The 72,089-nt window shown below is 39.9% G+C and overlaps 3 protein-coding genes across 3 annotated transcripts; all 3 read right to left on the bottom strand.

Moving 5' to 3' along the window:
- Nucleotides 1-20,498: 20,498 nt before the first annotated feature.
- On the bottom strand, nt 20,499-24,841 carry LOC148818098 (osteoclast stimulatory transmembrane protein-like). Its single transcript, XM_088937096.1, has 3 exons — nt 24,765-24,841; nt 21,701-22,709; nt 20,499-20,840 (listed from the first exon to the last, which is right to left on the bottom strand). The coding sequence occupies exons 1-3, from the start codon at nt 24,785-24,787 to the stop codon at nt 20,499-20,501; spliced, it is 1,374 nt and encodes a 457-aa protein (XP_088793222.1). The 5' UTR covers nt 24,788-24,841.
- Nucleotides 24,842-30,334: 5,493 nt separating this feature from the next.
- LOC148818097 (osteoclast stimulatory transmembrane protein-like) lies at nt 30,335-33,283 on the bottom strand. Its single transcript, XM_088937771.1, has 3 exons — nt 33,240-33,283; nt 31,428-32,451; nt 30,335-30,688 (listed from the first exon to the last, which is right to left on the bottom strand). The coding sequence occupies exons 1-3, from the start codon at nt 33,281-33,283 to the stop codon at nt 30,335-30,337; spliced, it is 1,422 nt and encodes a 473-aa protein (XP_088793897.1).
- Nucleotides 33,284-38,703: 5,420 nt separating this feature from the next.
- slc13a3 (solute carrier family 13 member 3) lies at nt 38,704-66,263 on the bottom strand. The gene is made up of 13 exons (XM_088937087.1): nt 66,008-66,263; nt 57,930-58,195; nt 55,485-55,648; nt 54,005-54,068; nt 53,130-53,309; nt 51,308-51,433; nt 49,034-49,126; nt 47,840-47,944; nt 47,484-47,581; nt 45,437-45,549; nt 44,110-44,271; nt 42,722-42,859; nt 38,704-41,839 (listed from the first exon to the last, which is right to left on the bottom strand). The coding sequence occupies exons 1-13, from the start codon at nt 66,116-66,118 to the stop codon at nt 41,657-41,659; spliced, it is 1,803 nt and encodes a 600-aa protein (XP_088793213.1). The 5' UTR covers nt 66,119-66,263; the 3' UTR covers nt 38,704-41,656.
- Nucleotides 66,264-72,089: the final 5,826 nt, after the last annotated feature.

Genomic DNA, 72,089 nt, shown 5'->3' with positions numbered 1-72,089 from the left:
AGGTTTTCACTTCTACAGTTATCAGTTCCTTAATACATTCATCTTCTTACCACTTTACCCAGTACAGGGTCGCAGAGGAGCCAGAACCGATCCTGGCAAATATCATGCTCAACAAGCCCAGGTCGTGATTCACCCTGGACAGGACATTGCAGAGAACACACAGACATAAAACTCACACAGAGCCCATTGTTCCCAGAAGCCAATTAACCTACCAGTGTGTCTTTGAACTGTCGGGAGAAACCGGATCTCACTGAGGAAACCCACACAAGCACGGGGAGAACATTCAAACTCCACACATATAGCGCCTGAAGTTTAGTATTGAAACTAGGGCCCCGGCACAGTAAGACAGCAATGCTAACCACCGCCCCACTGTGCCACCCAAGATCTGCAATTTGATTAATATTCTTAATTCACATAAACAGAATAAAATCTGTTTTAGAAAAATTAAATGCGCTGTTAATAATGAACATTTTCAGAAATACAACGGTGGGGCCGGCGTCCCAATCAGGGTGTGTCCCGCCCTGTGCCCATTATAGACCGTCTCTCCTGCCACCCTGAATTGGGTGAAATGATTAGAAAATGGATGGAGGGAAGGGAACATATGTTTTTGAAAAATGAAAGGAAGTGGAATTAACTGTAATTCAAGCAGAGCTCCACAGGCCCTCTATGATTGGGAATTTGACTACACAGTCACAATCATGAGTGAAATGAATTGCCTAATACAGTAGGTATCATTTCTCCCTCAAATGGAGTAATTCATTAGGATCCAACTGTTGCCAGCTCTGTTGAAACAGAAACACATACCATAAAAGACAACCTGTTTACCTAATTAGATCGCATAAGAAATATTCATATACTGAGAGGCATTACAATTGTAACAAGTGCTATTGTCCCTAATATGCATTTGTTGCTTTTTCAACATCTCTCATTACGTTCTCAAAAAATAAGGAAAAGTGGCAGTAAACTGGTTAACTTTGCCCAATCGTTGAGGCAAGTAAAAGAGGCATTTGTAGGAAGCACATGGGGGGGGAGGGGGGTGCTGAGCTGTACAGTGTACTGTAATTAATCAAATTGAGAAAATACAGTTTCAGACATTCTGGGGGAGATAATGTCTAAAAGGCTGCCTTCTGAATCATATCTGAGTGGAACAGACTTTAAGCTCACGTTGAACTGCACCTCACTTGAAAACAACTAAGAGCTTTCAAATGTCTCATTGTAATAGCAATCAGAGCACCTCATAACTAGCTATTCACCCATGGAAATATTTATAGAATACGTTTCTACCTAAACTGACCAATGGTTTGCATGCTTGACAATACTGAAGGAGCTTCCTCTGAGCACAGAAAGAGATCAAAGGCTGCAAGCATCCATGCGATGCATGTACCCACGACCTAAAAATGTGGATTTGATTTCGGATTGTAAAAGCAACCTGCAAAGTGGACTCAAATGCAAGTCACAGGTGTTGAGACTCTGCCCCAGGTGGCACTATGGTACTGAAAAAAACTGATACGCAGTTAATGCTGAAGGGATCTAAAACAATACTGCATTTAGTGTGTGGTGCCTCTTAAAAGAAGCCACACAGGAGCTTACAACACTGGCTTTTAAGAAGCCTCAGAAAGCATCTCAAATCAGTTATAAGTTCATTCATTTTTCTAAAAATAATTCATGATAGGAAATGGAAATGTGTAAGGGAAAAGGTTTTATTTAGCCAGTTCTAGTACTACTAAATACGTAGTATTGTTTTCTTGTCGAGGAATGGTTCTATAAATGTAGGGACCAAAAGACTGAAACACTATGTTTACAGGAAAAAAAAAGTTAATGAAAACAGGACTCCGTGATGCATCACCCAGAGGGTGGGGGTTCAGAGCTGTTCCCGAGAAACACACTGAAGTCTTCATGACGTACCAGGTTAATTCTTGTCTCTGCAAAGGTAGATAATGGGCTCAGCTCTGCCAGTGTTAATCAGAATAGGTAGAGAGGATCTCATTAACATCAGGCTTCTAATTATAGAAGAGATGTATTCCTTCCCTTTCTATTTTGCTGTGCTGAATTCAGAATTAAATCATTCAACACTATGGCTGCAGCTCATTTTCATTTTTAACAACTTCATTGAAGAGGCAGATATGTAAATCTGTGCTCCCAAATTTTTTTTTTTGAGGTTCCCAACAATAAAACCCCTCCAGTGCATATTAATTCACTAGAATATACTGTACATTTTTTTCCTCAAATAACAGGATTCCTCCTTTCTATGTTAAGGCAATTCAGGAGATCCATGAAATTCACTGCACACATGCTGTAACTCACTAACACGGTGCACAGCTCCTAGACAAACAGATGCTTAAGTATATTTCTCCCTGTATGTACAGTACCAGTAATTCCCTGACAAGCACTGAAACTGCTGACAGTAGAGTAGTGTTTGTCAGCAGTGCCAATTGTGCAGAAGCTTTGCACAGAAAAACAGATACAATAAAATCACTCGTAAACATTTTTGACTTTGACCATTTTGATTCTTGGAAGATCTTGATTTCTCTGTAAAATCGGTTTTACTTTGTTACGGGATCATTAAATTGCCATGCAGTTGTGTTGGCAAGCTCTTATTTTCACACTTCCGCTTCTATAACACCCCAAACATTTCATCACCAAGCAAACTGGAAAAGGTTATTTTTAATTATGTGTGGAAGAAAATGAGTCACAAAGCATAGTTGTGGTAAATATCATGGCTGTCACTTTTGATTGACAATACTGAGTCAGCCAATCACTGGCTACAAGCTGCTGACAAGAGTCCAAAAGTATGGACCAGAGATCTTTCTTGGCATTCCTACTGGCATTGGGTGAATGGCTTTAGAGTAACCTTTTTCCTTGCTTTTTCCTTGAAAATCACCATTGCCTCATTTATAATTCATGACATTGTCATCAGGTAAAAAATAAAATGCTGGACTGTGACTACCTCTCTATACACAGCTTGTGCCTGGAGGGAGTCAAACTACAGGGACCTGGACCCCCAGAAAGGTATCTTTCTCCTTACTGAGCGCCTTGTTTCTCGCTTTTACATGACTGATGGTTACTCTGTTACTTATGATATAGCACATTAATCTACATTCATTAACAATAATCTTATTTTGATTTATTGTGTTGCACAACCTTGCCTGTCTAGTGCATGCAAGTAAAATAAATGTGAAAGCATTCAGTGACAACTTGTTGTAAAGGGCTCTATGCAAAAAAAAAGAATATCAATTGTACCAATAGTGCTACTACTGATAATAACAATAACAACATCAGTTATTTGATTGCGCTTGTGCTTGCCTTGAGCATAGTGCTGACACCTGAAGAAGGCTCCACGGCCGAAATGTTGTGTTCTCTTTCTTCTTTTTTTCAGCATGGAATAAACCTATTACTTGTTCCTTTGCAGCCTACGCATGCTGACGCAGCTACCCACCTGAACTACATAGTGCTGAAAATACTTATAATCATTCTATGTCCACAAGAAACAAAAATGTCAGTATTACAAATAATATTGTAACTTAACAGTTAAGGAGAAGTCCAAATTATAAGGTCACACTACTGCTCTCCTCTGTATAAAAACACCCTGGCTCCCCACAAGTCTGCACACATCTTTTCTGGCTCCTCTCCCTGCACCCCAACTTCGCCCTTGCAACTGTCTCCCTGGTTCATTCTTCTTAAGTGAAGGAGGTTATCATAGCTCTGATCTTTGTCCCGTATCATCATTTTCTCAGCCAGTTGAGTTTTAAGTACACTTTTTCTTTATATTTGACAAATCCTTTCATTGACTATAAATATCACTTGTTTCTTATGCAAACTCCAAAAAGTAAAGATCTCAATGTATATCAGTGTTCAATGACAAGAGAATCGCACTATGGAAAAGGATTATGTGGGTGAAGTCTCCTTTCCTTCTACAGTTTCAGTTTCTTCTCTCTTCTGACCTTTTTAACATACAGATTACACAGCTTTGTTGGTATTTCACAGTAATGTCCATCTTCCTAAATCCCATGTTAGGCAACACCTTGTTTTTTCTTCATACTGGTGCACCTCATGGGTTTAGCCTGCTGAAGCTCAAAACACATTTTGTTTCTTTTTTACTGAGCTCAGTAATCCCTGTTTCTATTTTCTAACTCTGAGAAAAAGATTAACAGGTTGACATTCGAAGAGCTGAAAGTGCATGTTACACTATTTCCAAAGCTACTGTCTATGGAAGGAGGATATATATATATATTTATATTTCTACCTTTGTTTAGCTAGATAAAAGGTTATAAATAAGAAATAAGAGGTTAGTGGTAGTTTTTAACATGAACTCTAATCCCATGTAACATGATACCTAGACTCTTTGACAAACTGAAACAAGACCACAGACCTCAGGTGACACAGTATGTTCACTTGCTATCAAGCCCATTCCTTCACATCGGGGGTCTTCAGCTGTGATGGGGCTTTGGGAGCAAGTGAAATGTGTTCGCCAGCCCCCATTGGGAACTACCTGACATGGCATCTGTCTAAAGCATTCTGATACTTCCTCAAGAGTCAATCCCAGGAAATAGTGGCGAAGACTGTGCGGATTCCAGGTTAACCACTCTAGCAGACATCTGGGTGATCCCTAATCTTATCCCTCTTTTCTTGCGAATGCTACAGCTAATAGGAGCACTGTATAAAACAATGTGCAGAATGTAGATATTTACAGTTGAAAAGCATGTGTGTCCATTCAAAGAAACAAACTTTAAGACAGAATATTCATCCAAGTACTGGAAAAAGGTGACTCATTAACCATGAAACATTTCTTAAATTGGTATTAACCCTTATTCAGCATTACAGTACATTTACAATACAATGGATAACAGCACTCCAAAAATGAAAGCTACTATGAATCAGTTATATGTTTTAATTTATTTTCTTTGGTCTGCAAACCCAAAACCTAAAGTGGGGCTGTCCAGTCCTGACTCAGTGGGTTTTACAGCTCATCTTAAATGATTTTGTTCTGAATAAATTGGAACAGCCTTCCTCCTGAGTAACCTATATGTTAAATTAAATACCTACAACTGAATTGGGAACACCACACAACCCTCCTTACTTCACATTCTTGTGGGTCTGTATGGTCTGTTTATCTGCTTAGACCTACAAACCCTGCAGGTCTGTGCTTCTTCAGTACCCAGACTAGGAAGCCCATGGTTACAGTACTCTAATACTGACTAATTTTCATTAAAGTCAGTAGCAGTTTAGGAAAGGCTTAATGTTTAATTTACTCTTCTGCAGTTTGGGCCAATTTGAAAACCCCATTACAAGTTGTCAGTGTTTCCTCGGGAGTTTGAGACCATCTGGTCGCCCAACTATTTGGCAGCTTCTGCAAAACAGTTTTGCTGCGAGGTTTAATCTTGCATCACTTCCTCTTCTTCCAAAGCAGGCTGTAGCATGGATGGCACAGCTATTGTTAAACACATAAAGCTAAGGAGTATCTGGGATAGTTTTGCTCTTTCATATTATTGATTTAACTCCCTTTTTCGGTCATTCCTATACTGCTTTAGGTTCAACAGTCACAGGCAGACGTTACTGGTACACGGGCTCCTCCTTCGTATTAAAGAATGGGATCTTAAAAATGCCCAAACTCAGCTTCAGCGCTCATTATGAAGTAAAAAAAACCCAACAGGGATCACACATGAGCAGACAGCCATCATTACTGGTCCCGTATGTTTCCGTTCCTTTATATGTGCTGCCTCTTCTGTGCAAGCGATTCTTTAAGTGCTGCCTCAGGAACGGCTTTTGTTCTCTGCTGTGTAATTTGATGTTCTTCTGAGGGATTTGTTCTCCTCTGAGTGCTGTCATTATGATGAACAAATAACCACTTTTCAAAGCAAACATTGTTGACACGGGAGCTCTCGACAATACTTACTCAGCTCATATCCTAAAGCCAACTGCAGCCACACTCCGTCTTCACATCTCCGACTTCGTTCTGTGCTTTTCCAGGCAATTCTCACAGCAGGGGAACTGGTATTTGCTGTGCCAGTGGATTTGTTTCAAAGCACACATGCAGGTTTCCAGTAGAAAATAAAAACAGCAACTTTTGCAACACTTTACTGCCTCAGTTCCAGGGAATGCTTTTCGTTTTCACTTAATGCTCACTTAACCAGATGAGCCTGTTCATGAAATAAAAAAGACGGCTGATTCTGTAAGATAAGCAAACATTAAAGCAAATGGTACAAATGAAAAATTACTGCATTGAGACTAATGGCTGTTTAATTATTCATCCCCAAAATACTGTCAGTACTGACTCTGCTGGAAGTTTCAATGTGGTAACAATGCATGAGAAACAAGACCTGCGGCTTTGTAGGAGCTGAAGACAATCTCCAAAACGTTTTATCATTTGTCCAGTTAAAAGGTCAATTAAGCGATGGAGAGCTCACTTGAAAAGAAAACCAAAAGTCCGTGGAACCGTAAAAATCAGAACTGAGCTGTGGCGAACTAGTGACACAGAAAAGGACATGCTGAACTTTCAGTCAGAAAATCCATTTTGCAGACTATATGAATACCTGCGCCAGTTTGTGTTGATTAAAATTATTTATTTGATGCTGCATATGCAGTAAAATACATGAGTAATTTTAAAGATAAAAAGGTTAAACCAAAATATGTGCAGCAGCTCCGCTCCTCCTATGTTGAGCCTCCCCCTAATAATTATTTCTGGAGCTGCCCCTGACTGATGTACCCTTGAGAAAGGTACTTCATTCAGATTGCTGCAGTAAATGTCCTGCTGTATAAATAGGTCTCCAGGTTCTCATTCTGAGTGAGAATTTGTTCTCAGCTGACTCATCTAGGCAAAAAAGGGTTAGGTTTTTAGAAGAACATTGTAATAAAGTAATGCTTTAATTTCACAATAACAACAATAGCCCTTGACATATTAATATTAATTACAGTTGTATACTCCTAAGAGTTTGTTACTTGTTTCTTCTCTCAGTATTGCTCTCTCCTTTCAACAACCTCCAGGAACTATATTTCTGTATACTGTATGGTATTTGTTATAATGATATATAAGATACGGATATTTTAATTCTGCACCAAATATAAGGGTTAGGATAAAATTTTGACCCGCCTGCCATTCAGACTTTGAAAGGTGCAACTTTGTTGTGCAGACTGTTGCGCAGACTGAGATTTGCGCTGCAGGTGGAAGTTTTCCAGGGGGGCTTCAGTGTGACATCATGCAGCTCCAGGTGCGTCTGTGCAGATCTGCACAGTTCAGTGCTTTAAAATGTCGCTGTGTTGGGTCCCACAACAGCTGTGAACAAGCAGGGTGATAATGCTAAGCTGGCCTGCGGATTTATAGACTCTGTTATGCATTATTGCTTTTGCCTGGAAATAAAAGTATTCTCTAGCAGCTCTGTGTCACTTTAGTAGGAAATGCATGAATTCGATCAGCAAATGCAATACATTATGGCAGTTTTGAGTTTACGAATAGGAGGAGGGGATCGCACATTTGAATTGATATTGACCAAATTCAATTCTGTATTTCTCTGTCATCCTGAATGAAATAAAACTTTACTCAGTCACATGTGCTGCAGTCTCATAATGTAAAACAAAGTGTCTGACTACACATTTCAGAGGTTCTTAAGTACAGTAGGTACATTTAAATAATAATCACCAGTTAGTAACTCCCTTCCCTGTCAACTGCATACCTGTTTTGTGAAATCCAGCATCTGAACTTTATTATCTGCATTACCAGTGGATACTCAGAAACAACTACACTGTTGCGTTCAATTAACAGCGCTGCAAGAGCCTAAACGTCTCTTTCCAAAAGATGAAAACAGAAATAAAAATATTGTCAGCATATTCCAGGAGCTTGGTTTTTTTAGGCTTACTGACTGAACAATGTGTTCCAGAAAAAAAACAATGACTTTGCTGTCGTGCAGAGACGGTGATACTAACTATCTCAGTTCACACACCTAGACCTTAACACAAAAGGTTCAAATCATTTGATCGCATTATTGTCTTATGGAATGTATGACAGATACAAAGAAAATCAGATTGAACTTGGATGTAATAAAATAACCTTCGCCCATTTTTTACTCTCACATTTTGTTCACTCCTTACCAAAAAGGTAAATTAAGACCTGGCCTGAACTGATTAAACCCATTCTAATTTGAAGAATAATGAAGGAACCCAGAATAATTGTCTTTTATTGAGAAATCAATTGAATTTGATGAAAGAACTAACTGACTCTATGTCAGATATAGAGATGTGATATGCTTTGTGCATACTTTGTTCTCAAAAATTAATTCAACAGAACAACGTCTTATTCCACCTACTTGGACAAAGAAATTGAAAAAAGCACAAGTGGATTTCAGTTCCTGTTAATTGTAGTTTCTCCATACAAAGAAAGCAGATCATGCAGATTACCTGTTAGACTGCCAGCATAGCTGATGGGCTCTCAGTACAGCTTCACACTTGACACAGCTAGAGACTTAGCATTTAATTCCCTTTAGCCTATTTAACTTTTTGGTTATGGTCTTAAGAGTCATATTTCAAAAGGCATTAATTTTGGTAGTTTAAGAACTACAGTAATATTAGATTGTAATCAGACCAAATTATTAAATATACTGTATATTTCCAAGAAAAAAACAAACATCCATTATATTTTAAAGAAAAAAAACATCCATTTTCTCACTACTTTATCGAATACAGGGTCACAGAGGAGCCAGAGCCTATCCCGGTAATCTACGGGTGAAAAGTAGGATACACCCTGGATAGGACGTCACTCCATCGCAGGACAGACACAAATACACACATATTCACACCAGAGACAGTCTTCTCAAAAGCCAATTAAACTATCAGTACGTGCTTGGACTGTGGGAGGAAAAAGGAACACCTAGAACAAACCCACACAAACGTAAGGAGAACATTCAAACTCCACACAGACAGCAACCCAGGGCTGGAATTGAACCCAGGCCCCCACTGCTGTAAGGCAGCAAAGCCGACCACTGTGCCACTGGTGAAACCAATCGAATAAAACTAGCAAATACAGTTAAAATAAATAAAAATAGTAATATTTGACCTTGGTCATTTATAATCTGTGATTAATGTTCCTGCCAAACCGACTGAACGCTAACAGCTCTTGTTTTTTTAGGGGGGGGGGGGGTTGTTAGAAATAGTAGCTTCAAACACTGAGGCAAATGAAGTGCCTGTCATTCTGTGGGAAGCAGAGGTTAGCTTTGCACACTAGATTCAAATTCATCACTGCTTTCCAGCTTCTTCATAATGGACAGTTTCCTGTGTACTGTACATCCTTGACAATGTTACTGGAACCATTTCTGCCGCTGAGCCACAGTAGAAGAAACTGAAGTCTTAATGAGACAGGGAAGCCTGTCTCCTTGTGTATAGAAAACATTATACAGTACAGTATGTTGTGTTTGTTAAGTTTGTGTAGATGTATGTGATACATATGAAATGTGAATGAAACTTACCTCCCCTCCCCCCCCCCCAATTCACTGCAGTATTACCTCATTTTTGGAGTATTGTATGGTTCTGCTGACTGAGAGAAGGTAAGATGGCTACCAGTAACTTTTCTCTTTGAGGATACTTATGCTCTCACACCCCCAGTGATAAAATGGCTGCTGACCTTAAAGGGAAAGGTTACTGGTCAGTCATCCAAAATTAGCCAATGTATGACTTTTTTGCTTAACTATATTAAAAAACTTCACATGCATTTTTTTTTAAAGTGAAGTTTAGAAATTAAGACATATTTGTTCGGTATTAATATATTTTGGTTTAATCAATATTATATAAATGAGTGGTTCCTTTAAGGATGAAAGGCCTTCTGGGAGAGGATTTTAAAAAAAGAGGATATAAACGGACCTGGGAAAGGCTGATTTCTTGAAGTAGGAGCTCTCGTGAGTTTTGTTTAAAAAAAGAAAACTTTGTCATATTCTTTGGAGGAAAATAAATTCCTGTTTTGTTGCCAATTGAAGGCTAGAATTCAAAATTTATTTTGATGAAGCCAAAGAGTGTTGAATTTTGGTGAAACCAAGATCACTTTGCCGGTGACACTTGAAAAGATGCCACATCTAAAGGTCCCACATTTTGTGGAAAGTGAGTGTCTAGAACAGACCATAACAACCTAAGATGGGTTACAAAGGACAGGGGCCTGTTCAGACCATCCTTCCCTTTCAATAGTCAGACGTTCACCCTGGATAGGACGTCACTCCATCATAGATCTCATCTATGTGTTTCTTGAAAACAGTTATTGAATTTATCGACATCAACAACATGGCTGCATAGCTTGTTCCACATTCTCACAGCTCTTGACACAAAAGTGCCTCCTTGCCTGGTTTTAAATTTGCTTCTGCATAATTTCCACGTGTCCCCTCCGGTTCATGTTTCACTGTTTATTCTGAAGACTAAGCCTCTTTCTGGGCCACTTTGATGAGAAGTTTTTTTGTGATTAGTGAAGTGTCCTTTATGGTTGTGTTATGAGACAAAAGGTCCTTCTAGATTTTGTACTGAAAGTTGATATAGAAAGATATAGATATTAATTAATTTGATGCTGTTGAATACCCACCCTCATAACCACCAAAGAGCCTTACTTTTTGAAGGACCCTTACCTCAAAGACTAATGCTGGGCATCTATATTTATAAGCCATTGAAATTCCTCTTACTCAGCCGTTCGTGTGTGTTGTCTATAACATTTCCGCCCCAGAGCTCTATTGTGATGCAAATAAAATAACCACACTCAACACAAAGCAACTTTGCATTGTCCACTATTGTTTAATATGTTGCTTTATCTAATTTGCATTAAAATGTAGTAGTAGGTACATAAATAATATAATTCAAACACTAAGAATAACATTTTCCTTTCTTCTTGAACAGGCCCATTTTAATGGGCACACAACATGGAAAAACCTACGATCACTTTTATCAAATCAAGGACGTGCACTCTGCAATACCAGCGATATAACATCATTCCCCCTTTTTTCCCCTCGTGGATCTGGAATTGGTGGTTGGCTGAGAGTATTTGAATTCCAGCCCTATAAAACTCTCCTCCCTTTCAAAGGAATACTTGACTCAAATGCAATTCCACGAACCTGAGCAGACAAATCGTCTTTGAAAACTATACAGGGAGCTGAAGAGCTGTTTCGGGATTCCCAGGCCTGTTGCAAAACACGGACTGGAGTCTGCAAAGCATGGGCCTCCAAACAGGATCACTCATCCAGTTCAACCCAGAGCACCCCATCCTGCTCCACAAGCCAGCAATCCAGTGGGTATTCTATGCCTCTTTAGTCATCCACAGTTAGACCTAAGGAAAAAGGTTAAATCGGCCTTCGTTGCACCAGTATAACCCTTCTGCACGTCTTAAACACAGATGATGTCTTAATGAGACTTTGCAAACCAGCTGGATTGCAGCCATTGAGGAGAACTCCTGGAATGATGCATTCATGCATAGAGGAGACCGACCATCAGCCCCAGAGTGACTTGTTGTAGTGCGTGTGTTCATATTTCCCTAGCTTGCTAGTTCGCCCATGGGAGCAAAGATGTAATGTCAAGGTGTCTTTTAACTTTACGCCTTGCCTTTTGACTTTTTCATTTCACTCAGTTCTGGAGTGCAGCGCCCACCTGGGTGACACTTGGTGGCCATTTTATATACTGTATACAGAGCTGGTCTTCCCAGTCCTGAGTGTCTGCTGGTCTTTGTTCCATCCAAGCTCTCCGTTAGACCTTCAACCACATTGATATTTGACTGAATCGATGTTTGTCGTTTTAAGCTGCTAAAAATGTAAGCTTAATTTGAATTCTATTTAAGAATGGAAGACAATGTAATTGCTGTAGATGATCAAATTCTTCAAAAAAGGGCTCAAGGATGTAACGAAGAGCTGAGTCAGAAATCAGAGAACTTCAGGGTCATCATAACCAGGTCAGAAAAGCCTTTTTGGAGAAGTAAGACAGTATTTGCACCAGTTAAATAGTTGTGCATATGGAGAAGTCTGAAGTTTGGTCATCTGAGCTTAAGGTTGTAAATAACTGATTATGATTGAGGTGGTGAGCAATCTCTCACTCAGCAGGCTCTTTACCAGAAAATTATTTCCAGCATGTTTTAAAAGCACACACATTGTTTCAACTCTAGAATTTAGAGAAATAGCAGATTTCAAAAGTTCAATAAGGAGATGATTTCACAAGTTTTCAGATACTAATGCATCCTGGACCCTAACACGTAATGAGTAAAGCTCAGCGATAAGTAAAAGGACAAATGGGTCTTTTTTTTTAAATACATACAACATAATATTTCCATTTGTTTACTGAGGTACAAGTCACATACCTAGTACTGCTTGGTTACTGGTTTTAACTGGCTCAGAAGTGACTGGGATAGGAAGGAAAACACATATGTCTGAAGAAAATAAAGAAAACTGAACGAACGGAAGCCTCTGTCTTTATAATATTGATGAGTAAAAAATGTTGAAAAGTGCACATTATATTTTATGTGCATTTTAACATCAAACCTTCAAAGGAAATAAAGCTCTATCTGAATAAGAGTCCATCCATTCGTCCTTTTTCTTTCCCCTTCTTCCAGTTCAGGGCTGTGAGGTTGTCAGAGCTTATTCCAGCAAGTAACGGGTGCAACACAGGTCACACTCTGAACAGGACACCCCTCCGGCACAGGGCACACATAGACACACTCACACCTCGCTCCTTGCTCCAATTTTCCCAGAAGCCACGTAACCTACCAGTATGGTTTTGGACTGGTCGAATAAACCAGAGCACGTTGAGGAAAACCACACAAACACGGGCAGAACATACAAACTCCATGCAGACCCCAGGTTCATTATTGTGCTGTGAGCTAGCAACGCTACTAGCTACTGCACCATCCTGAAATTAATATCCCTGCAGTGCCTATTTTGATTTCTGCAATGTCTGTATTTCAGGCAAACTGGAATGCCTTCACAGACGCCCGCTGTGCCCTTAACTAACATCTGCCTTTCCGTGTGATGCTTGTGTCTCCCTGTCAGCACCCACGGCAAGGCCAACACTGATGGTACACTGCTCTGCCCTGAGCCAAACACCCTGACACAGTTTTTCATTCTTTTGGAATGGCAATGCGGCCTAGGAGCTGCACAAAACACTCACGGCACGCTTGAGTGTGCCAAGGATTTAAGAGCATTTGGCATTCGAAATGCAGAAGATGAACCGCTCGGCGCTCCATAATGAGGTTAATTCTCCAGCTGCAGCACACAAAAGCAGTTCTGAACCATTAAACTGAGATGACTTTCACAGCCTTGTGTGGAGGCCAGACCTCTGATCTTCACCTTCACCCCTCTAGATAAGTTCCTCTGTAACACAATGATATAAAACAAGGAACTGCAGTTTCAGACCCTGCAGTGCTTAAGTAAGCAAAGCGAAACAGACGCCTTGGATTGAACTGTTCAATGTAGCAGCTGTCACAGTAAATAATGAGACTGCTATAATGACGTCACTCTCTAAAGGCTGTTAAGAGCCCCCTCTCAGAAGGATCAGCTTTTTGAAATGATGGATCTGATATTTGCTTATGCTGTAGAGACTGGATGCTCAATCTGGACCTGACCACAGCCAAATTTCTAACCATTTCATCCAATACAGGGTTCCAGGGGAGCCAGAGTCTATCCCAGCAAGCAACAGGTGCAAGGCAGGATACGCCTTGGATGGGATGTCAGTCCGTCAAAGGGCAGACACTCACAGACTGCTACATATAAGTTCTTTGCACTGTGAATATTTGAAAAGATCCCCTACAGGTGATTTTCAAATCTTAACTTTTAAACCTGACTGCCAGCTTCTAGAAGATAAGGAAATATCGGTGTTGACATGCAGACACAACTACTTATTTCAAGATATGTTTATCATTTCCTCAGGGTGTAGTTCTAGTATATGCAAATGAACTGGTATCTTTTTCCTTTTTTTAGAAAAAAAAAGAACATAAAGAGGCACCCACAACAAGATGGAGCAAATAGCATGTTTTGGGAACAAGAAATTAAAAATATTTATTATTTGAGAGGATCGAGCCCAGTGATACTGGAGAGGCATTGACTCACTTTAGGAGAGCCGCCCTCGACCTTAGCACCAGTGTTTAATATAGTCTCTTGTCGCCTAGCAGGGAAGGGGGAAGCTCTCTCAGCCGGAACCTCTTCTTGTCACTACCCATGACAAGAGCAGGCAAGCCTGTGTGAAAGTAGAGGGAGGAGGGAGGCTGGTGGCAGGGTGCCCTTCTCTGGGGAAGGCTCTGTTCAGTCTGAGGTCAGTGCTATAGGCCCGAAGGACTCCATTTGCATTGTGTAATTCACCAGGCTGCCTTTAGGAATAGGCTGATGTGAACGGGAAGACAACTCATCAAACTAATTTGTCTCAGCCGAACAATCTGCCTTCTTTAATCTTAAGAAATAAAGGATTGTGAACATGGGTTTCAAGAAGGGAATGATATTTTTTTGTTTAGGAGGAACAGAGGATTTTCTGGGTCTTAGTGACATAGTCTTAGAGGTAAAAGTGATTTTGGAACATGGCTTGTGTTGTCTTGGGTGACACCGATACACTTGGAGATGGCAAATGCATCATACTGTTAACAAGCTTCAGATAAGGGGGTGGATTCATCAACCAAAAGTTATTGTCTGGGAATAATGACACTTCCTTACAAATGAGAGGAGGCTCTTAGCCCATGTACAGTAGCTTGTTTGGTTGCTAGTGTTTGAGTGATCTCAAACTCTGGTCCAGCCATGTCTTTAAAGAAGCCAGGGTATCGGCTTTGACAGCGTAGTTTTAAAGCTTGTTCCATTCTCCCACAATACTTTGTGTAAAGAAGATGAATGACATTAATACAATGTCTGTGTTTCAGTGCATGTACGTTTCTAAAATGCACGTTTAAGCTTGCTGCATGTGACCTACATTCCCAGAGGTGTTATGAGGGAAGAGCAGGGGGTAACATTGCACTAATCAATGGAGAAGGGAGCCCAAGGACATTTGCAAGAAGCAGACATCTGAACACCACTTTAATTTTAAAAAAGTTCCCCGTGCCCTGGGTTCCTGTTTCACTTTTTTGTCAGTCGGGTTTGCCACATTAGCTAATTGCATCTTTTTGTGTAGGCGTCTTCTGTTTTTATGAAATCAGCTTTTCCAAAAACTACAAATAACCACCCTAAGACCTCCAACCAATCGTGCCACTTGTAGTCCACCTCTGTTTGTCAGAACATGCAGAAATGGAAAAATGCATCATAATGTGCATTTCCAGATTAGTGCTTGTATTGGACTGTAAGACAGTTGATAAAGTTCCAGGTTTTGCTTTATTTTACCTTGACTTCTGTCGTTTATCTCCCAATGGCAGATAGAAGGGTTAAATGCTTGACTGCAACTCCTTGCATCTCAAGGGAAGCCTCACTACTGGTTTAGCTTGTCCGGTTGAGGTTATTACTCGATGGTACAGAAGGAAGGATTGTCTTCAGACTATCTTTCAATACAAAGGCTCAGGGCAAATTGCAGCTAGCAGCATACTGTAGCTTTATATTTTTCAGTATCTCCTCTAGGCAGAATTGAAATACAACACAAAACAATAGACAGAGCATCTGAAGATTACAGTGAATGTGGGAGCAAATTAAGTATTTTTGTTCAGTTGTGCTCAAGGGCTGCATGCTCTGCAAACTAAAAGCTCATTGTCTTCCTATTCCACCTTTTCTCTGACTGAAGAGCCCAAGTTACAGGGTCCAATTCAATTAAATTGTGTGGAATAACTGATGTTCCAAGGATCAGCTATCATTCAATTCAGGCAAAGGAATGAACAGTGCTTCCCAACACACATGATATTTCATGGGTTGTATGAATCAATATGTACACTGTCTAGAGAACTGACCCTTCCCCTACTCCCTGGAGGAAACATGTCATCATTGATTGACAATACCTTATCAGGGCACCAGTAAAATTATTTGGCTCAGTGTGATGTTGATGGAGCACTGTAAATCGAACCTCAATAGCAGGGATTGGAGTAACAGCTCTGAAGACTTTTTGTGTTTTTAATCCCCACATTCAGCAGCCCAAAATTTGTTGACAGGAGCATTTCAGAAGGCTTGAACCTCAAACAGTTTGCAAATACAGTCTAGTGTCACGCATGTGGCACTTTGGTGTTGTCACTAACTTACATTTCCATTCGGCTGCAAATGTTGTTTCTTTCTGTGGTCTACACATTGGCACCCAGAGCTGCAGCACCATCAGCGTATCGGGATAAACAGGAAGTGGGAGTTTCTGAAGAGGAAACACAGTGGCGTAAATAAAAAAGAACTACTTTGAGAGAAAAATAATATATATTACCATCTTCAGACCATTCTAAAAGCAATTTTCTTTTATTTTTGATAACAAAGAAGTCTGATATTTACAACATTGTCTATGTCAGATTGGTAGCCAAGGAAACCCAGCCATTTTTGACATCAGAACTGGTTGGCATTGGAAACTGGAGCTGTTATACAACCGCAAGTATCAACTCTAAACACCTGCGTAGTCAGAAACCACCTTTGGTTAAAGGGCAACGCTGGGAAACGTCACGCTTCACTTAACTGTTAGACAAAAAAATCAGTATGTCTTAAAGGTTCATTGGACATTTTATTCATCTCATGACTGAACTTTCCATCTACTGTAACATTTTTTCCTTCAAAAGCTGCCTATTATTTAGTCTGTTTTCTTTAATTAGGGTATGTGCCAGGCCAGTCTTTAAAAAGACTGTAATAACCTCCAACCTGCCACTACAGATCTACGAAGGCATCTCCTACTTTTACATAGTTTCACTGGATGTGAATGAGTTGATAATATTATTGGCAAGGCATTAGGATTCATATTCTCGCATGGGGCTATTTGACCAAAGACACCTCTCTATAACAAACACGCTCGCCGCTGCCACAGCAACAGGCAATTCCCCAGTTCCCCAGTTTCCCGTTCTTTCTGAGCCTGCCAGTGTTTGCTGATGGCAAAGGCAGGGAGTGCTTGGACTCATATCTAGACTCCTCTCTCAACTGTGAGGAAGAAGACACTTCAGCCTTGCTAGTCAATATCCCCCGACTCCAGATTCTCACACCTGCAGTCCGCCCTGGTTACAATGGCCCACCTCACTGAGCCTGACAAATTACCGCACAGCCCACCTGTCCAGCACCTTGATACCCTTCAGTACAGCCTAAGCTATATTTTCACAAGCAGGCCTTCTGCACAGGCCAGAAAGCCAACTCAGTCTGTTACTCATTAGACATTGTTTTTCTTCCTCAACTCCCTTCTGTTTATATTGAAGACTAAACACAGCATTAAACCTGTTAATTAACCCAGAGCCTAGCCTATCAGCACCTTTCCCTCATGTTGAAGCATAGTTCAGGACCCTATGCAGATGGTATAATCCAGAAGTAAGTGGAGGAGAAGGACAACAGGGAAAAGACGTAGAGGAACAGGACAGGTTGACAGACAGGGGAGCGTGACGACGGTGATCCAGTGCTCAGGGGGGCATGGCGCAGGCAAACAAGTCCAAACAGTCCAGGGGTGAAATCCGCGGCGCAGTCCAGGGTCCAGGAACCGGGGGATCCATCCAAGACAATACAAACCAGGTTAAAAACCAGAACGGGATCCGGAACAGGAACAGAGAATAAAAACCAGGGTGACGAGGCCAGGCGCTCTGAGCCCCGAACTCAGATGGTCAGGATGCCGTGATGAAGCCTATGCCGTCGGGTCTCTCCTGGAACCGCTGTTAGGCGGGTTTCCGGACGTGAGCCAGGAATAGCGGGAGCGCCAGGCTTGAATAATGACAGAAAGAATAGGTGGCAGGTGCACGTAATCAACTAAAATATGAAAGGGTCGGAGTGCCCTTAAGAAGAGGGATGACGATCGTGACGCATGTGGTACAGTATTTCACTCCGAGTGCTGATTATTCAATCAGAACAATCGTGCCTCATTTGTACAGGTGTTCTTCATCAAGAGGAGCCTTTCTCTCACAGCCCCCTCTCACTACCTCACCCAGTGCCCATGGGTTTATGTGCTCAGGTCCCTGGAGCTCCCTTGTCTAAGGGTGGGGTCTGACACATGGCCCTGTTAATAAGAATTTTATCTTCAAGTTTGTAAAAATGCATGTTTACCATCTCCTAGCATTGATCTCAGTGGCTGCTCACAAAGAGCTCATCTCACTTCTGCTCTTAATAATGCCAGGAAAGTGTCATACTGGGAAAACACCAAACTTGAGGTTGAACCAAGGATCAGCCAGTACATACTGTACATGAGGAAAGTACGGGAAACAAAAGTGAAGTGAATGCTTCATTTTGTGATACTGTAGGGCAGGGGTTCCCATCCTTTTTTGTCAGCTGAACCCCTTCAACCAAAGTTATTTGCCTGAGGTACCCCCTTAAGATTGTAACTAAACTTAACCTTTCAATAAATGTAGATAAATACTACCGCAACTCTCTTAACATGCTTCTTTTCACTTCGTAAAATATTAATATCACAACTGTTGTTTTTTTTCTTATTCTTATTATTACACTGTTATTTATTAATTGGACTATTTAATTTGACATTGACGTTTCCATCACCATCCCACGAACTCCCTGCAGTACCGTCACGAACCCCTGCTGAAGGGGATGTATTTCAAGTTAAAATATTGCATTCTGCTTGATTTTAATCCGAATATAAGAAATGAAAGGTTAGAAACAAGAGGAGCCCATTCGGCCCAGCTAGCCGACAGTGGTTCTCAGCTTATTGAACCAAAGAATTTCATCCACGTGGTTCATGGGAGAAGCCAGAGTGTTGTCTCACACACACTGCAACCATGTGTAACGAAGCATTCTTTCGGAACCCTATGCAGACGACACAATCCTGGGATGAGTGAGGAAAACGGCATGACACGTGACACACCTGAAGAAGGCTCCACGGCCGAAACGTTGTGTTTTCTTTCTTCTTTTTTTTCAGCATGGAATAAACCTATTACTTGTTCCTTTGCAGCCTACGCATGCTGACGCAGCTACCCACCTGAACTATTATCATATGATATTAATTAGGAAGATTGTAGTACAAATCTATATGAAAGTGTTAGTCACTTTCAGAACTATATCTCACATTCCACTCTGATATTGCTCTGTCTTGCACAACTCAAAGCCAGACCCCAAAGTGATCCCAAAATAGCAGAGACGTTGCAGGTTTCCTGTGAATTCAAACAATCTTTAGCTTAGCAACATGCCTCTCTTTCTAATGCGTCTTTGACCATGAGAATCCTAAAGATGGATGACTTTGACATGCCAGTTTAATTAGCAGCACACTTTACAGGCAGGGCTGCTTTTATTTTACGCAAAGGCATTCCTTATCTAGGCAGTACAGTATTTTTTTCACTTCCTCACAGTACATTGGGAAACCACAAGACTTGATTTGTCAGCCAAGCAAAAGGCCTCCTGCCTCTTTTATCTTGTGTATTGCACACACAAAGAAATGGCTGAGTTATGATTATGAGTACATTCATACAGTAACTAAAACCATCCTACACTGCATTTCAGTCTTTTGTCTATCGCACAAGTAGTTCTCTCACCTACTGAAATCTTATTTTGTGAAAAGCTGTGGCATGTGCAAGCTTGGTTTGTATTGGGTTTTTTTCTTAAAAATTCCACAAATTGTTTAAGTCTCTATCTTTCATTATGTCCTAGATGTTCACATAAAGCAAAATTCCTTCACATCTAAGTGTTATATTCTTCCACCTTACTAAGTGCTGATCTATCTTACACAAACCTTTAAACATTGTGGTACAAACTGTTTGAATGATGGTGTCTGAAATGCAGCAATGGAATTAAAAGTACCTTGTCAATCAAAGCTGCTTTCTTTAAAATATTGTACTTTCCTGCTTGCAGAAAGAGTTTGGAAAAATATTTTACATGGGAAAAAAGTATTCCCATGTAGACAAACCAGATTGATGTTCTCAATTGCAGGAATGAATTAGTTCCCTTAAGTTCGGTTTCAGAAATGCATTGTCAAGATCTACTGTCAAATGAACTGGAAAAGAAAAATCCATTAATTCTTCTCTGGCTTTAGACACAACATCAAGATTGTGTTGATTTTCTCATTTGATAATAAAAATCTTACAATAATCATCTATCAATGTAAAGCATGTGAAACACATTTAAACATTTAAAATAAAGGACAAAATGCTGAGTTAGGGGAAAAAAACGCCTTAGAGATATTTGAAAAAATATATCTATTTCACAGCACGTATTAACTGATTCGGCAAGGAAACTAGCGATGTAAAGCACTATATACAGTAAAAGCAAATAATATGTAAAGCACTATATACAGTAAAAGCAAATAATAAAGGCCATTGCCACTTATGCACTGTATATAACTTCATGGGTTTGGATTTATCTCCTGAAAGATGCTTTTCATCGAGACATTAAATGGAGTGCCGTACTGCAATGCGGTACTTTGACAAATCTTTTACTTTTTAGCAAATTAAAATCAAGATACACATTAGAAACAGAAGTTACACGGGCAGGAAGACAGAGCTGTAACTATGTTTTCTTCATAATCTTCTCTAAGAGGTAGCTGATACGCTCTTCTTCACGTTTCTTGTAAAAGGAAGCGGAAATCTTTCTTCTAACCCGTCTGGCGTACACGTCCACCAGCAGCATGATAAAGGCAGTGAGATAGAGAGAGCCCACGGTGGTCGCTGCGGAGAAGTTGGGGCGAGAGAATGTCTTCACGCAGTCAGGAGCCAGGAGCGGTATTGAATAGGAGTAGCTTTTTTTTCTCTCATAAAACACGTCATCGCTAATCTTAATATTTTGATTCACAATGCTGCCGGAGTCTAGTACTTCATTTGGTTCGGTCACAATGTCACTTTTGAATTTCACCTGGAAAATAAATAATAAAACGGTAACGCAATTAGTCGCAAAACAACTTTGTGTCATCAAAGTTTCAACTGCTCTTTTTCTTGACTAATGCTGGGCATTTTCATACGTTTGAAAAGCAATAGCGTAAACGTCAGTCCAAGGGGTTTCGTTGAGAGCCCAGAAAAACTTAAGGAAGAAAGGAAAGCAGAAAGCGACAAGGTTGCAATGAGCATAACAAAATATTTTTATTTTCACATATTACTGCACTCAGACTTGCCAGTTCAATATGTACTTCTGTTCCCATCATTCGCAATGATGCCTTCTACTATACGTGTTGCGTTTATGTATTATTTTAGTTTGTTGTCTTAGTTGTGTTTAGATTCCAGTCTTGGTCAAAAACAGGGGTTTTCTTTTGTCGTGGATTACTTTCTTCAATTCTTCCACAATGTTGTGGCCCTGTTATAAGATTCTTTCTGAATAAAATTTTTTTTTTCACACTTTGAGCAATAACGAAGTTATGTGTCCAGTGTCTTCATCTAATATTAGTAATAGACTTCTTCCTATTACAAGGCCCTTGGAAAAATTAAAGAGCTGACATTTTCACTTATACAAACACATAATTACATTAATATCAAATCTCACACTTTTATCCAGGAATGACATTAAACTTGTGTTTTCAGTCCTCCAGTGCTGCTATAAGTGGTGAATTCAGAAATAACAAATGAGAAAATAGACATTTACGGTTATTTGCTCTTACATCCTGTTGTTTTTGACCTAGGAAATCAAAAGTTGCATAACATTATGGGAAGTAAACAATGCCTACACATTATTATACAACATTTCTGCAATGGTGAGAGAAACAGAGAGCAGAGAATACTCACATTCAGGCTGACATCTATAGTAAATGTGGTGTCGGGAATGTCTGATGCCCACGTTAGAAGTTCTTGCAGCAGGAAATAGATGAAGTAGTCGAGCCCAATTATCACTGCCGATATTAACCCATAGGACGAGAGGACCATGATGCCCCACAGACCTCTCCTCATCTCCTGTCCTGTCATTTTCCAGCCAGTAGTTCTGACAAGCTTCTTCATGTAATGTGAGGGAATATCAGACAGGCCTTGCTTCTCGGCTAGCTCCAGCAGCTTGTGTGTCACATAAACATTGTCGTGTTTCAGGTCTGTGAGGTACCTTACTAAATATCCTACTGACGCTCCAAACAAGTACAGCAGGAAGAGAGCAGCCACAATCTTGTTGGTCACGTTCGAGGTTTCCCACAAAATGCTTTGGATTGCAGAGAATTCTTTTTTTACTTGGGTCGCGAGCTCTTTCAGATTGTTTTCCACCTCCGAAATGTCAAAGTCCTGCATGAGGTGCAGGTTTGTTTTGCTCTTTTGAAGAAAAGGCACAGCACTAAACAAATTCTCAATATCGGACAGTACGCATCTCAGCTCATTTGTGGAATTCAGGGTTGTTTCAGTGGTTTCCTCAGAAGCACATTTGATCATCTCTACTACTGCATTAATATTGGAGGCCATGTTTGGGATGCAGTTGGCAGCTACGGTCATTAGAGCGGTTGAAATGAGAGTTTTACGGCCTTGCTTGGTGCCCAGAGAAGGCACGATGATGGTGAACACACATCGAGCTGGGTGGACAAGGAAGAGAAGCAGGACTGAACACAAAGCCCAAGTCCCAGCCATAATACTGGAAAGAAGCCATCCGTATTGCAAACTATAGACCAGCCATGTGTGAAACAGGCCCCCCATTGAGAGTGCAATGCTTAGGCAGAGCAGAAAAAGGAAGACACCTTCTCTCCAGTTCGAAGGAGTGGGTTTTGAATACACATCCCAAGCCATGACTGCAGTTCTCTTCAGCTTTCTGAGCAATAATGACCTGCAGGAGAGAAAAAATGAAACCTTTTATAATATAACAAAAAAAGTATTACAGTATTTCCATAATACACTATATCGTTATATACAGTACATCGTGTATATACAGTAGCATTAAAGATTAATAAGTCATGTGTTCCAATAAGCAATAATGTATGCAGAAAAAAAGTATTTTTACTGATATTTGCAGGAGGATGAGTGATTCAAAACAAAGGGACATTGAAATTACAGCATTACATAAAACAACAACAAGTTGCATGGAATGAGGGAATCTGCAACAGTCAAACATTGCCATATTGCTGTCTTCTTGTCTTCTTTATCTGCATCATTGAAAAATTATTGCCTTGTCTAGCTATTATTTTCTTTATCCTTGTCAAAAATAAATATTTTCATTTAGCATTGAAAGAAAATTCACAAATAATGTTAGAAATATATTTTTCTAAGTTTGGTTTTTTAACTACAGAAATAAAATTTGCTAAAAAAAATATTTTTTGTGCAACATATGCATTTTTACTTCAAAAGTAAGCTGTGGATGACAGCCATATAACGCTCTAAGTATTATATATATTTTGTTACAGCTTTAGGTGTCTAGGAAATGTCTTTAAGACACTTCCAGCTTCAAAGTAGAAGGGATGTTTGCTGATCAGAAACAATTGTAAAGTTTAGGTTGGTATACCTAGTTAATTAAGTTGTGGGTTAAGGATTGTCCATAAGCAGCCCAGAAACACACAATATAAGATCGCATTAAGATCACAAAGAGGAAAAGTGAAGAAGAAAGACAAGTACAGGTAGAAGAAGAGAGAAAAGAGGGGAGAGAGAAGGTGAGATCATCCAAACCAAACCTGACTGGAGCTAAGTATCTGACCCTTGCTAGCTTGCTATTCTGTAGGTTTAGAGAACTTGGGTTTCCTGGGTAAAAAATCTCTAACTTCAGTTGGAGACATCTTTCCTGGTTAGGGCTGCATTTCTGGAATAGGGAGATAGGCTCCCATTTATTTTGTGGCACCCGGGTTTGAGATTTAACTGCAGGTTGTATTTGATTTATTATAATGGCAGCTTATCTCTTATTTGGCCTCTAAATGTATTATTTCAGAGTTTAATACTTACTGTAGTAGAAGTCTGGGTTTTTTTTTTGTCTGGGTGATTAGAACGTTAAGCCTCTGGAACGCCTTGTTTGTACATACTGCAAAAGCTAAACATAGTAACTTGTGTGTTGTATGTTTTGTTGCGTGTAGTGTACTGTACAGTATGTCTTGTCATCGTTAATAAACATTTGTTTAGCCAAGTGTGCCTGGGATATTACACTTTTCACCAAAGCTGTGTCAGAGAATATAGAATTCAGGTGCCTGTATATACCAACCGCTCGGGTATATTCTGGTAAAAACAAGCTGGGGTTTAGGAATATTTATTTTACTTATTGACTAAACCGCTGGGTCAGTTCCTGATTTGCACTGTTTTCATAACCTCTCATTTGTGACAATATAACTTATATTATAATCTATATATATGAAATTTATTTTTACTAGTTAACAGAATAAATCATTGAGTAAAATAAATGTTATCAATGCATAAACTTCACAAGAGAAACACATTGTTCTTTCATGCAGCTGAAACAGGTTTGGAGAGTTTATCTTTCAGAGCCTTACAAACTGTGGCGTGCCAAACAAGAACCTTTTTGTTGGCTAAAACGAAACAACATAGAAGTCCACAAGTAATATCTATTTGTGTTATATTTGTGTTATATTTACAACCCTTTAAATCCAAACCCTACATCAGTTGAGTTACTTAGCATGTAGAGGAAGACTGAATAATCTCAGTGATAAATGAGAAAGGTTGATGAGTTAAAGACTTTAACCGAATAGAGCATTAATTTGCTTTGATTTGTACCATACCATGAACGATTCTATAGAAAGCAGCAGCTTATTAGTAGTGGTGTCACAAATTTGAAAATAAACATTAAAACAATAAAACCTGGATTTCTGATTTATGTGTTTGATTTTTAGTGTGAAAAAGTATCTGATTTTTAAGGATCAAACCTGACTCTCAAAAAGATACATACCAGAATGTGTGGAGTCTCTCCATTTCTTCTGTGGTAAAGAGTTAATTAGCAATAACTTTTCTGGAGCTCTGAGAAATATTACTTCTGTTTGACACAGAAGTCTTCTTTGCCCCCTGGCATCTTTTAAATATGCAAAATTCTGTACTAGTTCCCTGATTGGTAAAACAGTGTTCTCTAAAAGGACAAGCCACATGTACAGTAGCATACAGAATGTAGACTGAAGCTTAAGACTTAATTTCTCTGTGGGATTTTTCAGAACGGGGGGCCTCTGCTGTTGATCTGTGTTCCTGTTTTAATGGGATTTTCCCAGCTAAATGCTACATCGCTGGTTTAAGACCTCATCTGTAGTCATGCGTCCAGGATATCTGCTTCCAAAAGGTTTAGGTGACACTTAAAAATAAGAAATGATTTATCTGGAATGATCCAAAATGACTTTATCGATTTCTTTTCAGTGATGAAAACAAGTGTTGTTTTTTAAGGTTGCACTACACATGCCACAAAGGTGTACTCATTAACAACCGAATACCAACTTCCAACCTTAAAACAAGAAGAACAGAAAATATTTTGTCCTGATAGTGACCCAAGAGATAAAGGAGTCTGTCTCAGTAAAGCAGTACAGCACTGGACTGCTTTGCCTTTGTTTCTTGGTCAATCCTTCCACCTAGTGGCTGAGGTTCAAATGAGTGTTTTACAATCAGAGGCAGACTGTGCTCAACTAAAGCTTATGCAAAGCATAGCATCCTCTAATACACATTTTTTTCATGCAAAATCAGAGTTTGTCTGCATGCACCGATTTTTATCTTAGGAAAAGGAAGTGAGGACAGTGTCACTCTGAGCACTCTCCCAGGCATTCTTTGCTTTGGCCTTGGAGAGAAAGATTTGAAAAACCCAACTTCCACCGTGGTACTGTACAGTATGGAGTTGAAAAGAGAACAGCACACGATCTTAAATGGTTTCTGGCAGCAATTTGAAATATTAGAGATCTTTTTCTTCCAACTGACTTTATTTTATGTGACCCAACTACAGTATTACATTGTAAAATCATGACAATGATTTTGTGCCTAATCCCAGATGATTAAGGGTTAGGGACTTCAGTGGTTCCTTCCTTTATATAAAACACTTTGAGCTCTTATTAATTAAGAGAGAAATTGGAAAAAGGAAAAGTGTTTGGTACAACATCTGAGATTTCTGTACGAAAGCGTTCTTTCAGGACCCTATGCAGATGACACAATCTGGGGATGAGTGAGGAAAACACGGGGAAAAAAGCATGCAGGAGTCGGGAATGAAAACAGGGGGCATGTCCATGGTGCGCTGGTGTTCGGCGGAGTGAGACTGCGCCGAACAATCCAAAACAGAGTCCAAAGGGAAATCCAAGACAAAGGCAAAAATTCCAAAGCCGGGCGGTCCATCCGACACGAGGACAAACAGGATTAAAAACCGGAGCGGGATCCGGTGGAGGGTCGGGGGGAAAAAAGGGGGAACGGGACCAGACGCTACTGGTCCCAGACTCCCTTCGTACTGAAACCAATGCAGAGCCCAGAACAGAGTGCACGTCTGGCTCTTATAGGGAAACAGGAACCGGGAGTAGATGCACAAAATCAACTTATAAGTGAAAGAGCCGGAGCGCCCTTAAGGGGGAGGGACTACAATCGTGACAATTTCTAAACAAACTCTCAGTTTCGGACGTAGAACAATTATTAAATAACTCAACATTCACCAAATCTAAAAACAGATGCATTTGGTTTCTTTTTAAAAATAGATTAATATGAATGATAGAACTAATAACTGTATTGATAATTAAAATGAAAATGTTGAAAAGAAATCCTGATATTCAATGGATCATAGCCTTCTATAAACAAGCATGACTATGAGTCAATTTATATGAACATTCTTTAATTTATGCATTTATAACAAGTTTCAACCTCAACATCTACGTCATTGTATCTGTAGTTCATTCTGAACTTCACAATTGCAGCCATCTACGTCTGCTGGGAAACCTCCTTCAGAACAGGACTGACCTCCAGTTTACCCTGTGAGGGCAATTAATGGAGGAGGATGGTAAATGTAAAAGCAGCAGCCAAGACAACACAGCCTGTTAGAGATGCAGCTTGTGGGAGCTGCCTCAAAGTGATTATCAATGCAGATTGTGTAGGGGTGCACAACTCTACACTAACACTTTAGTCTGCAGAGTAGTCTTTGCCTAACTCTAGAAAATGTCTTGGTGAGGCCCAGTAACTCTACAGAGCTACTACGCAGCAGTATTGCAGAGGCTTTCACACAGTGGTCTGCACTGGAACCAGAGTCTATCCTGGCAAGCAATGGGTGCAAAGCAGGGTACATCCTGGTGAGGACACCATTGCAAAAGAGTATACACACAGACATACTGTAGGGTCAGTTTTCCCAGAAACCAATTAACCTACCAGTATGTCTTTGGACTGTGGGAGGAAACAAGAGCACCCAGAGGAAACCCACATGAACACGAGGAGAACTGCCATCACTTTTCATATACATGAAAATTCTTTATTATATATATATATTTAAATATGAAGATCAAAAACACAATGTTTCGGCAGTGGAGCCTTCTTCAAAGAAGGCTTCACAGCCGAAACGCTGTTTTCTCTCTTCTCTTTTCAGCATGGAATAAACCTTTCCTTGTTTCTTTGCAGCCTACGCATGCTGACGCAGCTACCCACCTGAACTATATTTAAATATGTGTTATATATATATATTTTTAATAATCTCATGTTACCCTTGGACCAAGGAGTTAGAAAATAGATGGACAGAAATATGAAAAATGTTTCTATATTTCATTCATCCATGATGACAACCCTCTTAACTCATAGTGTGATATTGACTGGCTCTTTTAATTCTATAAATGAGCCTTTGCTGTCCTCTTGTGGCAGTTAAAGTAAAGCATAGCACTTGACAACAACAAGAACTCCACAGGTTCTTGGTATTTCCACACCCAGTTAAACTATTTATTAAGAGGTTAAAAGCATTTCAATTCTCATTTTTTATCAAGATAGTATCAGTCTTTGCAAGACTATGTCTGTCTCCTGTTTAAAGCTGTGACACAGACATTGTTAAGGAAGTCATTATATGATGGTAATCGTGATCTCAGCCAGATTTTGTCTCCTCGTATTAGGAAAGCTGTTCAGCTGTATAAGAGCATCTTAAAATAGATTGCTAAATCATAAAATGGGGGAAAATTTTCATTCACAGCTTGTATGAACAGAGTATAACCCTAGCCAAAGACTTCCTTTGAAATTTCCGTAGAAATTCTAATTAGACATTTCAAAATGTTTTACTCAAAATAAATTTACTCACAGCATTCAGCAGCTGGAAAAATAAATGCAGTTATTTAGGAGCTAAATCAATAAAGTCTAATCAATCCCATTATTAGCTTGGTTAGGCACCCAAACGTCCAGCTGGAAAGTAGCAGAAGCTGTTGTACTGTAACAAGGACAAGGACTGGACAGCCCTGTCCCACACTCTGCGGCCACTAGTTAACGACTTGCAATGTTTGACTTGTACGCCAGAGGTCACCTGAGAACTATAAAGAATGTTTCTTAAGCACTGAAAGCATTTAAAATCCAATAAACCCTTTTCATCCACGTGAGAAAGCGGCTGTGCTTAATCAGATTGTGTCACTCCTGCAGACACAAACTTTTAGCACTTAATTTATAGTCCCGGTCTGACAGAACACAATAGGGCTGCATTCATTCTTTCCAAGAATCCGTTCACATAAAAATCACAAGCTTCTTTTGTTCAATCGTGTCCAGCCAGCAAGAGTGGTCAGGGTCTTTTCCTCTTAAGCCCACACGGATATTAAGGTCCAAATGAACGTGTGTGACTTACTGTAAGTAATATTGAAGCTGGACTATCATTTGCTTCTGTGTTTGTTAGTGTTTCTTTGGACTTTTCTTTTATCTACGACATACACAAAACGTTTTTTTATGGCGCTTGTAAAAGACTTTATCATCGACAAATATTTACGTAGAGGGTGAAATCTTGACCAGGTGAAGCAGTGTGGAGTTAACTGGCTACTGGTGATTAGCTCGCTGCTTTTCATTCATCTATAGAGAATGTGCTGGCTGCCCCCTTTTCTGGGTCTGTAAGTTTCATATCTGTGATCAAGACACGCTGTGAATGTTTCCTTCTGTTCTGGTTTCAAGAGTTCCAGCTCCTTTTTCTTTTATAGTGTTACTGTAACATCTTTTAGTCACTTCAGTTAATTAGCATTTTGGTAGCGTCTTAAGACACGCTGTGAATGTTTCCTTCTGTTCCGGTTTCAAGAGTTCCAGCTCCTGTTTCTTTTCTAGTGTTATTGTCACATCTCTTAGTCACTTCAGTTGATTAGCATTTTGGTAGCGTCTTAAGGGAAGTGTCCTTGTTTTTATCATAACATTGAGAAGGACCACTTTTTTTTTTTACATGCGTAAGCAACTGTATATAAACGTTTTGCATTTTTTATCATGAAACATAGGCTATTGCTGTAATACTGTGCTGTTTGAGTTTCTGATTTGATTGTTTTTCATGGCTAATCTTGACTGGGGTTTTCTGATAGCCCACTGCCCAATTTATCAGTTGAGAGTCCTTGATTTTTGTTAGAAAATCAGGAGAAAATCCCCCCACTGCTTTCAAATAATCATGACTAAAAAAAGATTTTTAATTTTTTTATCATTACCAGTCAATTGCACTATTGTTACCTTGATTTACTTAAAGGAGATGTGCAGAAGGCATTTCAGAGGGTAATGCTTGCTCTCAGGTATTTCAGAATTATTACATTAGTTTTACATTCTAAAGTGTCCAGTAGTTTCACAGACCTGTTATTAAAACTACATGTAATTAGTACTTTATTATATTTCAGATGAACAAATCTAGGAGCAGGTTTGCAGACTGAGATCAGTACTAGTCCTAGACTTGTGTACCTATAATAATATTACTCAGTCCGAGATTAGCCAACAAGAACAATCAAAAACAGGAAAAAGAATACTGACTTTGTGCAAAGGGAGATCTATTATACAAATGCTGTGGAGATAAAAAAAAATGTTTTGGAACTGTGGAATATTGAAATACAAGGGAGTTGCTGCCTCACTTTTATTCAAAAATCAACAGAAGAAATAGTTTGATATGGTGACAAAGACACTTCAGCACTTTGATATTTTGTTTGCAGTTTGTATTTGTCTGAGTCCCTTATTGGTGTCACTATTAATGAAAACAATTACAGCATGTTGTGCTTGCCAGGGATCTATGGATACTTATGGTCTGTACCACTGTATGGTCTTACTGTATGATTGTGTTTCGAAGGAGCAATAAAATAATCCCTTCGATATTGCACAATTTATCGAAATAACCCAGGTTACTTACTTGGATGCTAATTTAAATATACCTTTAAAGTGCTTAAAATATTTTCAAGGTAAAATTGGAATCTGATCACACTGGCAGCTTCAAAATGATTAATCCTTTAAAAAAAATAATGATATCGTTATTGCAATCCTGGAACTTATCGTTGTTGTTTTTTTCCAGTTTCGGAATGGCCCTTTTTAAAGTTTGAAGCACTGGTCGGGCTACGCTTTCCCCTCAGAGACTTTCACAAAAAAAACACCAGTCCTCTTCTTCTCCTGCTTGGCCACTATTTTTCGATAAAGGAAAACGATTCTCCTTTCCTCCTGCCTCTCGAAGAAGGACGCTGAGACTTTCCGGCGAACCCGGCGGATGTAGACCTCGAAGACCACCAGGACGTAGGCCATCAGGTATAGGAGCCCGAGCTGTAGGACCACACCTCTGTCCGGTTCGGATGGCTCTATGACACAGCGCCCAGGCACCAGGTTGAAACTCCAGCGATATGGCTTCTGATGACGTAAGATCTCCTCATCACAACTCGAGTGAAATAAGCTGCAGATCGGTGTAATCCTCCGAACCTGCCATAGAAAAGCAGAAAAAAACATTCAACCTACTATACAGCTCAGGCCGTACATTTTTTCCCCCCAAAAAACTAGAGACAATCTATCAGCATGAGCCAGAGGCTGAAGTCATTTCTTTTTAGCAGTACCATGGTGGGTGTAATGCGTGCATCAGGGTGTTATTAGTGACATTAAAAAACATAAAGCTTCGATGTTCTCATTCTTTCAGTTGGTATTTAAAGAAGTATGTTTGGTCCCCTTTCTGTTTCCCCCTGTTTAAAGTCTTTTTGAATTCAATGTACTTATGATTTCATGAGCCATCAATGGACTTCAAAAAGACAGAAAGAGCAGTTGAAGGAAATCTATCCACTTCACCATACTGTAGTGGATATTTCTGTAGCAGAGTTTGGCCTTGAACTACTGGTATGTTGGACACCCTGTATCCCCCTAACATTTATTTGTCTGATTCAGAAGAGACAAATCAATTATCCTTTTTGTTCTGCTTAATACCTGAATACCTTACTTGGACTGTTTTACATTGTTCTTTAATATCTCTTTGATATGATTCGAAAAACATCTTGTACTAATTGCAGTACGTCAATTTTGCTGTTTTGAGCCTCATTCTAAGACAGTTTCATGCTTACTTCCAGCTTCCAACACTGCTATTTTGTATTGAAGTTTGCAAAAAATAATTCAGTCTCATTTATCATTTCCTTTGTGGAAAGCACTGGTCGAGAAGAAATGGCTGCTGACTTACTGTGTACTTTACATCGATGGTGGCTGTCACAGATGGAACGTCTGATAACCAGAGCCCACCGGCAACAATGAAGTGAAAAACCATGTGATCTACAGCAATGACCACGAGAGTAAGGATTAAATATGAAGTGATCACCAGCAGATAGGGAACACATCTCAGGAATTCCCGTTGGGACATTCTGCAGCCTCTGGAGCTGATGAGTCTTTTAGCATCACCGGGTAATATCTCTATCCCGTTCCGTCGTGCCAACTGCTCCAGCTGCCTGGTGACGTAGACATTGTCAAACCTCACATCCGTCAGATACGCTTTTAGGTACCAGGTTGAGCTGGTTACCAGGCAAATGACAAACATGGCAGCAAGGAGCCTATTAGCCTGGAGGAGGGTTTCCTCAACCAGCATTTTAACCCATGAAAAGTCGCCTTCAATCTTCTGGCTCACGAGATTGAACTGCTGCTGGACCTCAGACACATTAATCCTCGTGCGAGTGTCAAAATGTGTCAGGCTCTTTACGAACGTGATTTCATTTTTCCTGGCCTGGATGATCTTTTGGATGAGCTCTTCTTTGGCTTTGTTCACCAGCTGCGAGGAGTTGATGAGGCTCTCTGTGAGGGCGACTGAAGTGCATCTCAAAATGCGCGTGATGACATTAACGTTCCTGGCGATATTGGGGATAACATTGAGGACCAAGAGCATGATGGAGGTGGAGATGATTAATCTGCGGCCTTTCTTGGTGCCCAAACAGGGCAATATTACAGTAAACACACAGCGGGCAGGGTGAATGAGTGACAGGACAAGGAAGACGGCTGTGCTATATATCCCTGTTGTTACACTGGAGGCACAGAGGCCATATTGTAAGGTTTTAGACAGCCACTGGAAGAAGAGACCACCTGTTGCCACAGCAATAATGAAGCATAATAACAGCAATGTCAGACCCTCTGCACAGCTATCAGGTTTAGGCTTGGTATAAGCACTCCAGCAAAATTCCAGGGTGGTTTTTATGGTGGTAACTGCTCTCCGACAAACCCTGAAAAACAATATGGGTGTTTCAGTTACTGTGTTTTCCCAGATGAAAATATTTCTAGATTGACTATATTTAAGTTAAACTTCCCATTGTGGTTCTGCTGAGGACCAGCTCAAGATCAATTTGTGGAAAGAACAGAGCTTTACTGAAGGAAAGCAAAGTGAGTCAACCCGATTAATTCACACGTTTTCCACCAAAACATTTAAGGCAAGCTTTTTTGGGCTCTACTGTATGCTGCAAACAAATCTTGGTCTCCTTCAACTGGTCTCAGAACACATCTTCTTGATCTAGTTTAGCGTTTTTTAATGGATTTCCCACAATCGTTCACCACACAGACTAGACAAATGCTCAACATGCCTTTGTCATTTAAAGACAGTGTATAAACATAAACAGAGACTGTAGAAGTTAGATTCTCAAACAGGCTTTGTTGGATGAACACTGTTTCATACCTTATAAACAAGTTAAGAATTATAGTAATTTTTTCCAGTTTCATTTATTATAAACCGATTATTATATTATATATTATAATATATATTATATTATTCATCAAGATTATTTGTGAAAAGGCAAAGAAAAGATGTTTGCCACAATGAATTTTGTTTAAAATAAAGAAAGTCTTTTCTTATTTAATGTATTCTACTAAAGGAAGGACTAGGAAATTGCAAAATCACAGGATTTTAATAAAGAAATTAGAGGCGGAGAAAAATATTTTTCTTTAGGGAGTGTTAATGCTCGTCTCTTACAGCTTTTCTTATCTTTTAAAGACTCTTTTAAAATAAAATTATACATACCATAGGTTTTGGAAAAAGTAGATGCATCTTTTAAGGCCAATCATCTTTTCTGTGTGTAAAGGCTGCTTCAGAGGATTTTAGAGACTGAGAAGCAAAATAGGGAAGTTCAGCCTACAGTCACTGTCATACCAATAATCAGCTGGTTGCTGGTATGTTGGGGTTTGCACAGTAGTTTCCATTCAGTGTGAATAATTACAACACTTTAGAATAAGGTTTACCTGGAAGCTTTGTGTTAGTTCTTTATGAATGACATACTGGCAATTAAGAAAAGATGGCCAACTCTTGTGTAAAGGAATGATAGGTACTGTATTTTTTTGTTTTGTTATTAATGAATAATTATTTCAGAATTGCTTTTCATGGTTCTGTAATAAGGAGTTCTTCATTTACTACCATTCTAGAAGCTGTGTTTCAGTAATAAAGCAGTGATACATGGCTTACAGGAGTCTCGTATTTTGAAGTGTTACCAACCAAACATTAAAGGTATCAAAGAATTCTTTCAATTCTTTCTTTGAAAGTGTCATTAGAATCATGACGCCTTTCATATTTTTTTTCATCTTTCTGTTGGGAAGGTACAGTAAATTCTCGCATGAGGTGGAAAAGAGGAGGAAATTAGTGGTATACAGCACCATGATGAAAAGCAACGTGCAATATATCACCTGCTCTCACAAAATCAGTGTCTGAGTTAATTTATCAATTTCTCAAACAATCTCTAAAGGGTGAAAAAGGGTGAAATAGAGGTGAATTGTGTATTGAATATATACAGTATTTGGGGTAACTCACAGCTACCTGAGGCAACAGCAACCTGTACATAAGGATGAAATTGACAGAACCCCAAAAGAGATGGGAAGGAAGCCCCATAACACTGATGCAGAATTCTTCAATGGCAGAGTGTACGGTGTGCATGCTTTTGATCTATAGGGTCAGAATGGAAACGAAAGGAACAACATAAGCTTTGGAAGATCTATGGATTTAACTGCACTGACTGGGATTGTCTTAACAGTTGCAGAGACCAGAGTGCTAATCTATAATAATAATAACATTTACAGCTTCGCAGGTAATGGGGACTCTCCTCCACCAACAGCAATCTGTAGCCCCCATGTGGATGATGTGTTGGCAGCCAAAGTGTGCCAGGGAACAAGTAAAGGTTTATTCCATGCTGAAAAGAGAAGAAAAGAAACACAACGTTTCAGCCGTGGAGCCTTCTTTGGGTGTGAGAAAGAAGTCTGTGATATCAGTCAGCAGCTGATATCTCATGGGAGAACTAAAGCCGGGAATGGAGAGGAGGCGGGAGCAGGGGGAGGCAGAGAGTGGGCACTCAGGTAGTGCGAAGTCTAGAGAGGCAAAGAGAGGTGAGAAGTCGAAACCTGCATGTGAATAGAGGGAATTAGGAGGAAATGAGTCTGTCGCTGGGAGAAGAGGGAAGTTGTGATCCTAGTTTCAGGAAAGTTTTGGTCTCGGATGTCTTTCTGCAATAGGAGTTAAGAAACCCTTCTTTGAGAACGCAGACGGAAAGAGATCAGTGTGATCATGGCGGTTAGAGGTGAAATGAGAAACGATGGGCTTGGAGAAATCTTTGATCCTCACAGCCCTGACATGTTCTCTGAAGCAGTCTCCCAGTCTCCTTCCTGTTTCCCCAGTGAAGATAGCTGGGCATTGTCTGCAAGAAATGCAGTAAATAAGGTTGCTGGATGTACAAGATATCATCTGAGTGATCCTGAATTGTCCTGAGGGGCCTTGAATGAGCGTGGTGTTAGATATATATTTGCAGGTGATGCAGCGAGTTCTGTCGCAGGGGAAAGTGCCTGGTGCAGATGATTGCTGAAGGTGGTCAAAGTGTGCCAGTATGCTCAACACACCAGCTATCAGGGGAGGAGAACAGAGTGATGAAGCCAATTCATCAATGGGGATTATTAGAAGGCCATTACTGGTAAAGACCAGAGGAACATTTGGCCAGGACACCAGGGTAACACCCCTAATCCTTTCAATAAATGCCTTTTTTTTAATGACCATGGAGAGTCAGGACCTTGGTTTTATGTCTCATCCGAAGGGTGGCACCTTTTTACAGTATAGTGTCCCATCACTGTACTAGGTCATTAGGACCCACACAGGCCACAGGGTGAGCTCCCCCTACTGGTCCCACTACTGGTCCACTAACACCACTTCCAGCAGCAACCTTAGCCTTCCCAGGAGGTCTCCCATCCAGGTACTGACCAGACACACACCTGCTGAGCCTGCTGATGAAAGATGGTCATCACCTCAGTGGTGAAGAGACCAGTGATTAGTGAACACTTGTTGATTTTCATGGATGAACAGGGGGTCAGACTGAATCCAATGTGCTGGTGAAGATTTGAGCCTCATGTGCCTTGAGTTCAAACCACTAGGTAGGTAGGTACAGTAAGTCCCTTTTCAGGCCATAAAGGCCCATGGGGAATGGGGGGAAAGGGCCACCATTTTTCTTGACCATCTGACACTGGAGGTGGAGGTGATGTGGTCAGCACCACGCTCCGCCCGGCCTATTACCCCAGGAAGGATTTCCTAAAAGCTGTTCTTACAATCCTCATTCAATTATCCCAGAGGCGTGTCTAATTCCAGACAGAGCCTATCCTGACAGCTCCTTTCCCTCATGTGGAATTCACTCCCTCTGAGTGCTAATTGGCCAATCAGACCAACTGTGTCACGAATCATACTCCCGCACAGCACTCCCCGCTTTCACATATAAACCCCTTCACTCTGTCCCCTCCTCGCTCACTGTTGAGTTAGTCATAGCCTTTCCCTTGTGTGCTTTTCTTAATTTACTGTTTACTGGATACCGACCCTGCTCTTCCTTCGACCTCGACTCCGTCTCTGCCTCGCGTCTCTGGATCTGTTTACCTCGCTGCCTCGACCTCTGGACTCCCGACCCTGCTCTGCCTCCGACCTCGACTCCGTCTCTGCCTCGCGTCTCTTGGATTTGTTTACCTCGCTGTCTCGACCTCTGGACTCCCGACCTAGCCTGGCTAGTCTGACCTCAAACTTCGTCTCTCATCCCTTAGAAGTCCGACCTGATTCCTATTGGCACCGCATAGGATCCGAACCTCTACACCACTGGTCCTCATTCATTCCTGTGACAAACTGTGTCTCATTCCACAGGTTTTTCCCATGAACAGGTGGCTTCTTCTCAGAGACACCTCTCACTACCCTTCCACCACACGCCCACAAAGTGCCTCAAACTCCATTTTGAAAATGATTGCTTTTAAAGCTGGGGTGGCACAGTGGTGCTGTAGTTAGCATGGCTGTCTTGCAGCCCTGGGGTTCTGGATACAATTCCTGGGGTGCTATCTGTATGGAGTTTGTAAGTCCCCCCTATGTTTGGGTGCTCTGGTCTCCTCCCACAGTCTGAAGACATGTTAATTGGCCCTGGTATGACAGACTTGTTTTTGTCTGTATGTGCCCTGTTACAGAAAATAATAGAAAAGTGAATTAATGTGTAAAAAAGTTAGTTATTTACTTAGTAAATAAGTTATTTAAGTTATTTCACCCATTGTTTGCTGTATAGGCTCCGGCTCTCTGGCGACCGTGTATTGGACAAAGTGGCTAGAAAAAGGATGGATGGATTTTAAAAGCTAATTGTCATAGTGCTTACTTTATTGATTGCCCACAGATAACATTGTTTAAAACCAATGAAATGTAGCCACATTTCTCAGAGTTGTGCATCATCTCTATTTACATTAGTAATTCAATACAGTGATTAGAAAGGCCTCTTTCATTAACCTCTATGGATTTTAGGAAGGGTATCAGCCTTTATTAACCAGTTAAGGGTTTCTATCCTTAAATATTCCTGCAGTCTGTGTTCAATGCTAAATTCTAATCCCCATTTTGTTTTAAGAAATATGCAGCCATCTAAGAAATTTTCTTTTTTGCATAAGACAGGAACATAGAAATATGCATCTTAAATTGTGTTAGTTTTCCAAACTTCTGCATTTTTGCTTTGGACAGGAATAACATTTGGAAACTGAGAATCAATTAAACACAATGAAAGGAATTTAACAGTTTATTCTCATCATGAGAATGAAGGAAGACAACCTTATATTGTTTTAAAGTAGAAGTGTGTGTATTGTTTAGTATTGCCCAATACATCTTTCTTAAGTTCCTTATTTTGTGCTTATTGCGTTTTTTTCCCCACCCTTTCTTGTAAAATGTGGAAATTCCTGTTCAGCTGTGTTTGCCTGGCCTCTGTGAGTCGCACAGGTCCTCAGTCGCACTAACTCACCCCTACACTTTGCTGTTGACACATACTGAGACACTCAGGCCCATCGTCAGATCCCAGCACAGAATTTCTGCCGAGGAGCCATAGTCCTTTTGAAATTCTATCCCTGCTAGCTTTGAATACTTTGGTCAGAGGAAAAGGAGTGTACCGCTGCTGCAGGTATTGAGCTGTGCTCACTAACAAGTCTCTAGCTTTTCTATTGACCAGGTGTGTCAGACTCAATTTCTGCATGGCCCAATGTCTTCTGATTTCTGATCCACCAAACTTTCAGTTATGTTGTTTTTTTGATTGTTTAATTAGCTGCATACAGTAGCTGTAATGCAATTCACCTGGCTCTGAGTTATTTTAACAGTAAATAATTTTTGATTAATTTAATATTTTTAGCAATTAGCTGTGGAAGATATTAAAAAAATCCTTAAGAAAATATCGAGGCCAATTGCTTACTCAGATTGAAACAAAAACTAAAAGCCGCAAGGTCTTATGGGGACTGAATGTGACACTCCTGAAAATATTGTTTCCTCAATCGTATTTCCTTATCTGTCATTATACATGATGATACAAAGCTCTTAAGACTCCTGTTGTGATTTAATTTCAGTAAAAGACATAAAATAAATGAAGCTGAAAGAATGAAAATGGTTCCCTTTCTCCCACTTTGATGGAACTTTTTTTCTTCCTTAAAATTAAATGTTGACAATGGAATTTATGTCAGGGTTTTAAAACCCAGTGTTACCCAATGTTAATGAGTAGCTTTCCATCAAAGGTTTTCAAACTGTGTTAACAGTTTAAACATAACTTAGTGTAGTTTTGTATCTATCAGTGAATTGTTATGGGTTCAAAGTCCACCTGAGCCTAGAATTGTAATCTCGTGTGGAAATGTTAGGTTTTATGTAACTGTTAAATACCAGTACAAAGAAAAGCTTATTTAACAATCAGATTAAATGTGGGCTGGATTTTAAATATGCGGCTTGCAAAGCACTACAGTACCTATTTTAAAGATTTAACAGTATACAGTACTAGGCACTGTATTCAATTCTTTCTAAATTACAAGTACTCAAAGTAAAAACATGCAGCAAACTGAAGTTAACCTAAGACATTCCAACTGACTTCAGTGGTGGAGTCTCCATCATTCATTTGTACAGTATAGCACTAGTTCATTCTTGTTAACACCCTGGGGCCAAAACAAAAGGAGTTCACTCTGAATAATTTCTATATATTTATTTTGTGCAGTGAAGTAGCTCTACAAAAGCATCAAATACCTCTCAGTTGGTGCTCGGCCAGATACTTACAGTACAAGGAGCTTTGAAATATGTTCCATCAAGGCATAGCATGTACAGGAATTAGCATTTATTAAGGAGTCTTCACAAAGAATTTAATGTTGCACAACACTCTTATCATGTTAGCTCTTCCAAAAAGAGGCATGATGCATCTCAAAAACACACAACTGGCTACAGTATGTCTCAATCAATGTTTTGGAGCCGACACTTAAATGTACTGTTAATGCTTCTCATAATACTAGGCCTCATCAGTCATCGCTAAGCAGCAGTTATTTCCCTTTGTTGCTTGTGTGCATGTTTATGATGTTGTATTTTGTGATGGATATGTGTAGCAGACTGGACATTTGGAGAAGATACCAATCTCTCAGCAGCTGTTCAAGGTCCACAGTTGGACACAGGGTCTAATCTAACATCTCTCAGGCACTCCTACAAATGCCCATACCAGCAACAAACAAGTCTACCAGCTGAAACAGGCAGCCCTTCAACAGAGGAAGACTTGAAAACTGCTACTGGTATCCATGACATTCTCCCCCTCCAAATTCCACCAGCCTCAGAGACCGACAGGCGTTAGTCTCAGACAGTCTCCCCACTTGCTAATTTTACAGTAGTACAGTGGTTAGATTTGTTGCCTCACAATTCTGGGGCCCTGGGTTCAATTCCAGACCTAGGGTGCTGTCTGTGTGGGGTTTGTATGTTCTCCCTGTGTTCATGTGGGTTTCCTCCAGGTGCTCCAATTTGCTCCCACAGTCCAAAAACATACTGGGAGGAAAATGGGCTTCTTGGGAAATTGGCCCAGGAGTGATTGTGTGCATGCCTGTGTCAGTGTGTGCCCTATGATTGAATGGAGTCCCATCCATGGTGTACACGCCTTGCACCCATACTTCCTGGAGATAGGCTCCCTATGACCCAGAATTTGAAGAAACAGTTATAAAGTGAATGGGTGTTATAGCTGTCCCTGGATTGGACTGGTGTCCCATTAAGAGTATATGCTACAATATGCTGGAATAATGGATGTTATAGTTGTTTGTACTGTTTTACCTACTTATTTCTACATTTATCAACATTTTGTGGTATTTTTATATTTTTCTCTTCCAGTAATCATTCTTTAATCTGCAACACACTATTGACAAATATAGGTCTCCAAGCACCCAATACACACAGCTCACACAGAGGAAAATCCTCTAAGCCAAATAGTCAGCCCTTATCGCATAGGATGCATTAATGCTGTCAGGGGAATGATGTCAGTGTATCAGCCTTATTTTACACGATTACACCTGTTACAGATGCTCTGAAAATCTCCACCAGTTTATCTGGCCTGTTAAAAAAAGTTATGAATTTCCCATTTAAGGACACATTAGGATGTCTTGACTGTATAAACTCATGGGTTTCCTTTTTTCAATGGGTAATCCCATTTAGTGGAGATCTGGACCCAGATTACCTGAAGCAATCTGTTGGTTTGGTGCAAACGTGTCTCCCATTAATCTCATGAATGTTTCTAATATTGATTCCCCCAAAGATTATTATTGTTTTCACACAAGTGTCAGTTACATTACTCTTGAATTTGACATATTGTACATAAACATACCAGTAAACAAAAAATCAGAAGGCACAGGGGGATATAAAGAGAACAAATAAAATATAGCAATTATCAATAAACATTCTTATTACCAAAAATATTAATTGCTTCATGTATTACCTGATTGTGTGTTATGTGAAATATCTATGAGCATTTTCATCCAGTAGCATTATCTATACATTAATCTTAGAAAGTACTTTATTCTTTCAAAGATGTTTATTGATGGCAAGCAATGAAGCTTGGCCATATTTTTAAGTCCACACAGGCAGAAACTCTTATTCAGAGTATTCAGAAGCCCTGATTTATTTACACTTTTTTACACATTGGTCAAGAGAGAACCATCTTGAGATATGTTCATCTTGTGCACTATTTGCATCTACAGCTACTCAAACAGTCCACTTCTGCAGTAATCACAGATTTAAAAATCAGTTTCCTCCCTTCAGTCAATGCTGCATAACATGAGGTTATCAAAGTAATTAAAATAAGTTATCCTTTATGCTTTAATTTTTAATTTTGAAAAAAGATGAAATTACAAGGGTGTATAAATAAATTAAAGCAGGGATATATATTACTTGGAGAAATACATTTGCACAATCAATGTATTGACTTCAGAACTGCTGATTTGTCCTAACAGTTTCCAGTTGCTAGTGTTTGTGTATGTATTGTCTTTTGACTAGTAGTGTAGTGTTGCATTACAACCTGAGTATTTCCAAAGCCCAACACATTTACATTCAAATAGCATTTGGAAAATCAATAATGAAATACCAATATAAAAGGGTAGAAACCACACACAGGAGGCTTCTTAAGTTTTAAGGTGGGTACCAAAGTTCCTATCATTCATTTCAAAATGACATTGAATGTCATTTTGACCATCACAGTCAATAGCAGTAAATAGCAGTAAATGAACTTATTTAATGCTAAACACAAAGGGAAGACATGGAGATCATAGCTCAAGGTAGCCTTACACAACTAATGACACTAAAATTATTTACAAGAAAAAACATAAAATCTTTCTGCAATTAAGTGAGGTTAGGTTATGGTTTTCAGTTTCCAAGCTACATAAGTGTAACACAAATACTAACAACATTTCTGTTGGGATTTTTTTAAGCACACATAAGAGCACACTTAACATTTGTCACAGAACGTATCATTAATCCCAATCCCCTATAAACACATCTTAATACATTAAATACATCAAGTGTTCTTGTTTTGGTCCAAAAGCAAAAGCCTTCTTCTTACACTGTGATCTATATTTTAAATAATCATTAAAATACACATTCAGATTTGCTTATTGATTCTGTTTCCTGTTACGCTGTGCTGATTACAAGGTGGCATTGAGGGGTGCTGCTGTGCTGTTGAGCAGACCTGGAAGTACAGTGGTCACATTGGTGGAGCGTGCCCAAGACGGGTATGTGTGCAGATCAAAGACATATAGTCCCCACGTGTTCATAGCAAGAGACAGAGAAAGAACCCCCAAGATGTTCATCACAACCCCAGTTTTCACCTGCAAGACAAGGGACAGCGTTACTGAATGTCAGCTATACCTGTCTTTTTTACCCATCAAGATTTAGATTTTTTGCTGGCTTTGGATAAATGAGCCACCAGCCACAGGGGCATGTTGCCAGTTGTATTCCTTTCTCTATCTTCCCACTTTGGAAACACCAGTTGTTGATCAGCTAATTTTTGCTACCACAGCCTCTTTACCAGTTTGCAAGGGGCGAAGACCATGCTTTCTCTCTTCCAAAATGCTCCCTGTGCTTGCTTACTAGAGCAAACACAAAGACCTTCCGTGTGGTTCTCCAGAAAGTTCACAGCAAATGGACTTTGTTACAGATGTTCAGGAGGAAGGTCATATCCTAATCTCTTCTATTTCATAAATACATTAATCTCGCCTCCTGAGTCATCCTTCACTCATCTGTCTCACCTCTCCACCACCCAATCTACTGTACACCCCTGAAGCACCTCCCTGGCTCATTCCTCACAAAAGTGAAGGAGGATTTGGTCTACCTCACCTTAACAGTCAGGCTGCTAGGAGAGACAATGTTTGATATATTTTGCCTCCACTGTACTGTATATCACACTTATTAGGATCTGACTGAACTACAGAAACCAAATAATTATCTGGTAACTGCGCAGAAAAATCATAGCTTTCAACAGAAAAACAATGTCAAAAGCTCACGTTTTGCGATGCAAATAAATTTGTCTTGGCCTTACAGCCATGTCTAAAATTAAGAGATGTAAAATACTAATCAGGGTTGTGTCTCTCTTAAGAGCTCTCTCTTAAGAGCTTGTGAGTAGGATAAAAAAAAGAAACTCAAAGCATTAGGTCACTAATACAGTCTTTTCGGCAGGAGAGATGCATATCAGAACATGGAAGGAAACTCACCATATCTTTGACCTGGAGATGGCCAGATGCAAACGCAATGGAATTTGGTGGTGTGGAGACAGGCAGCATGAATGCATAGGAACAGCCTATAGTCCCTGGTATCATAAGATACAGGGGGTTCACTTGCAGACGCATTGCCTGTGGTGAAGAAAAACTGGTGTCAAACAGGTGTTTGCCTGTTTTAGAATATACCGCTAGTTTAGTCAAAAATAAAATGAGAAGATGTTTCAGCGCCAACCCAGTTCCCAGACATTAACAGCAAGTAAGCAATAATTAAAAACATATATAGTTTCAGCATGTGGTCCTTGACACTATGTGGGCAACCATTTGATAATGTTCTTTCATTGCTTTGCTTTAGCTCAGGTCTGACGCAAGTTTCCAAACTCCATCCTCCGGCTCACAGTAAAGTAATTAAAGCTCAGTTACTGATTACTTTGACTAAGAACAGCCTGCTGTACTTTTGTAACTGTGTGACTAAAGCAAGCAAATTAAAAGAATTCAAAACATGCAACCTTACTGAATGAATCTGAAGACAGCACTGGGCAAAACTTAAAAAGACGCACTTCTTTTGAAAGAGAAAAGTGTCAGAAAAGGAGAAGTGGAAGCTGAGGTTTTCTTGAAATCTGGTGTAAACACTTCATACAATTACCACAACATCCCCTCAAAATTTTAAATATCTGAACAAAAGGGATTTAGGTATTTTTATGGACTCTTCAATGTGCTCATTCAAACAATGTGAGAAAGCAATAAAAAAGACCAACATACAGTAGTTTAGGATATAATGTGAGATGTGTTGATTTGTCAAGGGAAATGAATTTAAAGTCAAGGGAAGTTATAATTCTACAACATACTGATAAGACTTAATTTATAATACAGTGTACAGTTTTGGTTGCCACATTACGAAAAAGACATCGCAGCTCTATAATTAGTTCAAATGTAGAAGGAGGACAATAAAGTTTAATTCCTGGCCTTAAAGGACTGTCTTCAACAGACAGGTTAAAATAACTAAAGTTCTTTTAAAGCAAGGACATACAGGGGTAAATCAGAAAAAAAATATAAAATAGTGAAAAATATTGATAAAATCAACAAGGAGGACTACTTCAACACTAACAGGGAATGGTAAATACAAGGGGAAGAGACAGAGCTCATTTAGGACACGCGTCTGCCAGCTGATCCTGTTTGGCCAGGTACGCCTCTCTGTAACCAATACTTGCATACCTGACACAGCAGCACCCAGGTTTGCTGTTTTCTTATTCTCTTATTCTCGCTCTCTGAGACTACCAGTCTGTCAGCAGTCCTCAAGACTCGTACAGGGCCGGGCTTTTGAGCCACATTGGTGTCTTCTTAACAGAGCAAGCTTTCATTGCATTATAAGTAGGTTAACTCACCAGCTCAGCTAGAACAGGCAGGAAAATAATAGTAGTGGCTGTGTTGCTCGCAAATTCTGTGAAGGACGCGACGACCACTGTAATGAGGAGAACAGCCACACCGGGAGGCACGCTCTCCAGGGGCTGCAGACGGCTGCCGATCCACATGGACAAACCCGACTCCTGAGCCAAAGAAAGACCATGGGAAGAAATAGTCAGACGATACAGAGCAATGCAGAGACAAAACACCAGGCACAAAATGCAGGCAGCCCAACAGTATCAGCCAGTGTGTCAGTGAAAGGTGATACTTATATGAGACATGAAGGAAATAATTTGGGGGCATGGAAGTAAAGGGGGACAAACGGACAGTTCCACTGTTTGTTTCTGAAAACAAAATATATTAATAAACCACCTGTGTTCAATTTGTACACAGGTTTAAAATCTGCAGACGAAAATAAGGCTTTTAATGAGTGCAGGACATTAGAAATTGACATGAATATTTACCACTGGGACCTTTGTTTCTACCATTTTTATACTATGTCTTTAGTTTACTTGGTCCTTTTTTTTCTCTATTTTGAATATGGCTGGCTCTGCTTCTCTATGATGTACCATGATTTCACTGTGCTGTAATGTCCTTTTGATTTTGCTTTTACCATTGTAAAAACCTGAGAGAATTTTCCCTCAGGCTGGAAAGCCAATTGATAAATCAGCCATCCACAGGCTAATTTGATAAAGAGAATAATCTCTATAACAACTTTTCCTGCTCTGTTGGTGTCTGTAAAATAACACTAGATTTTTCTAATGAAATATTATTATATATGTTTCTTATTATTTTTTATAAATGCCTCAGTTGAAACCTTACAAGTGCTTCAACCAGGAGATAGCCCAGTCAGGTGTGCAGTTTGAACCCTATAGTCTACAGTAGATATCCCCAGTTTGAGGTTGGACTATTAATTAGCCATCTGTGATCCACACTGCACAACGGGCTGAGCACCCAGAGCAGAGCAGCCTGGACCTGGCCTGATAACTCCTGTGACACTCCGGGCACCTGTCAGGTTGCAGTGCAAAAGTGATAACTGCATCAGTCCTGCTAACGATGCTAACTCTGCTGTGGGCACTGTAGGGCTTCCTATGAGCATAGGATTTGTGAAGCTCTGAGAGCTTCAGAGTGAAGTGTGCTTTATCCTTATTCCTCCTATGTTTGTTCAAGTGGTGGAGCCAGGGTCCAGATATTAACAATCCAAGTTTTAGGGAAACAACTCCCTGGAAAGTCAATTGTGGCATTCCTTTCTAATGACTTAAAATCATCAAGAAGCATTTCTACTGTAAATACCCAAAAGCACAATACCTCACATCCCTTAGCCATTGCAAAACCTCCTCCGAGCAGCAGGATAATATTCCAAGGAACAGTTTCTTGAGCCTTTTTCCATGACACCAGAGGCATATTTTGAGTGTTCTGTGCTGTGATAAAAATGATTTAAAAATATTTTAGAAAGTCCTTTTCAATTCCATTCCAGTTCAGGAACTGTAGAAATATTCACAAACAAAAGGACAGAAGGACATAATCTCTATTTAAGTTGAACTAGGAGAAACACAAAAGTTAAAAACAGAGACATTAACCTAGAGGGTCATCACTGCGATCAGACATGTCATCTAATAACTCTCGTCTCAAAACGTGTGTTTTTTTAAAACAATATCATTATTGGTTTCTCTATGATGTGAAAATATGAACTATGTACAAACTACAACAAAAAAGAAAACAACAATAAAAAGGAAGAATGTGATGACATATCCAGACAGTTTGCATATTTACAAATAGCTCAGTGATTCAAAACACAAGTCGCATAAGTGTTTGTTTTTTAACATAAATACAAATTGTATACAAGGCTTAAATGTATTGCCTTTCATAAAGTACAGTAGTTCCCCTAATTTAAGCCTTTACTCCCCTTTTCACTAGATGTTACCCCTATGATTCTCTAGAAAATTTAGAAATGAATCCCATATCTCTCTGAAGTCCCCCATTTTTTATTTTAGGAGATAAGTAATCTTTTCAGATGCAAGGCATGAAGTCGTCCCCTTCAACCACTGTGACACACAAGGACTTTCTTCCTGTCTCCAAACACAGGCCATCACCCGTTTTGCTTCTAAAAAGCAATCTTAACATTGTCTCAAGTGGGCATAACAGAACAAAAAAAGTCAAATGTAAGCAATTGCCGTAATGTTTTAAAAGGAAAACAATGAACGGAAATGCAAACAAAATCTGTACTGGACAAAGGGGATGTTTGATTTTCAAGAAAGAGCAGCAATCACAGGAACAAAAATAAAGATGCTCATGACTTAATGGTTTACAGAGATTTAGCTTTTATAACCTCTGTGTCTAAAATGTAACAGGAGGACATTATCACAAGCAATTATCCCTCCTGGGTCCTTTATGCACTGGGAGGGGACAGTGGTTTACAAAGTTCAGGGGAGTCCTGCTGGGTAGCAGGCCTTTTAATTTGTAACTGGAGAAAAGCAGCAACAGGGGGACTGGAAAACTTTCATCCTTCAGCTTAGGCAATCAGTTCACTGACACAATTAGTTTAATCAAGTAATTAAGACTGGAAGTCAACCTTTTCTGTTCTTTCTTTTTGGTTTCTAATACCTGAAGGAGTTCTCCTCCAAGAGCTGAAGATACCCACACCTGATTAAAGAGTTGGGGTCAATCAGAACCCCAAACCTGTCAACAGCAAAATGCTGGACAGTTTCTTTTCCAGGAAAAGAACCCCCACTGCCTGAAATTTGTTTTGCCCAGCCATTAGGTCAAACAGAACTTGCAGCACTAGACAGCCAAGGTGGAGCATAAGCTTTTTGGAAAGATTACTGTAATCCCATAAGCAAAGGGTCTTTCTCTGAACTCCGCAGGGCATTTATTACACTCCTTAAAATTCTTCAAATCATTAAGATTACATCACATTAACAGGCAAAGACGGGGATAACAGAGTTTATTATCGCTAAAAATGAATTGCAGCTGCTTAGTATTTCTAAGTATTTACATTACATTATTTGGTAATACAAAAATAGTAGTAATGTTTTGTTCTGAACTTCACTTTTTGGTGGAATGTTTTTGCACTGCTCTTTGTGTTTTAGACTATAACTTTGGATAACCAAGCCATAGAGGAAGGGATACTAACCTGGTAAATTCTGTAGTGGCAGACTAAATACATTTTCAATCTCTAAATGCTTCACCTGCACTACATCATCCTACGGTCTAATGTTCCATGTATATTGGGTATATATGTCAAAACAATAGTAGCTGACAGCTGAGATATTCAGCAGCTCTCTGTATAGAGCTGACTATTAGTCCATGTGAAGCTGACTCACCAGAGAGTCGTACTGTAAATGTGGAAACTTACCTCTAAAATCAAACCACCAGTTCAGAGATGGCTTCTGGGAGGGGAAGAAGAAAAGTATAGACACTATGGAGACTCCAGTAACAGCATCTGAGACGTAGCTGTAACGATATAACCAAGACACTCAGTCGGCCAGGTTTAGGAATTCTGGATGTGACTGTAGTATGTGTCACATTCAAACTCATATGCACTGAAGCCATTTGTAAAGGATATGCTTGCTTTACGGTCAATCATATAATAATCACTATACGTTCTGGTTAGTTCCCAGACAAGTAACAAGTCAGTTCTTGTCACTCTTTATTCTCTGAGGCTAGAGTTCTTCCAGGTGGCAGAATCATTGCTTCATGAAGACTTCTTACCCTTTGCTAAAAAGCTGAGCCCAGCCAGGGAAGAATTTGGGATCTCTTGTGAAAAGAAGGATGGCAAACAAAAAGAAAAAAAATCCAATTGCTCCTTCAGCAAACCTGCAAGCAGATAAATAAGAATCATTACGTAAAGTTCAGGAGACCATGGAAGAGTTATGGTGAGGTCTATGATAGGATCTGTGATAGCGTTGTTGTAGTAGTTGCTCAACAATTTTGTACCGAGGAAAGTAATCTTTAAGCAGTGCATTGTAATAGTTTTACTTCCACGACGTTGCTTAGTCACTGCAGAGTCACACTGAGGATTCAGTATGGTTACCGAGGTTAATAAAACTAGGAGGAACCAGCCACCCTGACGCACGACAGAAAAAACCTGTTGACCACACTTTGACATCGGATTCTAAAACAAATGATCATGAAATCATTAAGAAATGCAAGATTAGCCAACTGAGATGACACATCTATTTCCTAGCTATGGTGTAGCTACATATTAAAAGTACAACAAGAAAGTGTCAAACATTGTTCCAAATGAGGTCCATTGATCACTTTAATTGGATTTCTAACTTGATTAGTCCTTTGAAACCTTTTTTTCTGCTCTCTGCTCGCTTATTAAGGTGCCTTAATACCAGTGATGTGTAGACACAGGCAGGAATGATACGGTATCAAATCCTCCCACCAGAGCCCCTCTGTGTTCTGCACAGGTTCTACTACAGTAGGGTCTCAACATCTGTGAATTTAACGTGCAAATTTATTCATGATTCAGTTTGGCATTGATGAATTGATGAAGAGCAGAGAGGGATGAAACCAAGCCAAAGGTTGTTAAGACCAATTTTCAGATTAACCACACAACAGCCTAGGATCATGAGTAAGTGAGTAGGCCTCTTCTTTCCCCTTGTCCAGGTAATTACTACGCAGCATCCCTATCTTGGCGTAAGGTGAAATATACAACAATAAGGCAATCTAATGCCAGATCAGGCTATCTTGTCTCTTTCAGACTAGTCGTTTTCTAGCAGCTCACAGTGACCTCAAGAACCTTTGATTTCACTCACATACTGCTTTGTTAAGAATGATCAATGTATGAAATGAAAATCACAACTGAATCTATAATTAAAAGCAGCCTCCAGCGATAACAATAACCCCTACATTACACAGACGAGCATATAGGATAATTTGATTGACGATGCTCCATACTTGACAGGTCCCAGTTTTTTGTAGTCTTCTTCAATGACTGCTCTGGCTTTGGTTTCTGCCTGTGCCCTGAAATCTTTCTTCTGCAGGCACAACCTTTAAAGAAAAGAAAGCAATGAGTTGCTGTCGCAGCATGCTCTGGTCTGGCTCTATGACAATTCATTTTGTGAAAAAGGGCTCTCAGGAGTAGAACATGGCCGGTGGATTCTGAAGGCCACCCAGCTAGGCTGGGACTGAAACAAGGGCAGGCATGACAATCGCCACAAAATAAATACTAGGACACCGAATCCCTGAAATAACAGAATTGGTGACAGTGCAGTAAAAGAAAACAGACTCTGCTGTCATGCTGGACAGCAAATTCAGCATCAAGGATCCACTGAAGCATCATAGCAGCAACATTGATCCACCAAAGGAAACCTATCAAGCAATAACATTCTCTCACTCACTAGACAGTTAGAAGTTACATGGACAAGAAACAATGGACAAGGCCAAATAACATTTTCTGTTTCTGCTCTTTTCTTCCTTTCCAGTAGTGGACCCTGGGTGAGTTCAGGGTTTCACACCTGAGCCACATCAAGAATGAAAGGAAGGAAGTGTCTGAAATCAGCAAAACAAGAGCTCGGAGTGACCCTGTCATCAATGCCTCCCCAAATTCAGTGACTCTGCATGTCCAGAAGAGGCTCACTCTTGTCACTACAAATCTGAAATGTTTCTTAGGTGGAAAAATAAATCTCTATTCAATGAGGTGATTCACAGAATGCACCGAGCTATTAAGAAATAACATCTAGACTATTTCATTGTTGATAGTAAAATGCTTACACAAGGAAAGAATACCACATATTTTTTTTCATTTTCATTCTTGCATTGTTCAGTTTCTTTCACTATAAAATGATATTAATTATTAAATGGTGCACTAGGAAACAATGTGGGAGTAGGTTACTCTTGTACAGTGTAAATGTATTATATTTAGATCTGTGTATTTTGGGAAAGTCTAAATAATTGATACAATGTTGAAGTAGGAACCTTATAAAATGTCATGGTGGTATGCCTCTAAATAGTTTACTGCTTCAGCTTTATGCACCGAGCAAGTATGATAAGCCCATAAGAAACTCCCCCAATTTCCATGCTTTTTCACCATGGTATACATTCGTCAGAAAAGCCAGCCTGGAACAGACTAACAAAGATCCATCTTGAATGGAGAGCTAAGAAGCAATTTAATAGTAATGTTTCAGGTAATACAATTCAGGAGGTATTAATTCCACCACGTGGAATACCCCTAACCTTTTCTGTTACAAGTACTGTACATTCAGGTTGTACCTGGAATCTATTTTTCTGTTTTTAGAATGGTATTTGACAGAACATTTTTGGTTACATGTAGCTGATGTGCTGTGTAATGTATCTGAAATCTAGACTCCTCCTATTCATTGACTTTTCCCAGATTTCAGACAATCTTCTGGAATAACACTTTTTGACAAACCTCAATGCAACCATGAAACACTTTGTGCAGGGCTGGGTGGAGACTGACATTTTTTTAATCATGTTTTGTAAAGTTCATAGACGCAGGGTTTTATTTTTAAAGGAGTAGTTAGACACATTATTCAAGAGGAATGACAATATCTGTCTTTACAGAAGCTCTTATTCATTTATTCAAATTTTATCTCAGCAAAGGAAGCCCTTTCTGCCTTTGCTGTCATCTCCTTCTTTTTTGTCATATTTGTATCTGTATTTTTGCTTCTGTTTTTTCTTCTTTGTTTCATTATCCGTCCAACCATTTTCTAGCCAATTCGGGGTCACAGGGGAGCCAAATCCTATCCCAACAAATAGCAGGTGCAAGGCAGGGTATACACCCTGGGCAGAACGTCATGGATTCCACCTCTGGGCAGGATGTCATGAATACAGCACTTGTAACAGAAAAGGTTAGGGGAAATTCCCATCCTGAAATGCTGAAATATCCTGGATTACGTGTGGTGTAATAAATACCTCCTCAATTGCATTAACTGAAAAAATCCTATTAGCAGGGCGTACAGAGACACACATATACTCACACAAGGGACATTTTCACAGAAGCCAGACCTACCATTACGTCTTTGGGCAGTGGGAGCAAAACCAACTGGTGAAACCCACACTAACACAAGGAGTACATAAAAACTCTACGAAGATACTGTAGCTCCCCAGGTCTGGAATTGATCTGTAGCTCCCCGGCTTTATTTCATTATATGTTTATGAATTTTTTTAGTGATGTATTGTAAAAAAACGAGTGTCGCCTTCCTCTCCTACCTTGTGTTGAGTCCCCCGTACAGGAAGGAAATCCATAACCAGCCCAGGAAGAGGAAGAGCAGCATGAGGGGGCACGAGAACACGAACCAGGAGCCAAAGTTGATGACGTCACAGTCTGGGAAGAAACTAAGAGGTGACATCTTTGGGGTCACTGCGGAATACCAGCACCACATGTCCAGGCCAAACTGTCACCAGATGGGAATTAGATATTGTCACCGTCTCTCGTAATCAGAGACGAGCTTCTACCAATTCCAGAAGGTGTAGACTTCATATCTAATTTTCCCATCTGCCCTCTCAATCACTAACACACCTCACAGCTGCAGACCACTTAAAAACCATTTACCTCAGTGCTTAGTATTGGGTTTCCCTGTCGAGCCTCTCATCTACGCCTTCGAAGCAACTTCCTCAACCTCTCTCTTGTCATTCTGGTTACTTGGACTTGCTTTCGACCATGATTCTGGTTGTCGTTTCTCGGATAAGTACGCCTGGCTTCCTCTATTCTTGCTTTCTGAACTCACATCGACTACTGCATAGGGTCCTAAACATGACCTTCTCTGGCTTACGCCGCCTTAACAGATATCGTCTGTCCCCAGAATTTTACTCAGGTGTTTTGTACAGTATAATGAATAAGGTTCAAACACAGAGACACATACCTGCGCTGTTAGCTATAAATTAATAATGTTCTTGTTGGGTCTCGATTTTCATTTTGGAATCAATGGCTGACTTTTACATCTTCACAAGTTTGTGCCTAGCAGTCATCAAAGAATGCTACTTCCCTCATTCCAGCACAAGCAGGTACTTTCTTCTGAAATGTGCAGCGTCAGACTTTTCTTCCATTCTCATTACTGTGCGAGCCTCATGGGGCCCACAGCAGAGTAAGCAGATGCCACTCTGAGAACACTGCAAGCTCACAGGTTCCCAGGGAGGAGTAGGGGGTCTATGTCACACGATATTCTCGACAACACACAACAACAGGAGTACTGAAACACTTATGTGCCACCACTTGCAATGTGTGCTGTTGGCCAAGAATGTGTTTTCCATCATAAGCATAGCAGAATGACTCAACAGCGTTGGGACTGATACAGCCAAGGTGGGAGGAATGAATAATTCGGGAATGTTATTCATGTTGACATGAGCACGTAGCTCAATTAACATTGTTCTCCAAACACAGAAACATCACTGGTTCACTGTCTTTTACAGAGCTTAGAGTTTAGGGTGTAGGTTTTCCATGTGAAAAAATTACCAATTTTATTCTGTGTGGATACAAGAAATCACTGCCCAGTTCAGTGTATTTTTCAAACAAATCTATTTTGAAGCCAAGAGGGAAGTCACCATCATTCTTGGTATCCTCAGCTTTTAATTTACAGTATATTTCAAGTGCTTTTGTACCTCAGACACAGCATGAACAGCATCCTGTGTCATAATAAATGTGGAGCAATCAAAAAGGACACACTTGGTACAAATATATTTACAGGTATAATACTTCCGGGGCACTAATCAGCTCAAGAAAGATTCAGCAGTTGCAGCAGGTGCTTTATCTTTGTGAACAAGCAGGAAGTAAGCCCAAATGACATCCACAATTCCTTTCCTATAAAGTTGACACTTTGCCAGTTATTTAGCCACAGGTATGGGTAGAATGTGGCATGGAACCCAAGTTTCATTCTTGCACATAGAACAAGAAACAACAGGAGATGCCTTGTGCTTATGAGGTCACTGCGTCAGAAAGTCTAGACTGAAACTGGGGAAGAAAGTGCTTCCGCAGAGCAGAGAAACCAACGTTGCTATCTCCACAACTGGTGAAATTTAAAGTTAGTCTGTTTACCTTTTTAGCTGCCCAACAAGAATGAGGTTTGGTGACGTGCCTGTCAGAGTAGCAGTCCCCCCAATACTGGCAGCATAGGGGATGGAGATGAGAAAGCCTTTCCAGACTTTCTTTTGGTACTCAGATTCTTTTCTGATTTCTGAAGCAGATCGCGTATCACACGCTTCTGACAAATCTGCCCTGCAGAAACAACAGTGGCAGACAAGGTATAAGGAATAAAGCACAGTAATCAAAAAAAAGGAAAAAAAACTTACTTTTTAAAAGGGTTGGCTTTGCAGTTCAGAGTCAAGGTTGGTAAATGATCTGTGTCATATCGTATGCTTCTGTGTACCATGACAGACCGTGGTAGATCATCTATCATACAGAACACCCAGTAAAGACATGAACCTTTACTTACCAGTGTTTACCACTGTAACTTTCATTCTTTTTAGCATGCTTTTACAAGATTTCTGCTATGTCTTTGCTATGATTTAACTCTGCTCCTCTGCATTTAACTCTACTTTTACCATAATAAACATGTGCAATGCTAGGTTTTCAGCAGCACTTATATCCATTTGCAAAACAGAGATTGGTGCTGCTGAGGAATGAAAAATAAAATCACTCACACATTGCTACACTGATTTGCATATCATCTCACATTTTGATACCTTACTCGGGACACATACTGTATATAGAGCGAAAGCTTTCAGAGTTTTTGTTGGTGGTTCCGGGCTTAAGATCAAAATGTTTTAATGGAATCTGAACAAAAAACCAATCTCAATTAACCAACAATGGGAAAAATGAGAAACAAATTCAGCAGAATATAATCCAAAGAATTAGGGCTGAAAACATCTATGACTCTTGTTTGCTCACATTGGAGAATTTGCTTTTCTTACCTTTCCTCTCCTGTCAATATTTGTTTTTCTGATGCCAAAACCTGTAGCTTCATTTGTGATGCACCTATGGGCAGATAAAAAATAGTCTGAGAAAGGTCATCAAGGGGCTGTGTTGTTCTAACTCTGTCTAGCTCACTCTCCAGCCACATATGTGAAAAAAGCAAAATACGTATTTATGTATTTCAAAACATTTCTGACATTTGCATAATTACAATTTCAGAAGAGTATTCAAACAATCTCAGGTCTCTAGAGGCCTGCTATGGCCAGTTTTCTGTTCAATGCAATGAATACCCCTCTCATTTGCTTTAGAAAATTCTGCTTAAGTATAAACTGTTGTTTCAGTTTATAATTAAAAATGTGCTAAATGATTGTTTTGGGGGGACAAACACAAATTCAGAGCAAGTTTCAAAAGTTTTCCACAATAGTATGTTTTTAGCGTTTGAGTATATAGGTGACACTGGAAACACAATGGTGTCCAGTGATTATGTCCTGGTTTATATATTAAATTTCAACATGAACTCTGAGTTTTGCACTTTAGACTTCCATGTCAATAAGCACAAACCTTTTTTAGATTTTACATTTGTCTAAAACAGGTTTTGTGAACTTGTGAATACTTTAATCATGGATTAATGCAGAGATGGAAAAATTCTCTGCTGACAAAATAATATTTAACAGGGTCACAATGCTTGTGAGTTGGCACTGTTGTGGTCACAATGAACTCTTTAAGGAATGCGGTCTGTGCTAGAAGTGTAACTTTTCAGAACCAGAAAAAGATTTTCAAAGAAGAAAGCCATTCACATTGTCATTGGAGCTATATGTGCATAATCCACATTTTCTGAAATTACAGTACCAAAAGTGAAAAAGCTTGTTTTATTTTATTTTTACACACTCTATTGGAAAGGTTCATTACTAAAAAAGGGCAAATCTGTACCTTATGTTACTACAGTAAAAGAAGGGAAAAGAGGCATATTTCTGAAACATTCATCACATATTTTCCTTCATAAATTATAATAAGCTAATTATATGAAGCTACTTAAGATACTAAGCTACTTAAATAGCTGTGTGTATTAATAAAAGACACACACAAACAAAAGGCATGGCTCAAGGAGGTGAAAAGGCCCATTGGGAGAATGGCAACAGTAAAGTCCCATGAATAATTCATTCAGACAGAAACAGTCATTTCTAAACCTAAATCATGGAGTTAAGATTTCAAATCATGATATGTATCGTTGATAACATAAGTATTTTTTTCTGCTCTGGGGAGAGACTGCTGCTGTGTGTACCCTCAGCCCATAGATTTCTGTAAAGTTAAATATGCCTCAGAGTGATACATGAGAGTGTGGCCAATCTAACATGTTGAGCATGAGACAGTGAAAGAGATCACATACTGGCAGACTTAACGCGCAATGATTAATTTGGGCTGCTCTCAAAGAGTGAAATCGAAATGAATAGAGCACCCATTTGAATAAAATTGTCTTACTCTCTGCATCGTCCTTTAAGTGACACTTCTCCTTCAGCGTTTCCAGGTCTCCGAACAGGCTCTGCAGGATGGCGTTGCCGATGGGCAGCATCATGGCAGTGGTGGCAGTGTTACTGAGCCACATGGAGAGGAACGCCGACGTTATCATCATTCCCATGATCAGCCTGGGAGAAAGTCGAGGAAGGCACTGTCATGATCGTCATCCCTCCTCTTAAGGGCACTATGACCCTTTCAGATTTTAGTTGATTACGTGCCCCTGCCCCCTGTTTTGTCTGTGATTATTTAAGCCTGGCGCTCTCACTATTCCTGGCTCAGCATTGGGAGATGGATGCCCGTGACCCAGTCATGTAGGCGTAGGCTTCATCACGGCGTCCTGACCATCTGAGTCCGGGGATTGGAGCGCCTGGCCTCGTCACCCTGGTTTTTAATCCCTGTTCCAGATTCCGTTCCGGATTTTAACCTTGCTTTTCTTGAATGAATCTCCCAGTTCCTAGACTCTGGACTGCGCCCCAGATTTCCCCCTAGGACTGTCTGGATCTGTTTGCCCTTGCCACGCCCCCAGAGCACCGGATCACCGTCGTCACGCTCCCCTGACTGTCAACCCTTCCTGATCCTCTATGTCTTTTCCCTGTTGTCCTTCTCCACTTACTTCAGGATTATACTGTCTGCATAGGGTCCTGAACTACGTTTCACAGGAGCCTGGACCTGCTCCTGTTACAGACACAGAGGAGACAAGACAAAGGAAGAGCAAAGAGGAGTTGCTACTCTCCCAGTACAGCTTGGCACAAGCCTTCTCTTCACACTTGAGCAGAGAACTCCTATCCCCTAAGACAGCAGAGCACTGGCACCTGTAACACCCGCATTCTAGCACCATGTTGTTAAGATACCAGACAGCAGGAATACGATTTAGTAAGCTAAAAGGTACATGATACTAAACAAAACTCATCACCACCTTCCACACTCCCAGAAGACAGTCACTGAATATCAATTCTTGCTTTCAAAAAAGAGCTCAAAAAATAAAATGCAGCAGATCCATAGGCTGCCCTGGTCCTCAATGCCGATTTCCGCCTGTTTTAGAGGTACCTTTCAATTAGCACCTAATTAAGACTGGGAAAATGGGGGATTTCGCTTCTCATCTGCCTAATGAGTTCACTTAAGTCACTAAGATCTGCAATTAAAACCCTGATGCAAAATGCAGCACTTAAGGACTGAAGATGCCCACGGCTTGGTGTGCATGCATACAACACACACCCAAAAGAAGACTCTGGATGGAAGGGAGGCACCAGTATTTCTGTCACTGCTCATCATAGTGGGCTGTATGGAAAACTCATTGGAGCCTATTTTTGGAACCTAAAGGCTCAATGAATGATTTGGAGTGACAGGAGCTCAATCGTCCGCTGCTAATCTTTTAGGAATCATTACTGGGTTCGAAAAGCGAAAAGCGGAGCCCAACTCTGCATGATTCCCCTTTGTGATGACAACAGAGCAATAAGCAAGCATGGGTATTACAGGGGATCGAGCTGTTTTTTCTCCCTCTCTTCCTCTATTATGAGGAAGGCCTGCGTGGCTTTGTTAAGCAACACAGCGGTGACATAACTGGAATTCCAGGACACTGGGTCGGGGAAGTTGTAAAACTTTGGAAAGAAATAATAACGATAAAAGAGTTTCACTGACCCACAAGTTGATGTAGCACCTAAAAGGAATTCTTTCTACACCATCAGATAGATCATCAGGATTTATTTTCAGTCATTCAGTTCAAAACAGTTACCAGAAACACTGATTTACTGTATGAAAAGCATCCAAGGACTGAGCAATCTAATGCCATATACCATAACACGTTTGGCCACTGGATTGTTGAGTGTAACTTCATTAATCACATAATTTTCACAAACTATTTTTGTAAATGCAAATGTGCTGTTTAGATCATGATAATAAATGCATACTCACTGTATCAGAGAATATAAGTGTGATTTAGTCATACGAGACTGATAGAACCGCCAAGCTATTCTGTGACATGTTATGCAGTAGTTGATGCATATTTTAACTCTGAAGTTATTCAATCTGATTTTTGTAATCCCTAAATGAACGATCAGGCATTCGTGTTCCACAGACATATATTCTATGACGTTGTTGCTTGTTATGCATGTTTTAATGATATCAATAAATTGAATATTGTATATTTAGAATCCGTGTGTGAGACTATAAATTATGTTTGATTGATTCCTAAAAGTCTTCAAGTACTCTTCCCGTTTACTGTTTTCTGATCGTTATAGCAAAGTAAAACCGCCAATCTCCTAAACCACGGTTGGTTTCTACACCTCGGTGGCGGACAAAGTGGCAGCCCTCCTTCATATAAAGCTTTGGAATCTTTTAGGAAGGGCAGCTTTCTCAAAACGTAAGAAAGGAATCCCGAAATAAACGACTGATTTCTGACAGTCCTCTCACCAGGCTGGCTTGACTCCCACCAGCATTAGGACCCTCAGCGCGATCCTGCGGTGCAGGTTCCATTCTTCAATGGCTGATGCCATCACCAGCCCACTGAGGAAGAGGAAGTTGGTGTCAACAAAGTACTGCTGGCAGACCTTGCTGGAGGGCAGAATCCCGAGCAGGGGGAACAGACAGACAGGGAGCATGGCGGTGACGGCCAGTGGCAGGGTCTCCGTGCACCAGAACACAGCCATCAGCAGCACGACGTACAGGCACTTTCCTTCCTGAAAGAAAGGAGGAGGAGCACATCACCACTTTTCTAATCCACATGCTAAACAGCACCTGATGCTGAAGAAATATTGTCACGTTCGTAGACCCCTCCTCTTAAGGACTCTCCAGCCCTTCCTTGTTTTACACTCATCTCCCGCACCTGCTCCCTGTTCCAGCCCCCTTTCAGTTCTCCTTAAAAGCCAGGCGCTCACTTTATTCAGGGCTCTGCTCTGGTATCCTCACCAGGCGAGTCCGGGACCTGGAAGCGCCTGGTCCTGTTAAGGTTTTATTTTCTGTTCCTGTTCCTGTTCCCCACCGGTTCCGATCCGGTTCCCATTTTAAAATCGTCAGTCTTGGATGGACCGCCCGGTTCTGGACTTTTGCCTCCGTTTGGATTCCCCCTTGGACTTTCTTCTGGACTCTTTGCTTCGGCCACACCTCCCCCGAACACCAGCGCACCATGGACACGCCCCCTGTTTTCATTCCCGACTCCCGCATGCTTTTTTCCCCGTGTTCTCTTCACTTTTCCCTGGATCGGGTCGTCCTCATAGGGTCCGGATAGAACTGCCCGTTACAGACATGTGACATACAGCGCGTCTTCCCTTCAAGAACCACCACTAGACGTGAAGCTTATTTTAGCTCATAAAATAAACTTTATTTTGAAATTCTGATGGTTTCTGTTTTGATCTTGGTAGTACTCTTTAATACGATATTCAAGTGCAGTTACAGCACTAAAGTGAGAGTTTCAGAAGCATTCTCAAATTCATCAATTTAGATGTTTTTAGCCGGTGTGACGTTTCTAACCATTTCCAAAGCTAAGTACTTCACCAGAAAAATCTGGCTGCCATGCTCAAGGGTAGACCATTAGTGCCTCTCCTGAGACCTACTTCCAGTTACAAGTCCAGAGCCCTAATCTCTGCTTTCAATTTATAAATCATTACTCCAGATAAATAGAGCTTTTTTGATAGATTCACACTTTTACAACAGACTCATTTAAGCATGTTTTATTTTTTAATCTAATTATTGTTTCAAGATGACAGTTGGATATACTGTGTGTTTGGCATCGCCAAGATTTCATGTGCAATCTTGTACATCTTACAAACTTTAGAGACCTTTGGTCACATAAAAAAGTATTTTTTGCATTTTTTTGTAATGAAGTAGCCTAGTATGTCTTTCAAATAGATTCACAAAGATTGATACATCCTATAGGCACAAAAGAGAAGAAAGATTTTAGACTATTTTGTACCTGATTTTCAAACTGTGGGGTGTGTCATTGCAAACAAGGCAAACTTTGTTACACGACCCATTTTTGTTATACTTAAAATGTATAGGTATAATCTGAAAATCACAATTCTAAATACCAGAAAGTAATATTGCATCTCACTAACCTTTTCAAATATGAAAACAACTCAAATATTCCTCACATTTCAGTTGAAGGGAAATCCACACTATTATGATCCAAGATGTAAAAATTTGCAATGTTCAGTTAAGCTGAGAAATATTATTGCACAACCTAGTGGTGAGTATTTTATAGATTTAGTTTCACGATACAACACAACACCCATAAAGGGTTGATGAGAAATGTTTGTGCTCCATTGCATTTCCACAGCAAGCTAAAGTTACTAATACAAGTACAGAGACTTTCATAATATTGTCTTCTGAAATACATATATTTTACAATGATGTTTAAATGTTTGGACACTCATACAGACCAAGAAAATGTGCATGTTAAGTTCTGCAGCTATACAGAAATTTATGGCAAAGTATACTTTTTCAAGTATAACATAACATCGTACAAAAAACAATTTTACCTTAATAATTTTCAGATTAAAATGGCCAGTTGCTTACTTGTAAATTGTTTTTAAAAATGATGACATTTACCTGGGAGCATTAAATATTACCAAATCAAATAAAGACCTAATTTTGTTCTTTAATATTAGATTTTAATGAACAAAAGACTGACTCATAGCACTGTGGCCCTGGGTTCAATTCCAGACGTGGGGATCTATCTGCGTGGAGTTTGCTCTGGTCTTGTCCCACTGTCCACAGGCACATTGGTAGTAGCATTGGCTTCTGGTAAAATCGGTATAGGCTGGGATAGGTTCTAACTCCCCCATAACCCTGAGCTGGATAAAGCAATTAGAAAATGGATGGAAGTAAAAAAAACACTAAACTAAAAAAACCTGAAAAATCAAATAGAATTGAATGCCACTCAGCAACATTTAGCTTTTTTAAAATAATTTCTTCTGTTTAAAAAAACTACAAAGTTCTGCTTAGCAGGAAAAGTGCCTTTACCAATTCTGGGTCTCAGCTCTTTCTCTGACCAAATTATTATGTAATGTTATATCTTTATTTCACTCCTTTGTCTACAGTGAAACTTCAATGTAAGCCTAGTGACCAAACTATAATTTTAAATGTATATTTGTTCACAATTGCATCTGGATGGTTAGGTGCGTGGATAATGTTGGAACAAAAAAATACGAGGCCTGTTCAAGCATTGCTGGCACAGATCAAAATCCAGACTGGCCCAGCCTAAATCCAAAATCTAGGATCACATGTCTCAAACATGGCCTGTAACCAGGGACTCTCTCCATGAGGGTGTGTCAAATAGCATCAACAAGGTGACAGATTCCTATATTGTGAATCTCTCCTCTCCTGATGAAGAGCAGGGGACATGACTAGCAATGGAGAAAACAGTGGTTTGATCTTAGAGCTGTGATAGCCGTTGAAAAAACACTACAGTGACTTAACTAGGCTATTTTGGTAATATTCTATACTGAGTGCCTGGTTATTGGCTGGGCAAACCAGGGACATGATCAGATACAGAGAATGTAGCTAGAGAGTTTTTCTTTACTTAATCAGACATTGCAGGGCTCGCTATTTGCAGGATCTCCAGAGTCCTCTGCAAAATAAAGTCACAGTTCAGCTCTTCTTTGGCATACAGGGAATTTTTGTCAAACAAAAACTAGACTGAATATGATATTTTTTCTTAAATGTGTCATTTAGGCCAATATTGTGAAACAACAAATAGGCTTTAGTTAGAGCACTAGTATGCCTATTCAGTTTCATGCACTGTAAGAGTAACAAAGATTGAAAGTGGCAACAGTTATGACTCACTTGCATTTAATACTATTTTGTATGTCAGTGGCATAAAAAATAACCACAAATATGTAATACCGCGCTATCTACTGACTGTATCTGTATTACTGAATGGAATAATCTACATTAGTTTGATGTCCTGAAGCAAATCATTTTTATTTTAGTAGTCAAAAGAACCGAGGAAAACAGCAGGAGATGACACCACAGGTGAAGTATAGAACTTCCACGTGTCAACAAAAACATCAGGAAATTCAACACAGCAATGTGCTGTGCTTTCCAAGAACAGAACTGAGAGCTTGGTAGGTTTCATGCTGTAGCGTTTCGCGTACCAGCAAAAAAATGAACTTTCCCCACTGCCTGAGACCGCCCTCATCTACCCAGTCTCACAGATGGACTCACTTCCTCCTGTGTAAATGTATTTCCTTGACTGGAATTTGTCCAGCACTGGATTTTTTACTACAGGATGTGATTGCTGCCACAAAGGCCACTCACTAATTACAAAATGGGAAGTGACCAACATGAGCTTTCATTGAGCAGATTAAGCATTTTGTCTGTCATTTAGATGCAAAGCATACTGAAAAAAGTTTTACAATTAGTTTGCAGAATAACTATACCCAATATTTACTTCGGAAAACCATATCAAGAGGAAAAACTAAAAAACAATGGAAGGAATCTGTTTCCCACAATGATCACCCATGATGCATTTTCATAACTTTGAAAACTCTATAGCTCTTTTTGCAATCTTTTTGTTTCAGTTCTTGTTCTGCTGTTGTGAACTGTGGTTTTAAAGTTATCTAATTCTTACCAGATCAGCACTAATGGAGCTACTGAATAAACGTGCCTGCTGGCTTCCAATATATATAAGATAAGAAACGACTTATTGCTAAAATATTATGGAGGATAAAACAGGTCTAATTATTTTACATTAGGACAAAAGAAAGGTCAGGCGTCAAAGGTGGACACATTATGATTTCTTCAACCCTGTTTTTGACATCATCACAACTACAAACTGCCAGCAGTTTTGACAGCTTCCAAGTGTGAGAACAGACGTTTGTCCCACCAATGTTGGGATTTGAACACGGGCTCCGAGCGCTAACAGTGCCACTCTCTAGAACAGTGCTTTCCACTTCTCATCATGGTGACCCCTCCACACCTGTTGGAGCTTTAACTGTTGTATTTTGTAAGGGAAATACAAATCCCAAGCTTGTGACTAGAAACAAAATGCAAACATTCCAATGAAGCAACTTCTGAGATCAAGTTAGGCTTCAGTTATCTGATGAAAGTGAAAACCAACAAGTATATGGATCACCAAGACAGGATTGGGAACTGCTGCTATAGACAATGGATAAACCCGTCGCACCACAAGACCAGGTGTTCTGCTGCAACAGAAGTTTACGTTGTCGAGATTTCGGAGCAAGGTGACATCACTTCTGGAAGCGGCTCAGTGCATGAGCCCTCTTACACAAGAATTCACGGTCCTCTTAAGTTTCACAATGTCTCAGAAAAGGAATAATTGTGAAACGTAGGTTCAGTGTTAATCAGTATAGCATTTCCCAAGAAAGCAGCAGCGTGAATTATAAGGTAAAATGGAAGAGAGAACACAGAACTTCTTACACTGCAGTATCTCAGGTAGAAATTACATCCACCAAGTTTGGAATTAGCCAACCAAGCATCAGCAGTTTGTGGCGTGACAAATACATCAACAGGAGAACAAGGCTGCAGCCAGTAGTGTTCCGGTTGCAGCTGGTCCTAATTAATCCCTTATTACCCAATTTCCCTCACACACCCCTTCCTTCACTATTTAAACCCTCAGTTCACCCAGTAACATCACTCCGTATTAGGAATCTATCCACCACCTGAGCTTACAATGTCCTCAAACCTCTGGCTATCAACATACAGACCTTTCTAGCTCAGGCCCTTTTGACTGCTCTTTCGTCTCGCCCCTTTTTGGAATTGTTTGCCACAAGTAGGCCATCTGGATTTAAACAGGATGCCCACTTTGGCATCATTTTACTGGGCTGTCAATAAATGAACCTGCCAAGTCTGACACACGTTTAGCCAAACCCAACCCATCGGACTACCTTCCTTACAATACAAGAAAGAAATGAATACAGCAAACCAGATAGAATTCAAAGCTAGAGTGTTCTCAAGGGAGCAAGTTTAAGACTTGCTTTGAAAAGGCTGACTTGCAAAATCTGATATCAGCTGTGGGGTCCTTCAGCAAACTGTGTCTGCAAGGTTTCATTCCAGCTCAGTTCTTTAAATCAGTATGTTATTGGCTTAATTAGAACACTTTGACAACTTTTCTTAGATCTTTGGGAGCTCCTGCTTTATAGAGACCTAAAACCATGTGTTACGGATGTTCGAAGGGGCATGCCGTGGAATGGCCAGGAGAGCAGTAGAGACCCTATGCGTAGCGGTAAAAGGGGGCAACACGGAGGTTAGCCCAGGCTTAGGGGGTAAGAGGATGTCGGTATAGAAACCTATGCCCATGGACGTGGGGCGAGCTGGTGCTAGGTGGGTCTAACAACATCTGTACCCTCAATACCGAGCCAGGAGCAGAGCAGACACAGGATGTACAGTAAATAGGCTACACAACAAGACACACCGGAAAGACATGAATAATCACAGGGAACTAGGAACAGGACAGAAGTAGAGCGCCCTCTAGGTGTACAGGGCATGACACCATGCAGACTCACACTGGCCCAATGTGACCAGGACTGGACTGTTCTATTCAACAACCACAAAGCGACAGAGGAGAATGGCCTCCTGGTGTTCAGAGCTTCGTTCTGGAAATAAAATGAAAGGAACCCAAAATCCCCAAAAGTCACAAAGCATGTACAGCATAAATATTTGGGAAGTTAATTGTACACAGATGTAGCCAAACCATTGAGGCCCAATAGTTTGATTTTTTTTTCTAATATACACAGTGAGTCAGTGCAAGTGAGACTGCAACAGGTGATATTCTTTTTAATTTCAGTTAAGTTGAAAACAGCTGAGCTCTGAACGTGCTGCAACCTGCTTAGGAGGCACTTGGATGCACCAGCAAGCACTGCATGACAATAATCAGGCCTAGAAAAGACAAAGCCTGCATTAGCATTTGTGGATGGGATTGGGAGAGATGTGAGTGGATACCAGCAATGTTTAAAGATGATAAAGAGACACTTTCACAACAACAACATGAAGACAACACCAAGATTCCCGATCTGAGTACCTGGATGGATTCCAGATCTATCAATAGGCAAACTAAGGTTGACACACTTACAAAGCTGATAAAGAGAGTCAATCAGCATACCACAAGTCTTATCAGAGCTTAGATGTAAAAGGTTTTCTTGCCTCCATTTTTAAACGTCATCTGAGCAGTGTGACAAGGCTGATGCTGCTTGATTAATGTAAACCACAAACCTGGGAGACATCAACATGAAAACAGATGTGGCAAATGATCCCAAACCTCTGAAGAACCTGAGACAATTTCTATCACACACAGATCCTTGCAACCTGTAAAGAGCCAATCTGAGGCAGGTTGGATCATGATGAAACACGCCAGGTTTCCCATCAATTGACGTAGTGATCAATGATAGAAGCAGCTTGATTTGTCAGCACAAAAGTGCAGTCAAGAAGTCCTTGCGGTTGATACAGTACATGAGCCCTCTTTCACTAACTGTATCAACGCTGTAATAAAACCGACTGTAAAAAGAAAATTGTTTGTTTCAGGTGTGTACTGGTTTCCAAGGAAATTATTTTTTTAAAAATCCTCCCAAGTTCTGCAAATGCTCCGGTATGGTGGCAATGTGTTCTGTCAGCCACACGCTCACCTTGAAAACATCTTCCCACAGGTCTTTACCGTCCTGTGACGTTTCACGATTTTTCGTTAATCAAGCTGAACAGGAATGTCCATCTCATGCAGGAAGGGACCCACAGAGCAGCAGCCGCCTGGGTGATGTGTGGCTGTTATTCTGCACCTGCTGCCCCACTGCACAGCAGAGCAGACGGACAAGTTAGACATCGCGTCACCACTGGAATTTAATGAAAGCAGCACAAACGCACGGCAAACTCAGTATTACTTTCTACAGTGTGCATTTTTAGCAATACGGTGCAAATTTCTTATAGCATGCTATTGTTACTTCAGCCTTTTTGTATTTACTGTTTGAAAAGCAAATTAATTCATATGTTGCTCTCTTGAACAGGACTTTCGGGTAGTTTTTTTTCTCGTCTTCGTGAATAACGAATAGCAAGTTTTTTAGATTTCATTACGAAGATCATTTGTTCACCGGAGTATTAATTTTTAATTCCATTTTATCATGTATTTTAAAATATTCTTAAAAACAGTTAATGAAAGTGTTTTCTGGATGCATTTATATCCATATTCCACTAAATATTTTAATATAGTGGAAAGTAATATTGAGTTTATAATGCATTACTATTAATTAATTATAACCTTCATAATCGATCAGAAAATCATTTTCTTTTAAGACACGGAAAGACCGTTTAGGAGTATTAACCCCGCTGTCTTGATTAAATCCCACTTTTTCACAATGTACAGTGGACTAAATTTCCCCCAATATGCAGTATCACTAGTTTATATGATTTATTAATACATAATTAGTTTTAAAAAATACGAACACATTTGTAAAGTGTTACAACTCAGACTGAACCTCAACGTTTTTAAAAGGAAAACTGAAACAGAGGATACGAAAAAATATTTAAAAAGCAAAATGAGAACCTACCCTTGCTGGGAGCGCAAACATTAAAGGCAGGAGGGCTACTGGTGTAAGAATTAATATTAGCTGTCTCTTGACGCACCAGATTTTCTTCGCGAACACCAAAATCGCTTCCATGTCTAATCTGGAACTTTTTCCCCTTTCTTGGCAAGTTGTTCAGAAGCGAGGCGAGTCTATGAAGGATGTTGAAGTGCGGTTAAAGTTAGAAGAAGTTCCGCTGCCTTTTCAAGCTTTCTTACATTATTTTCTCTCGGGGGGGGAGCAAGATTAACTACTTCCAAGACAGATGTGTAATAAATTAACTCCTCCACTGGACGAGTTGAACATAAGCGAGGCCAGCCCACTTGAGTGGTAACAAACTGCTGTCAGTAAGTCATATTGAAACTAGTGACCGCGTGCTGCAATGTTTTTCCGGGCGACTGCTTGTGGTTTTGAGCTCACCACCCTCTGCTTCTGTAGGTATCACCGTCTCTTCCATCTTCTTTTGCCAGCTACAGTATTTATGAATATTCCTAAAGATCAAATAAATGTAGCATAAAATCAACGCATAAAGTTTTAAACCAAGAGCTTAACTTTGTGGAGATACAGTAAGCCAGGACACCCGTATTTTCCTGTTTTGCGCTGCACTTAAATGGACAGGCGTTATGAACCCAAAGCATACTCAGCGTTTACCTATTATTCTTTAAAATGCAGCAATTTAGAAAATGAGTAATTAAAATGTGATGTTTGGCGGTTTCCTATGACTAAAAGTGCCTGTCGAAGTGAAAAGCGTTGTATTTGGCAGTACTGTATGTATCTACTGAATTATTATACTGTATGTCCATAACAGACTGATAGGTGAATAATGTAAAATAAGCAAGTTACAAAGATGTTACTTCATTGGTTTCATAGACACAGTCCAGCCAACTGTGCTACAAGACCTTACCTTCCCAGCAACTGCAAATAGAGTGCACTGTCGTAATGTCTTATTACGGCAGGATGCTTTTAATTGCGTTAATAAAACAAATCCAGGTGCTGCCAGTTTTTGAACAAGGTAATACACAAGGATCGATAACTAGATCGATATCTATAGCAGGCGTGCGCTGTACAGTATATTGGCCAATGCTGAAGTCAGTCCCGTACAACAGGTGAAACTGATAAACACAGATGAGTGGTAATGCTTAGTTATAACGATCCCCCAATTCTTCTACCCGGTCTGTTATCATCCTACATAAAAGAGCTGTGAAGGCAGAATGCTAAAATGAATACATGTCATGAAACCTCAAGTTACGGGTTTTGAGTAACGAGTTTGAAAACTGCAGATAATTGACTGTGGCCATCCTTTTGTAATTTGCACTATGAATGTATTTATATAATGGCACCAACATGGAAAGACAAAACAATTATTTTATTTATTTATTATTTAACCACCCCCAACACACACATATAAAAGCAGAAATGATCCAGCTATACTAGATTTTTTTTATTAGGTCTTGTTTTGTTTTTCCTGAGAACGTGCAGTGAGGAAATGCTAGAGAGAAGTGGAGTAAGTTCTCTTACACATGATAATTAGTCAGTCTGGTCTAGAGCACGTTCTGTGAACCCCATAATTTCACAGAATACTAAACAGTAATAAACAATCAGCCCATTGCAACATTTTTGTGCCGCTTTTTTTCACACTAATCAGAATTGTAAAAAACCAGGGACTCATAAAGATGGTCAGATACCTCAAAAAATTAGAGCCCACTCTCTGGCCGTAGACCCAGTTAAGCCCCTAGGTACATAGCCTTGCAGAAAAATAAGGTCAAAAGCATTAAGAGGTCATAAAACTTTATTTAATAGGGGGTCACCAAGTTCTCCATGATGCATTCACTCAGGTTCCCACAGATAGAGGCCCCACAGCAATGAACTTCAGTCCCATCTCTGATAATCTGAGTAAACATACTGTACTTGTTCACATTTAAAAAAAAACTAGTTGGCTTAAAACGTCAAGCTCTAAAGTCCTGGTGTTGCCAGTCTCAGTTTGGACTATTCCACTGGCACAGTAAACTGCTCAAATCACAGGCACACAAGGAGTCTAAGCCCCACCAGAGTCACATGGGCTTGAGTCACCAGTGTGCTTAGGTTGCCCAGTGGCAGTGCCTCCTGAGACTGGCTTTCCCACTGCCAGTTTACCATGCTGCCAGGGAAAGATGCCAATTAATCCTCACTCTCCTCTGCAGCACTGAGGAGCTCAGAGTGCCCCAATTAATGAGAGGTGGGCATGTATCAGTAGAGCTTGTGAACTGTTGCCATGGCAGCCCAAGTTGATTAACACTGGGAGATTCTAAACTCATTGTTTAGATTAAGACAATAATAGCAGCTTCCTATTTTTTTTTAAAGGAAAAACATTAATCCATCCAGAATGCATGACCCAATGCTACTATACTGTTTATGTAGCTGAAAAGACGGGAGTTTGAATCGGCAGAAGAAAATCTTAGAATGGGCTAAGTTCGACTTTTAAAAGTTCAGACACAAAAACCGGTTCAAGTGCGCCCCCAGCTGGTAGTCTTTTTGTAGACACTGTAGACAAGTGTATAGTTAGTACAGTATTTAAATTCTGAATTTCCACTTCAGCTTTGATTGATGTCCAGACAGCCAAGTACAACTTAAAAAAAAAACTTTTAAAAAGTGCTTTCATTACTAAACACTGCCAAAGAAGCATGATAGATTGTTTTAAAAACATAAGAATAATTGCATATTAGAGATGACTTCTTGGCTGTTGTTTGTCTAGCTAACATTTTTCTAGACTAATTCCAGAGTATATATTTTTTTTAATGTAAGTTGGTGACCACAAATGTACACAGTATTCACAATGAGGCCTTAACACAGCATTTTTAAATAGTGTCTCTTGATTTAAATTCTAAACTTTTAACTTTTTTGTTTTCACAAATTATCTAGAAGATATAAATAACACATTAACAGAAAAACCTCTTTTTTCTAGGCAGCCTTTTCAGGTTGTTTCCCATCATACATTAATTGTTTGTTTTTGCTACCTACTGTATATTTAACACTCTGCACCTGTCTATATTAAATGGCATCTGCTGTGCATTTGCCAAGTCCCGAATTTTGTCTGTATATACATCCATTAATTTTATAACCGTTTTATCCAATAAAAGGTGTTGGAGCTGGAGCCTTTCCCAGCAAGCAATACTGTAGGCTGTATTGGTACACAAGGCTGGTATTGACAGATATTAACAAAATCAAACACTCACACCAGGGACAGTTTTCCCAGAAGTTAATTACCCTAACTGCATGTGTTTGGAGTGTGGGAGAAAACCAGAGCACCCAGAGAAAACCCATGAGAATATGGGGAGAACATGCAAACTCCACACAGATAGCACCCAAGGATTGATACAGAATTGAACCCAGGGCTGCTGCACTGTGTGCCACCATGCCACCTTTTATATGTGTATATATGTATTTGTCTTAGATTTGTTTTCTCCTTGTGCTGAATCACATTGACTTTCTGGTTGTACGGCCTTCATTTACTGTGACGAGAACAAAAAAAAAATAATTAGCTCTCTTCTGGTAACATTTAGGTCAATCTCTTGCTTGGTCTACTGTACAATTGCTTGTAGGATTAAGTGCCTTTACTGGTGATGTAACTTTATATCAAAGCTGTTTTTAAAAGACTGAGCCTTCTTCACAAGGAGCTAAGTGAAAATTGACTTTCTTACGCTGAAAGAAAAGAACAGCATTCAAAATTCAGACAAAGATGTGGAGAGGGGTATACAATACATTACAGTAAAGCTCCCCTTGTATTTAACATTGCATGCAAAATAAAAAAAGATTAAGTGCATGTTAGTTTTCCTGGCATGTATTAAGAATAGTTTAGTAGCCCTGTGCCTATGGATCTGAATTTCAGCAAAAGAAAAAAAACATAATTTTAATCTGTTCATTAACAGGAACCTTGGAAGGTTGTGAATAACAATGAAATGATTTGTCATCATGTTGTGTTTCACACACATTGACCTCATATTTGCAGGACTGAATTAGCATTTTTATCCTCGCAATTCACAGTACTTTTCAAAGTTGCAAAGACCTTTTGAAAAATAGAGTAAGAGTGTGAACATATCGATTACTCCATCCATCGGGCCTGTGAGAAAGGGCTGCAGAATTAACCCTCAGCACTCTTAAATAATTATACCATCCATGTAGAAGAGGAAGAGAGGATCTGTGGTCTGTTACCCAATCAAAGACAAATTTAACAAATGTATCTGTCATCTAACCAAACTCTTGCAGCTTGTGTTTTGAGGTCTCTATTTAACTTCGATGAAAGGGTAAAATGGGTTTTGTAACTCCAGCTTCATCCTCAACCATGGGAAATTTACAGCACAATCTACCCAATCCCTGGGCCATTAAAGCTTAGGTACTGTAGGGTCATTAATCTTGTTCAAAGTAGGGACTGAATCATACAGTATAAGAATGAGGTGCACTTGTGTGCAAAACTGGAACCAGAAGCTTTCAAAGTACCTATTACTGAACTGGTCTCTTTCATAAGAACCTAAGAAAAGTTTACAATGAGTGTAGGCCCTTCGCCCCATCAAGTCTGTTGGCTAGTTTCATCCAAATACAGCTTGTCAAGGTTAGCAACATGACTGGGTAGCTTGTCTCATAGTCCCACAAGCCTTTGCGTAAAACAACAGGCCATTTTGTTGAAGCCAGCACCCTAGATACTTTCAGGAAATCTCCAGATTTAGCTAAATTTATTCACTCAGATTTGGATTGTTTTAAATTTTATTACAAAAAAGATGTAACAGCTTTGTTTAAGGTCCAAATATGGAAATGAAGTACACAATGCACAACAAGAAGATAAAGGTCGTTGAAGCAGTATGTCAGGTAGTCTCTTCTGCTGGAGGGCTCTGTCCTGAGGTCCAGGAGACCTTCCTGTTCCACTGCTAGATGTCCAACACGCTGGCACATTTATCTCTCTTACACAGTTGGTGAACAAGCTCCACCAACAACTATCAGTCCAAGCCTGAGTTTAAACTGCCATACTATCAATGGAAAACCCCGTTACCTTGAACTTTGAACCCAGTTGCTGACCCTGTTCAACCTGTCTCATTCCATTGATAAGGGCCCAGGGTGAGTCAGCAGACTTTCTCTTCCTGTTCTTCTGGGCTCACGTGCTGACGTCCTCAGAACCATGTGGAGAAGACCATAGTTGAACCTTTAGGCTGCTTTTCAGCACTTAAAACCAAGTCCTTTAATTACAGAATACAAATAATGAAGGCATTCGTTATACTCATTACCAAAAGAAAAAAGTCTTTAAAACAGATTACATGGGATTCAGCCATCTGTTGTAGTAGTTTCTGTGGTTTGAAATCTTGGAGTCTTTTGCTTACGTTACTGTAAAGACTGTACAGTACTCTCAGACTCTGGTTCATCTCAGCATTGTAACAGCTTCTGCATACGGCAATTAAACTTGTTGATTTACTGTACTAACCTGGTTGCTTTCAGTTTTTTCTTTTCTAATTTATGCTTTTGTGTGCTGTGAATTTTTCATCCAACATCGTGGGTGAAGGGATCAGATCAATAGGTCAATTATAAGGACTAGTTACTTTCTAAAAATCTGACACCTTTACTTAAGTTACAGAAATACATAATTAATCTCTGCTTTCTCATCAGAATTATTTGTGCATGTATGTTATTCTCTTATAATTACTACTGATCTTAGAATTAATCTAGCTATGAATTTAGTAGAAATAATAGCTATTGTTCCTTTCACCTTTGGAGTGAATAAATTCCTCCTTGCTTATTAGTTTAGCGTATTGAACAGGGACATCGCATATCCCCTTAGCTGTACCAGAGCTAGCTAAAAAGCAAATTTACATCTGTAGTCCCTAGAGTAGGGGTATTATAACTACATTGATGCATGCGGAGGGTTACCCTGACATTTCATTATTAAAATAAATTGAATATTATCTAAAAATGAAAATGCCATTACAGCATCCCATGCTCTGAGAGATATAAGTGTGCTTTAATGGAAAATCACAAAAGGAAAAAAATGTAATCACTTGCAGACAAGGTGCGGTGAGGAAAAATATATCTTCGGCACTGGGAGAAG

This window comes from Atractosteus spatula, chromosome 19 (genome assembly GCF_055471065.1).
Source record: "Atractosteus spatula isolate fAtrSpa1 chromosome 19, fAtrSpa1.hap1, whole genome shotgun sequence".
Lineage (NCBI taxonomy): Eukaryota > Metazoa > Chordata > Actinopteri > Semionotiformes > Lepisosteidae > Atractosteus > Atractosteus spatula.
Note: the sequence above shows the minus strand (reverse complement) of the source record. Positions and strands in the feature narration are given on the sequence as shown.

What these genes read in the sequence shown, in the direction of transcription:
- LOC148818098 (XM_088937096.1), bottom strand. Translation starts at nt 24,787, where the DNA reads ATGGAGAGACTCCACACATTCTG. An exon ending in GAGAGACTCCACACATTCTG is followed by an intron (nt 22,710 to 24,764) that starts GTATGTATCTTT and finishes TCTCTCCTGCAG; the next exon opens with GTCATTATTGCTCAGAAAGC. An exon ending in CTATAGATGTCAGCCTGAAT is followed by an intron (nt 20,841 to 21,700) that starts GTGAGTATTCTC and finishes TTTATTTTCCAG; the next exon opens with GTGAAATTCAAAAGTGACAT.
- LOC148818097 (XM_088937771.1), bottom strand. Translation starts at nt 33,283, where the DNA reads ATGATTGGCCTTAAAAGATGCATCTACTTTTTCCAAAACCTATG. An exon ending in TACTTTTTCCAAAACCTATG is followed by an intron (nt 32,452 to 33,239) that starts GTATGTATAATT and finishes ATTGTTTTTCAG; the next exon opens with GGTTTGTCGGAGAGCAGTTA. An exon ending in CCATCGATGTAAAGTACACA is followed by an intron (nt 30,689 to 31,427) that starts GTAAGTCAGCAG and finishes TTTCTATGGCAG; the next exon opens with GTTCGGAGGATTACACCGAT.
- slc13a3 (XM_088937087.1), bottom strand. Translation starts at nt 66,118, where the DNA reads ATGGAAGCGATTTTGGTGTTCGCGAAGAAAATCTGGTGCGTCAAGAGA. An exon ending in AAAAAACTGGGACCTGTCAA is followed by an intron (nt 47,945 to 49,033) that starts GTATGGAGCATC and finishes ATCTGCTTGCAG; the next exon opens with GTTTGCTGAAGGAGCAATTG. An exon ending in CAATGGCTAAGGGATGTGAG is followed by an intron (nt 44,272 to 45,436) that starts GTATTGTGCTTT and finishes TCTTTGGCTCAG; the next exon opens with GAGTCGGGTTTGTCCATGTG.